Consider the following 72089-nt stretch of genomic DNA (forward strand, 5'->3'; position numbering starts at 1 on the left):
CAATTTTCCTCTCCGTTGAGGCCAAAATTCTTGTTGGTCTACCTGACCGTGGTTTGGTTTTAACAGAGCCCCTGATTTTCCATTTGTTAATCACAGTTGGAACGCTGCTGACTGACATTATCAATTGCTTGGATATTTTTTTGTATCCCTTTCCTGTGTTATACAGTTCTACTACCTTTTCCCGTAGATCCGCTGACAATTCTTTTGCTTTCCCCATGACTCACAATCCAGAAACGTCAGTGCCTGGATGAAAGATGCAAGAGTCTGTCTAGATCCCAGAAACTCACTCAGCTTTTATGCACACACACTGATTACAAGCAAACAAGTCACAGGTGAGGATGTTACCTTTAGTAGCCATTCAAACCCATTTGTGTCAAATTCTGTGCATGTTATCAAAATCACCAGGGTATGTGAACTTTTGAGCAAGGTCATTTGGATGTTTTTGGCTGTCATTAAGATTTAAAAAGAGAAAACACAGTAGTTTGACAATAAATGGCTTGTTTCCTATGAACTATATAAGCATATATGTGAATACCATTTCAAGTAACATTATCTGTATCTTCTCGGTATCAGTATACATGACGTCATCTGCCCCTCTAATCTCTCCATATACAGTTGAGGCCAAAAGTTTTGAGACTGACACAAATTTTGTTTTTCATAAATTTTGCTGCTTCCGTATTTTTACAACTTTTAGTCAAATGTTTCTATAATTACTGAAGTACACTTATTAGCATTCCATAATTTATAAACTTTTACTGATAAATACATTAAGTTTACGCAAAATATCAATATCTGCAGTTTTGAACCTTATTTTTCAAGACTTCGGAAATTCGACCTGATCACTGTTTGGAGTTGTTCACAATTTTTGTTTTTATTTGCCCACCCAGTTTTTGAGGATTGACAACAGGTGATCAATGAGATTGAGAACAGGAGAGTTTCCCAGCCATGGACCCAATATTTAAAAACTTTGTTCAAGCCACAGTTTTCACTTTTGCCTTGTGACATGGTGTTCCATCATGCTCAAAAAAGCATTGTTAATCACAAAATTGCTCCAGGATCATTGAGAGAAGTTGGTCTTGGAGGATGTTTAGATATCATTCTTTATTCATGGCAGTGTAATTAGGCTAATTTGTGAGTGACAAGCAACCCTACATATGAATTGTCTCAAGCTACTTTTCTGTTGAGGTGACACAGGACGCATGGTAGTGCTAACCTGTTCTTTTCTGGACAATCGTTTTTTCAGATGTCCCAGTATGAAGGGGCGTTTCATCGGAAAAACACATTTACCCCAGTCCTCTGCAGTGCAATCCTTATAGAATGTCAGTTTTTCCTTTTTTGGGGGGAGAAAAGTGGCATGTTTGCTGCCCTTGTGTACACCACGCCAACCTGCAAAATCCTTCACCTCAGTGTGCGCAGTTGCTTTGATATCTGCCTGCTGCCATTCGTGAGCAAACTGTGCACGGCTGCTGAACCAATCCCATTGGTAAATCTACTTTTTGAGATGGGCCCTTGCACTTGATGGACTTTCTTGGGTGCCATGAAGCCTTCTCACAGGATTTTAACCTCTCCCTTGGAAAAATCTTGGTGATCCAATAATTGGTTGATTTAGGGACAATCTTACAAGCAGCAATGCTCTAGCTTGTAAAGCACTTTTGATGGAAAATATAGTCACAGAAGACAACAGTGATTTCAAGAACCAGCCCAGTCTGCTTACAATTCAATCAGCATGACATCAGCAGCCTTAACACTTTCTTTCAGATAACAAGATTACTGAAATTATCTAAGCTTGTCACTTTGCAGCATGGCTGAAATTCAGTGGAAGAAGGGTTTGCCCTGAATGTATATTTAATTTAGCGAGAATCTATTAAGTGTGGAGCAGGCTCAGCTCCTGAGCCCATTTGATACATTAAACCCACTCCATGAGGGATATATTGTCTTTGGGTGTTAAGGGGTTAAACCAGTTGTTTGGCTAAGTAAAACTTTCAGCACACAAACAGCAAGCTGTGATCTCACCTTTCCACGGTGCCAGAACACCAAGTTAAAAAAAAAAAATAAATAAAAATGTCTCCAAAGGCAGATACCTTAAAAGGCCTCATTAATTCATTTTTCAGAAACTTCTGTTTTTGTTTTTACAAAGAACTCATACCCACTATAATCGATCATGCTTATGTCTGTGTCCGCAAAATAATCACAGACATAACCTTTTTTGATCTGTGAACTAAAATCACCCATACAAGACAATGGGCCATTAATATCTTAATAGGTAGAAGATTTGCAATAAATAATTTATATATAGAAAATGAGACACACACGTGTGCATTAGATTTTTAGGTGTACGCTATGTGACCATAAGTATGGAGTTTGTATTTTTGGAGAGTAATAAATAACTGTAGGAGTTTTAAACAGCTAGTCAATAGAGATGTCCATCAGCAAAGACTTGCATTGAGCTTGTCATTTGATACAGCTCGTTCTCAATATGCTTTGCCAACAACTTACAGGCTAATATCACTATGATAATAGTAATCTGGCAAGAAATTGGATTCATTTATGACTAATTTAATGTGTTCATTCCTTGCACTGCACAGGTGCTTACTGATTTATCTCCATAGCCTAGAGATCCTTATTGTACAACCCCTGTTACAGAGAGGTATTGCTACAAGATGCTTGCATAGTGCATCTGTAGTTTAGGGTGATCTGCTTTTCAATACAGCACAGCAACTGACCTCTAGTTTGTTGCACATTGTGCATAATGTACTATTTATATTTAATGGTCATTATGATGGAATAATTATCTGCACCTGACTGACCCCAAAACACACAGTGTCCTACATTACCACACAACCTCAGTCAACTTACTCATTTTACTGTTGCAGTAAGCTTACCTTTTTATAAAGCACAGAACTCCACCACAGAAAAATATATAGTGAGTAGCTGGTGATCAGTTATAGCGAGGAGTGGGGTTTCCATATCTTATTAAAATGAGAGCGATATCCATCTTTAAATCAGATATATGGTGCTAAATCTGGTGTAGTGTTGAGACCGTGCTGCTGTTTTCATAAAGTATTTTTTTTCCCCTCTTTATGAAGGGTGTGCTGTCAGTTCCCCAATATTTCTAATCTACAGATCCCCTTTAATAGATTGCAGAGCTGCATAAATCTAGTGTCAGGTACCCTTTAAGAACCAGGTAACCTCATTCTTCAGACTTGTGGATATTTTATGGTATGGTCTGACTAATTTTGTTTCTCACAATTTATTAAAAAAAAAAAAACAAACACAACCAAAACATTTCACACAAACTGCCTACAGTCATTAACACATATCCAATCGGTTTGACTAGTCCTGCAACTTTTGTACCAAATAATGAGTCAGACTTTGAGAAAATATATTTATTTTTTTTTTCCGCTCCACAACCCCTTAAGGGTTAATAACACTGCACATTATTTTCCCCACATAAAAATAAAAGGATTGTTTGGAAAATTAAAAAAAAAAAACCCTCAGCTTTCTGAACACAAAACTGGAAACTCCAATTTGTTAATCACACCTCTCACGCCTGACTTTTGGATTGAAAAATTGGTGGTAGTAGTGAAATAAAAAGAAAAGGCACATTTTAAAACTAAAATAAAATACATAATCCCATAGCACCTGCTCAAAATCTGTGTTTACCAGTTCCTAAATTTGTGATATTGGTCAGCTTTGTAATGAAAGTGTTAACCATGTGCTCAGATCCCAGGAATGAGCTGAGCCTGCAGCTCCGGAATGAAGTCACCAATTGTCAGCCCCAGCCCTGGAAAGAGCTGCCTAAACTTGGTCAGAGGAGCGTAGCGCTCTAATATTGCTCAGAAGGCAGGATTCCTACATCCACAGTAGAGCTGATGTATTTCATATTCTTCTATTGTTTGTATTAAAGGGATTGCAATCCAGTTTAGGAAGCAAAAATAGTTGCCTTTGGCACACAGCTACACCCCTACAAAAGGGAATAATATTTGTACAAATTGCCTCATGATTTTTGGGACCCGTACATTATTCATCATGGAGGCTAGACTCACGTACACATCATTGTTGTGAGCACACTTACGTGGCCACTTGAGTTACGTTGTCTTTGTTTTATGCTTCAGTTAGATTGCCATTAAAGAATCTGCCCATATGAATCAGCAGTTATTATATTTACCCTCCACCTCAAATTCTAGACTGTAATTAGATGGGCCTTTCATTAAAGCAGGTGGAGCAAGGATGGCCAGTCACTTTACAAGCGGGTTAGTGGAGGTGCTGACAGCAAGTGTCTAATGCAAAAATGGCACCCAGAACTGCATAATAATGAAAGATGAGATATCACATGGCTCAGCACAATACTATTAATGCAGAGTGTAATAATTAGGAGTGCGGCACTTCAGCAGTGTTCTGACAGACTTACAGCATGACATTGAGAAAGTGGGAGAGATTAACTCCAGACAACACTGGGAATTGAGAGGCATGATGAAACATTTTGGCACAAATTGAGAAAACAAAAAACACCAAAGGAATGCAAAACCATAATCACAAGGAATCATAGGTGTGAAGTATGGAAAAGGTGCATTCAGCTTCACTGTCCAGCCAAGGGTTGTGTGGACCTGCACATCCACTTAAGGTTCTGATCCACAGAGGAAATTGAAGCAGACCAAATATAAGAATTTACACCAGTTGGCAGAAGCAAATTACTTGCATGGTATTTAATATTGGGTAAACATATGGCAGACTTCATGTAATATCCTAGGTCGGGTCAATGAAGTTATCCACTACTTGACAACCCTTTATAAATGGTCCCAAAATGCTGCAAAAATAAAATACAGATCTATACATTGCTCCTCTGCTATCATAACTCCTCCATGCACAACACACTGGCCCATGCCAATATCCTGACAGACAGTATCACATGCAGATAGAAAGCATGACTATGGAGGCTACAAACCATCAGCCAGCTGTGACATGTCTGGCAGGGGACTGGTGGAAGGCAGCAATAAGTAGAGCCACTCATACTACTACAAACCTTTTTTAAAATAAAAAAAAAATAGAAGTGGACAACCCCACAATGGCACTTTCTAAATATCTTTACAAAATTGCTCAAAAGGCCGAACGTTAAGATGTTTGGATTATCGGTACAGTCATTAAAGCATGCAGCAGTGCTAGGGTTCGTGGAGAAGGCAATATCGTGCCATTTCACCAAGGGGCAAATGGAGGGCAGTTAGGACCCCACTTACTAGCAACATTAAAGGGGGTTTTCCCACGAACAAAAGTTCATTATAATAATTGGCTGGGTCTGACTGTACGGATCATACATTTCCTGGGCAGGGGAGGACACAAGAGTATACAGACATTACAGCAGGGGATTGCAGAGGATTCATATTGTGAGGTAAAATAATGTTTTAAAACAAGCAGTGAGATGACTTACCTCACAAAATGAATCCTCTGCTGTAATGTCTGTATTGTCTTTTGCTTCCTCCCCCACCCAGGAGCTGTGGTATGATCCATACACAGACAGACCATTTTAAAAATGAACTTTTGTTCGTGGGAAACCCCTTTAAGGATCCTTCTGTGCAGTGGTGTTAAAATATGTCATTTAGAGATAGCCTCAGATTGGTGATTGTCTTATTTTATACATTCAATAAAAGGGCAGCCACAGATTGGTGGTAGGTACGTTTAAAGTGTGAATAAGTTCTATATATCCAGCACTTTGAGGTTATTACAACTGATGGTAAATTAGAGGATATTACTTTTAAAAAGGGAGTTTGTCAGCTCAAGGCTTAGTGCAGAAATACAAGCATCTAAAATGAAGGGGCATCATTAAAAATAATCACCAAGTCCTCTTATCTACATATTTCAATGTGAATAAATAAAATAAGCCATTCTACGCGTTTTGTGGACTTTGTTGGAAGATACATGTGTATCTTCCAACAAACCATTAATCTCTCAAACTGAACATTAAAAACATTCTTAAAGAGGTGGAGCTGATGTATAATTGTGTACTGATCATATTTTACTACCCTTTGCATTAAAAGCAGCATCTCTGAAGCACAAGCTGTGATCAAGTGTTATCAACTAGTATGCATTTGCTAAACGGTTTCATAAGGGGCTTGAAAGGCCATGTGCACATAGGATATTTCTTTTTTTACATACATTGTACTTGACTGTGGCATTGATTCTGCAACAAACATCCACCACATGTGCAGATGAGCCCAAGCAGTAAACCAAGTCTGGCCTAAGGGTTAGAGAACTGCTGTATACTGGCATAAATCAAGCCCATGAATATACCCTTAAAAAGGAAGTCTGTCAGAAGGCTTTAAACCCCCACCCCACTAACCCACCCAAATGATTTATATGACCAAGTAGCCTTTTCAATGAAGTACAGAAATACCTTTACATGGCTAGTCCTTTCCTCTGTTCTCTTAGAAGTCAGTTTAATTGATATGCAAATTAAGTTGCATATCTGAAGCTCTGACACTCCAGCTCTATGTCCCACCTCCTACTTAACACAACCTCTATGCAGTTACTTCATGCAAAGGAGCCATCAGTCAAACAGGGGGGGGGGGGGGGAGCAGCACTGGGGAGAATAGAGCTGGAGTGACAGATTTCAGATCCAGCACAGCTCTTCAGGCTCATTTGCATATCAACTCAAGTGCAGATTTTTCTGTAATGGTGGAACAGACTTCCCTGGTAAAAGGGATAATTGTACTTTTGAGAAAGTTAGATGTGCATATAAATAGTGGGGTATAAAATCATACTGACAGATTCTCTGAGTACAAATGCCGTGGGCTCAGTGGAGCCAATTGGCCATTACGATAGCAAAGATATATAGCATTCTAATTCACCTCACACTGTAAAACTTGTGCAATTTCCTTTAAATGAATACAAGTAAAATTTAATCAAGGCTCGGGCTAAGATTTGTTACACATTTAGCACATGGATCTCCTGCTGTATTACACAAGTTAATAGGCGCATGAGCAAGATCCAGTTAACTAGCAGTGTGACCATCTCCTAATACAGGAGGCTTCACAACAGTAATTCGATAAAGCTTCCCATGTACTGATCTTTTACAGTAATTAGTAATAAATTCTATCATAGTTTTGTGGTCATCCTGCTTTGAACATCTAGCGTGATGCTTTATAAAACTAAACTAACATTTTGGCTGGTGAGTAGATTACATTTGTTCTTTAGTTACCTAGACTGTTAGGCTGTGTGCCCACGATGCGTTTTTAATGCGTTTTTTGCAGCTGCAGAAACACATTAAAAACACATGGTAGAAGGTCTGCCATGTCCCCCAATGATAATCCGCATGTGCTGTGCACATGCTGCGGAAATTTCCCGCTGCGGATCATTGCGGAAAAAAACGCAGCACTACCAATTATTTTGCGGAAGTGCTGCGTTTTCGCCGCCATTGACTTGCATTAGAATGTGCCAATTCTGCAAGACTGCATCTGTACTTGCGTAATTGGCGCGTTCTAATGCGCGGATGGTACCCGGGTGTAGAGGAGAGTCTCATCCACACCCAGGTACCATTAAAAAAAGCTGTAAGTAAAAAAATAAATGTATATTTACCTTCTGGCGGCCCACGCTGCGCTTCTCCTCGCTTCCCGGCACTTTGCAGTGGATTGATGGACCTGCGCTGACGTCAGAGTCATGTGACGGGTCACGCGACGCTGACGTCGGCAGATCATTCAATCCACCGCTGCCGGCACCGAGCGAAGTGGGCCATCAGAGGGTAAGTATATATTTATTTTTTTATTTTTAACCACTTTCTCAGGTCACACTATATAAATCCATGCAGTTTGCATGGATTTATATAGTGTGACCTAGTTGTCACAAGCACTTTCCAAGTGATGCTAATCGCTTGGAAAGCGCTAGTCAATCTGCATGCAGAAATGTCAGTGAAGACCGCTTCATTTCCGCATGTCCCTGGCAGGAAAACACATGTACAATCCGCATGCGTTTTTTCTGCCAGGGAGATGCAGAAACGCTCAGGAAAAAATCCTGAGCATTTCTGCATCATGGGCACATAGCCTTAATGTTCCAAAACAACTGCAAGTTCTCCAGAACAGTAAAACCAAATAAGCCTTTAGTGGTTGTCCACTTCAAAAAAAATAAATAAAAATTGGTCTGCAACCACTCACTTACACATCAGAAGACATGCTGACGACACCACACACACACACAGTGTACTACACCGTTAATTTCCAAAAGGAGGCAGCACATTTATGGGACCCGATAATCAGCATTAGGTCTTAAACAGGCAAAAAAAAAAAAAAAAAAAGCTAAAACCACTTCATATCCCCTTTCAAAAAGCCATTGGAAGAGGTTAGGGATTCTCCAGGTGAAAGAATATCTTTAAGTATTAAGCTGTATGGAATTTCTATGGTGGTTTTATTTTTTCCATTGTGGTTTTGATATAAAGTTCAATTTGATAAGCAAATTTATATTACCTTTCAGGACCTAAGGACTCCCACTCATTCTAGACATGCTTGTACACAATTCACATCCAACACCCTGGCTCACCCATTAACTATTGGGGCATTTTTCACCATTTACAGACTTTGGCAAATGCAGATTATAAGCCCTCAGCAAAATGTTCTGCAAGATTTTAAAATGCCATTCAACCATCTTGACTTGATATACAAGTGCAAAAAAGTTATTGTAAAAGCTTGTTTACATAGCCTTATGTGTACTCATTTTAACTGCCAAAAATCAAAATTAGGCCTCAGAACAGTGCCAATGCCTTCCGATATTTGTTGTTTTTTAGGAGGAGGGAGACCAAAACTATGGCAGTGTAAAGAAGCCAATTAGCTTGGAGGTATATTTAATAGCACCGAACTATGCAAATCTAGCAAGTCTGATATGGGTGTAGAAATCAAATCAGGGTGTTTTTTTTTTTTTTGCAAAAGGAAATAAAAAAGGCACATTATAGTAAAAGGAGATCGAAATATGTGTGCTGAGTGATCTACAGTAAAATGGTTATGCAATACTGATAGCAAGAAGAATAAGAAATGGTTTCTATAGTCTAGGAGTTGACCCAATTAAGCTTTAGAGGCACTTAAAGAGTTTAACTCTTACTTTGGTCCAAGTATGCAGTATTCACACTGGTTCCAAAGCTTGCATCAGTGTGAAGTTAAAGGAAAGTTGGCAACCCTTCAATACTAATGGTACTCTATAGAAAAGTATTGTTTGAAAAGATGGGGAATGGCTCACATAGCTAACCCTTTCAATATCACAAGGGGAGATCAAAGACAACCAGTCACTTCTTGCTCAGTTTAGAAGACTGATGACAGAAGTTGGTCAGTGACCTAGGTAAAAGTCAGTTGCAGCAGGGAAGCCAAGTCTGATAGGAATGGCTGCAAGACACCATAGGCTGGACAGGAGTAAGGTAGTAACTTTTGTAGTTTCCATCACTCATGAAGGTGGCTGGCTGGTAGTAGCAGGTAAAGTTTGGCATGGCAGGAACAAGATTCTGTTCAGATAAAACCTGAATAGCCAAAGAAGCAATGAGTGTGAGAGTCTGCCGACGTTCGTGTCCCATTAAGCACACAGTACTTTCATTTACTACATTGTGAAGGGTCATTAGGTATTCATAACGTTTATCTTCCATTCCAACAAAATGGTCCTGCAGATAGCATTTAAGTTTCCTCAACTGCTCACGAATATCTGGAAAGTCTATGAAATAACGTGAACACATGTACCGCTGCATAGTTTTCATATCAACTTCTGACTTTGGTCTAAAGCCACGAACAAGCAGGTTGCAGTATTTGAGAAGACCACCACCTCGGATTTCTTCTGGGCTTCGAGTGGCAATTACCCGATTTCGCAAGTGGTCCATTGCTTCATTAAAGTCTCCAAACATGCTCTCTCCAGTCACAGCTGGATGAAAACTTTGACACATTGGAGTCTCTAAACTCTGACTTCGTATGAGTATTGGATCCAACAGGATTTGGAAGGAGTCGACACTGAACTCAAACTGTCTTCTTAGAGTGTCAACAAATTTCAGCTCTATGTTCTTTCCATTATTGTTTGATAGGGAGATTAGACTCCACCTGTCACTTTCAGTACAAACCTTAACCAGTTTTTGAACATAGGCTTCTCTCAGGGTCATTGATGTAATCTTCTCTTTATTGACCCCTACAGGCAAAAAGTCCAGGAGACAATCCAATACAGCATTCTTTACCACCTGAAACGCATCAGGACCTTTCAAATTCACCAGAAATATGAGGTCCAAGTCTTTATAACCCAAGCCACTATCTTCATGCAGCACATGACTTGCAGCAGAACCATTCAGTTTCACCTTGTGAACCGGGATACCAGTCTGCTCTAGACGATTTCGGACTACCTGCAAAAGATAAATAAATAGTTTACCATCTTTAAATTATAACTCACAAACTAGCACAAATCTAGATTTAAACATGAATACCGAGACTGTAAATTGTTCCAGACTAAACATGTCTAATGATCTGCATGCTCAGCAGATCTCCATGCTGTGGCATGTTTAAGGACTCAACTCTTGCTGGCGTCTGTCAGACTTCCAAAGTTTGATCAAGCAGGTGGTTCTCTAGTAATCCATCATCTGCAATACACTCCCATATTTTAGATTATGCAACTCTCCACTACTTTAGCCAGGCATAATAAGCATCGCTCATATTCAAGTTATTATCAGGAAGTTCTACTTAAGGGGCTTAAACAGTTCCTTTACTATTGGCAAAAAAAAAAAAAAAAAAAAAAAAAAAAAAGAGCCATTGTTGTACAAGTCCTAGCCCAATAATAAAAAAGGGATACTAGTTTTGTAGTACTCATGTGCCAGCATGGAAAAAAAAAAAACAGTTTTGGAACCACATCCAAATTTACTTTGAAGTGGATTGAGGGAGTTTATATATCGACACTCCTAGAACTAGAACACACACAATCTCATTTAAAGATTTTTCTGTATTTTCATGACTATGAAAATTGTACATTCACACTGAAGGCATCAAAACTATGAATTAATGTGAAATTATATACTTAACAAAAAAGTGTGAAACTGAAAATATGTCTTATATTCTAGGTTCTTCAAAGTAGCCACCTTTTGCTTTGATGACTGCTTTGCACTCTCTTGGCATTCTCTTGATGAGCTTCAAGAGGTAGTCACCGGAAATGGTTTTCACTTCACAGGTGTGCCCTGTCAGGTTTAATAAGTGGGATTTCTTGCCTTATAAATGGGGTTGGGACCATCAGTTGTGTTGTGCAGAAGTCTGGTGGATACACAGCTGATAGTCCTACTGAATAGACTGTTAGCTGACTTTGGCATGACGCCACTGCCATATGCTGCGCATCACAGGCAAGCTGATGTCAGCTTTCAGCCTCCGATTGCCTGGTCATGTGTATTGTAGCGCAGGGACCCAGTGGGTCTCTGCGCCACAATACATTTTAATAGGTGAAATTGATGTCAGCAGGTCCCCTTCCCACATGGACCTGGATGCACCCTCTGAGACCATGATAGACCCCTGCTGATTTTTAGTACTGGGACCTATACAACCTCACCACTAGTTTCAGTAGTAAAGTTCTCACGAATGGTTCCCTTTAAATATGGAGGCCTATGTGATTAATCAGATATATTGAAACCTTTTACTTTTGCCCACTACTCATTTACAAATGTGGATGCACAAAAATGCTCTGCCTGGTGACAATAGCTAGTCAAAGGTCTTGGAGATTGAGAGCTGGTGAACAATTCAGTACCTTAGTAGGTTTACTTTAACACTTTAATAATCTAATCTGTTATTTTAATGAAAAGCAACCTTGGTATAGCAACAGATTCAGCTACATTTACAAACCAATTTTACATATCAAGTTTATAGTTTGGCATTTATGGCACCACCACTTATGGTGTTATCCAGGGCTTGCCATTTTTTGCTCTGGTGCCAAGAACTTAATGTCAGGTAGTTGGCATCTAACTGCCTGTTCAGCACAGATAGTTACAATAAGGGAAGATCAAATGTTTTGTTTTTTTTGTAAAACTATTAAAAGTTACCTTTTATTGTACTTTAGTTAAAATCCCTTCCCATGTGTGCAGAATATATACAAACAAATATGATATAAAACTACTTTTTGTGGTAGTTGATAGTTATCTAGTCCATCAATGTTGAACGTAAAGTGCTTTCCATATCCTTGGGTAAATCCCTGCCTTGCCATGGAGGTTGGCACCCTGGGGATAAGGCAATTGGAACTCCCGCTCACCGAGGACTATCCCTCTATGTTTCAGATTGGGAGGGGGGTTCCAATACCCAAAATGAAATTGTTAACTATTTAAAATAACTAGTAAAATATTTAAACCAGGGCTGTTTGATTTTTAGGAGCCAAAAAAAAAAAAAAAAAAAAAAAAAAACACCCCAATTAGGACAAGTTCTTTCAATAGAAATTAATGACAGTGCATGCTAAATACTTACACCCATAATCTGAAGAACAGCACAACCAGGAGGAGCCTGTTTGTATGGGGAGCTCACGAAAGATTAATGAAGATTACACATTCCATCCAGGCTACAAAGCATGGTCACTAAATGAGTACATCTGTATCAAGTCATACATTTACCTGAGAGACCGGTTTCCATCAGGAGTGTTTATTAGCTACAGTAACCAGCAGTAAACACCTAGTCCTAACATCCTTGGAATGACCTGGTATTATTCTTAAATAATTGAGATATGAACTTTAATATCAGTTTATACATCCACCTATAATCAATTCATACAAGACTGGAAAAGTATCTAGCCTCATCTTGCCAGACAGCTGAAACAGCAAAATGCCAGCTAGGGTGGTTCATACCACACCCTATGCTCAGTAGTTTTCAACACAACATGCTACAATTCTAGCTGTTTAAGAGCTTCAGGGACTGGACGGCACATTTATGCCCTTATTAGCGAGCCACAAGTAAAAAACATTTGATTGCAAAAGCCATAGGCTCAGTGCTGAGAAAATTACTTGTTGCAGTCTACAGGTTTAACATTGCAGACATTTTAGCTAGTCATTACATAAACCTTTCAGCCCCAATAGACTTGTCCTATTACTATAGGACGAGTCAGAATAAGTCACTGATGAGGGGGGGGGGGGGGGTGGAAGGGGTTATGAATGTTTTCCACAGGCATGGCCTAGTCTTTAATATGATGCTTTTTTGTCCCATCCATGACTATATTTTTTTAAAGGTGTTTGATTTTTTTTTTGGAATCTGAAGTTTCATTCTACAGTTCTGTGAATACACCACATATCAGGATTGTAGACATGCATCACTTAAATTATTGATTCTATTACAGTCTTACACTGTTCATAAAAATAGCATCTTTTGATAAGCTGTGCAGAAAAAAAAAAAAAAAAAAATAGAAAAAAAAAAAAGTCAATGTCACAGGGATACCACGACAGAGGGGCCAGAAGATCGCAGAGTCTGGACACATGAAATCCTGCACCGATTAGAACTGCTTCACCATCCATTTCCCTTGCTCTGCTATTGCAAGGGTTAATCAATGCTGTTGATCTCCTGGAGCTTGCCATCCTGAATTGCCTTAGCTGTTCTGTGTTAGCCACTCCCTACTGGTATATATGCCACCACTGACACTAGGGAATTGCCAGAGAGTTCTACTTCCTGGTTTGGTGCTGGAGATGAAATTCAGTGTTTGGAGAGTTATTCAGGAGATTTCTGCTTGGAATTTGTTTGCATGCTTATACTCATCCTCTCCCATTTAGTTTCTCCTACCTATCCTTCCTGTGTTCCACTCTGTTTTGTGAGTATACTTGTATACCTATAGTATTTGTTCATCCCCATCTGTCTACCCTTGTCTGTTTGGTTAATGTAATCTTATACACTTCAGCCTCACACCTTGCTGGGTGGGGGAGGGAACAGATAAGGTTTAAGATGGGAGCAGGGCAGGGTACATGACCCCAGCGTCTCCATCTTCCAGGGTAATGTGGGGGGACAGGGATAGACTAGGGAGCCCCTAGTTTGAGGGATCAGATGGGCACCCACTGTTCCTAGTCACTGCGCAGATGACAAATTTCTCAGTGCAAGCATAGGATTTCACCCAGCTATTTGGATGACGCAGGAGGACAGAGGGATGGAGAAGCCCAAAGAATAACCCATAGGACCGAGAAGGTTAGCATACAGCGCAGGAGACATTAAAAAAGGTTTTTCAGGAATATACAGGGGAAGTTAGGTGGGTTATATGAGGATTTAGGGAATGCAGCACAGATGCTGAAAGGTGATATTTTTTAGCTATGTCAAAACTAGTGACAGGTTACCTTTAAATCATTACCTAAAGATATTCTGAGATTCATTTTAACTAGATATAGATCATAGGCATTGACTTGCAAACATTCCCCTGTACAATTTTTTTCTTAATATACACTCTTCATTAATATGAAGTGGGGAGGGTGGTTGGTTAAAGGACCCCTTGTTGGGTCAGCAAGTATCCTTCAGGCGTCTGCAGCGCTGGTCAGAAATTGAAGACCATTAAAGGTTTGGATTTCCAAATACACACCCCATCGCCTCCACTCATGAATAATGCAAAGTCAGTGTTTTTTTTTAATTCAAGTAAAGAATCAAACCTGCTAATGCAGGTGGCCAGAAGTACTCACTTGCAGAGCTGGCCATCTTCTGAGAGTGGCTGCCGCTCAGTACGCCATCCACCTACTATTGCTTTGAATAGGAGGTGGATGTGCAGTACCCCAACTTGGCTACCATCAGAAGATGGAGCAGCTCAGCAAGTGAGTATTTCTGGCTGGCAGCTGCTGACAATGACAGCTGATCAGTGGGGTGCTGGACCTTGGCCGATCAGACATGGATGACCCATCCCTGGGATAAGTCATCATTGTGAAAGTAGTGGACAACCTTTAAGCCCGGGCCTAAATGGCAAGCTTGCCTACGACACCTTTTCTGTCGTCAGAGTTCACCATGTCACTACTACACTGCAGTGCAATACAAATGAAAAGGGTCACGTTGTGCCCAAGAGGCTACTGCAACAAGCAAATTGCAAAAAAGTCCATCCACTTCAGATTATGTTGGCATGAAGGCCTAACCCTTGTAGAGAGGGTTGTGTCTTATAGATTACAAATGCCCAAAAACTGACAACTTTGTGCTCTCCCTTAATCTAATATAAAAAGGAATTTTAAATTTTATTTGTGACCTTATAAATCCTGACCTATAGAGATTCCTCCTTAATAACTTGCATGTACACCAAATATACTTCCCATGACAAACAGGACCTAGCTGCAGTTTAACAGATAGCTAAAATCTCATATGCTTGAGTTCACCTATACAGATCATAGCCCTAGATGAATAGTTGGACAGTCATAACATCCTTTGAGTGGCAGAAGACAAGTTTGTCTCATTTGCAGGCAGCTCACAGGGTGTGGAAGAAAACACTGTACAGTATGAAGTGGTGAGTAACCAGCTAGAGATCACTTCTTTCTAGTAAATACAATTCATTTCACACCCAGAAGAGCTGTAGTCTAGCAAGCTGTTACAGATATATTTACACTGGGGCTTTCTCTCCAATGCCTTTTCTCCTGCATTAAAAATGCAGGGGTTGACAAGAAAAACTGTACGTTACATACCATTTTAGGCAGTCATTTAAATGCGTGAAAAAAAAAAAAATGCTTCAAAACTACTTAGCACTTGAAACACTACATTTTGGCAAAAATGCAGTAAACTATTAAAAAAAAAAAAAGAAACCAGATTACCAGTAAATCTAATTCTAATAACCCACCATGACAGCACACAGGAGGATGTAACCTAACCCTAATAGGGACAGGAAATACGAAGAGGTTTAAATAGCCCCTCCTACATTCTCCCTCCAGTGCTATTACTAAGGACCACAAGAGTATAGATGCTTCAAATCAATTTTATTTCTACTGATCAAGCTGTCGTAGAAACAATAAGCGAGGGGGAGGGAATTATCCGTGCTGTTGTGGTGGGTTATTAGAATTAGACTTACTGGTAATTCGGTTTCTATTTTCTTCAATAACCCCCCCACAACAGCACATAGGGGGTATACCAAAGATATACTAGGGACGGACAATAGCCTGAAGGACCTTCCTTCCAAAGGCTAAATCTCCAACAGACCTTAGGTCTAGTCTGTAGTGTTTGGAGAAAGTATTGAGGACCATGTGGCAACTCTGCAAATCAGTTTGATGGATGCACAGACTTTCAGCCCAGGAGACAAATATCGCCCTTGTAGAATGGGCCTTGAGCTTTGCTGGAGGTAGATCCTGGATCTGGTAAGCCTCTAATCGCCCTCTTAATCCAGTTGGCTATTGTGGATTATGCCGCTTTCTTTCTTCTGTTTGGACCTTGTGTATGGACAAAGGTTCTTGTCTTTCCTTCCTTCTGTTTCCTGAAGATAGTTTAGTACTATTCTCCGAATGTCCAGAGTGTGGAATTCCATCTCTTGTCTTTTGGGTTGTCACAAAAAGATGGAAGGATTATTTCCTGAGATCTGTGGAAATTTGAGACCACCTTAGGTAGAAATGAAGGGTCAAGTTGGAAAATTAGACGATCTTCCAGGATTCTCAGGTAGGTTTCGTTGACTGAAAGGGCCTGTAGTTCACACTCTTCTGGCTGTAGTTATTGCCAGCAGGAATGCCGTTTCCAGATCAGCCTGTCCAGTCTTATGGTTGATAAGGGCTCAAAGGGTGGAAGGCTTAACCCTTTCAGAACAATGTTAAGGTCCCAGGGGGAGCCAGGTTTGTTACTCTAGGGTGGATGCTGTCAAATCTTCTCACCCACTGATGTCCCTCTAGTCTTTGATCGAAGTATGAACTTAATGCTGCTACCTGGACCTTAAGAGTACTAGGTCTGAGACCTTCTTGTAAAAAGTCTAGAGTCTGAACCACATCAGCCCTATGAGGGTCTGGGCGAGTGGGTGCACACCACCTTAAGAAGGTTTTCCAGATCTTATGGCAAATTGTATTAGTTACAGGTTTCCTGCTCTTCTGGAACGTTTTGATGACTTTCTCTGAGAAGCCTCTTGTTTTTAATATCAGGAATTCAAAAGCCAGGCGTAGGTATAGTCTCTCGGGATCCGGGTGGTGAATCGGTCCCTGGAGAAGGAGATCCTTGATGGGAGAAAATGATTAGAGGGCTCGCCACACTTGACTGGTTAACGTTCCAAACCAACTTTTTTGGCCAGCGAGGGGCCACTAGGATTTCTCTGGTCCCTTCGGTCCATATCTTCTGTAAGGTTTTTGAAAGGATAGGTAGTGGGGGAAAGGCATACACTAGTTTGAACTCCCATTTGTAAGAGAATGCGTCCAGGCGTCTTTTGCATTCGGGTGTCTGGCGAAGAGATCTACCTCTGGATAGCCCCATCTCTCGACTAACATCTGGAAGATGTCTGGGTTTAGGATCCACTCTCCTGGATGAATCTTTGTTTTGCTTAAGAAGTCGGCCTGGATATTGACTGAGCCTTTGATATGAAGAGCTGACAAGGATAGAAGATGTTCTTCGGCCCAGGAGAATATTCTTGCCGAGATTGCTTTTAAGCCTTCTTATCTTGTGCCCCCCTTGATGACATTGTCTGAAAATATCTGAATGTGAGATTTCTGGACCAGAGGCTCTGCTGCTCTGAGGACTTACTCTACGGCCTTTAGTTCTCTGAAATTTGATGTGTTGGCTCACCTCTTTGGTCCATAAACCCTGGAATAGCTCTAGGGAGACCATGGCTTCCCATCCCTTTTTGCTGGCATCCACCTTTATGGTTACCAGCAGATTCTGGATCCATGGTACTCCTCTGTTCAGTTTTTTTCTGTTCGGCAATCAGAATAGAGAAGTCCTTACTCGTGGTGGTATAGGGATTCTCCAGTTCAGAGATCGTGGGGATCCATCCCATTTCGGAAGGATGTGGGTCTGTAATGTTCAGGTATGCGCTTGAGCCCAGGCCACCATCTGAATACAGGATGTCATAGACCTGAGGACCGACATGGCATGTCTTAATGATACTGATCTTCTGCTGCTTGGGACATTGATTTTTGCTTTCATCATGACCTGTTTTTGTTTGGGCAGGAATGACATCTGGCTGTGGGAATCCACTAGTACTCCTAGAAATGTTTGTCATGGAGGGAACCATCTGATTTTTTTCTGGTTCACTAAGCAGCCCAGAGATGATAGGATCTGAGTGGTCAACTGCAGATGTTCTCAGAGTACTGGTATTGAAGGCCTGATTAAAGCAGGTCGTTGAGTTATGGTACTGTTGAAGTGTTTTGACCCCTGATATAAGCCATGACTTTTGTAAGTATTCAAGGGGCTGATGAAATTCCAAATGGGAGAACATTGAATTGATCGTGGACTATTTGATCCCCCTGAGCCACTGTGAATCTTAGGAACCTCCTGTGAAGTGGATGTATGGGGATGTGGTAATACGCATCCTGGAGGTCGATTGTGGCCATGACATGGTCCTGTCCTATCAGGGGGACCGTCGACCTGATGGATTCCATCTTGAATCATTGGTAATGGATATACTGATTCCGTGGCCTTAAATTGATTATAACTCTGAGCCATATGTTTTTTTTTTTTTTTATTAGGAAGAGTCTGGAATAATGTCCTGTGCCTCTCTTGTAGGAACCAGGGATATCACCCCTGAGGACAATGGGTCTGTAAGACCAGATATCAGGGTGGTCTGACGACTGAGAAGAGAGCGGTGTTCTCCTATCCTCCAGAGGATAAGGTTAAATTTATTTTTACTCTGAACTTGACAACCCTCAGGACCCATGGGTCTGAGCAGATTTCTTTCCACTGAGGGAGAACATTCACGATGCAGCCCCCGACTGGACCGACGTCATGGTCTGTTCTGACGTTGGTTTTGGGAGAGGAAGATTTTTGCCTCCTCTACATTTACCCCTATATTGAGGGGTCTGCTCTTGGGAGGGATGAAAAGGCCTCTTCCTCACATTCCTAGGTTCCAGGAGGGCCTTCTTGTCTGAGGCCTTCTCTAGAAGATCTAGGCTGGCTCGAACATGTATTTCCCCTTAAGGGGATGGAGCACAACTTCATTTTTGATGCCACATAGCCGTTCCAGGATTTCAACCATTGGGCCCTTCTTAGAGTTTGATAGCCCAGATGCTCTTGCCGCCACTCTCAGATTCTGCAGAGGCATCTACTAAAAACCCCATAGCCTTCTGTAGAAGCAGTAGGGATGCCAAGATGTCTTCTCTGGGGGTGGCTGAAACTAAGTCTTCTTCCAGTTGATCTAGCCAAAGAGCCATTGATCGAGCTACGCCCATAGAGACTGTTGGTGCTTAGTGTTGCTGAGGTCTCCCAGGATTTTCTTAGTAGTCCCTCCATTTTGCATTCCAAGGGGTCTTTTAATTGAGAGGAATCTTCAAAGGGCAGTGTGGTTTTCTTTGCTACTCGTGCAATTTGGATATCCACTCTTGGGACTTCAGACCATTCTGCAGTCTCATTGTCTACAGGAAATCTATCCCTTAACTCTGTAGGGGTATTTTATCTCTTTTCAGGAGATTCCCACTCCTCGAAGACCAAGTCCCTAATACTCTGGTGTATAGGGAACACCAATTTTTTCCTGGAACGTAGCCCACCCCCCCAAACATCTGATCCTGCACTGTTTGGGTCACTTTTTCTTCCTCAACCTCCATAGTTCTCCTTACTGCCATGAGGAGTTCCTCCAAACTATCTGATGGAAAATAACTCCCAACGAGAGATTATCAGGGGTTGGACTTCATTCACTTTCCTTGGGAAGATCTTCCGAGATATACATCTCCTCTTGAGAGTCTTCCACCCCTTCCTCTGGCGGGCTAATCTTCCTCTTTTTGGCTGCTGAGGGAGTAGATGTAGAACCCTGACTAGGTGAGGGTGTAGAGAGAGTGACTGAGGCTAAGGAGGATTTGATCTCCTGATGTACAATCCCCTTTATCTCCTCCATTAAGGAAGGTTGTTCCTGCCTGATAATCTCCGTACAGTCCTTGCATAGGGGCTTTCTATGGGAGGACGATAGTCTTTTTGTACAGATGGGACATCTGCGTGACAGTTTAACTTTTTCTCCAGATGCAGGTTCCTTGTCCCCCTACAAGAGAGGGGAGAAGGGGAGGGGAGCTATAATCACCATTTCCTGCATCTGGGATATGGACTACCAGTGCCATACTTACTGGGACTGGACTGGCACTGGGCTCTACAGATGCAGAGAGAAGCTTCAGACATGGTTTTAGAATCATAGAATGGTAGAGTTGGAAGGGACCTCCTGGGTCATCTGGTCCAACCCCCTGCTCAAAGCAGGATTCACTAAATCATCTCAGACAGATGTCTGTCCAGCCTCTGTTTGAAGACGACCATTGAAGGGGAACTCACCACCTCTCGTGGCAGCCTGTTCCACTCATTAATCACCCTGTCAAAAAGTTTTTTCTAATATCTAATCTTATCTAATAATTTTGTCCTACCTCTAGATGTCTTCATGTCCAGGGCTCCTTTTATGGGTGACTGGACCAGCGCCTCCCTCTGTTTAGAGGACTCCTCCCCTGGTGTCCAGGTGAAGATTTCTGATCACCGGCGGCATTCCGCTCTTCTTCCCCCATAGCTTGTTGATGTGGTTCACAGTGGAATGCAAACTGCTGGAAGTGACGTCATCCACGGCCCCGCATCACTTCAGGCACTGCAGCGTGCGCTCCACATCCAGAAGCCGGCATCACCCGCGCATCCAGAGGGGGAGATGGACCGGAGAGCTCAGAGAGGCCTCCGGTCAGAAGATCCTGCAGTCCTCGCACGAGAGCGCAGACTGCAGGAGGGGGTCTGAATCCAGAGGAGATGGGAGCAGTGCCCCCCCCCCCAGGAGGAGGAGGAGAGGTAAAGACCGCTCGATCCTCCGCTGCCCAGCTAGTAGCTTTCCTTCAGTGCCTGTCATCAGCCCAGCACACCAGGGATGACCTCTTCATCCCTGATAGGGACAGGAAATAACACTGGATGGAGAATGTGGGAGGGGCTATTTAAACCTCTTCATATTTCCTGTCCCTATTAGGGTGGGGTTACATCCTCCTGTGTGCTGTCGTGGGGGGTTATTAGAGAAAAAAAATTATTTAGTGTATGTTCACAATGGGCTTATTACCCAGGTAGGTTTGGGGCAAATCCAAAAAAGTGCTAAACGCACAATCAAAAGAATGAGCATTCATTTCAAACTAAAAACAAGCTGTTCATATGCTCAGTCTTTTCAGCACCATTTAACGACTTCAGGTTTCCAAAGATACCAAGCAGTCAAATTACTAACACTGAGGTTTATAAACTTCCAAAAGAGATGAGATTTCTGTACATCTTCCTCTTGAAAGATGCTGTGTGAACATTCCCTTAGTGGTTTTTAAAGACTGCAGTGCTCATAAAGGAAGAATATAAAATAAATGTGACTAAAGATAACAGTCAAGTGACTTCAGAAAATTCAACAAACAAGAACATCTGAAGAGAAGAAAACATGAGGTGGCTATACAAGTGTCCTAGAAGCTATACGATGGAACACAGCAGTAAAGGTCACTGAGCCTTTAGGGTCCGGAGGGGGATGATCTTTAAAGCATACATGTCAAACTCTGGCCTGTGGGCCAAACCTGGCAGCAGGGTGGTTTTATTTGGCTCGTGACAACAGAACCACCACCCCTATGTGGGGCCCCATTATTCTGTATGGAAAACCATATGCCCCTCCTCCCCCATTATTCTGTATACTGGTTGGCCTGTGACTTCGTCCAAGTTTTTAATTTTGGCCCTCGGTTTGACACCCCTGATCTAAAAGCAGTCACACAATGGTACCTGGCAGGTAGGGGCACTTATTTACTTTCAGTATGAAAGAACCTGCTAATTTGTCACAAGTGTGCCTGAATATGTTACTGGAGCTCTGGTACTGCAGCACAAGAGCATTTATGGACCATCCTCTAGCTGGTCTCGAATGCCATCTACACGCAAACTACTTGGGGTGCATTTACACTGGCCCATTGTAAACCATTCCAAGGATTACACAAGCTGATTAATAGGAAAGGAGTTAACAGGCTGCCAACCATCTGAAATAATAATTTTATTTATTTATTTTTTTAAGAAGTTTGCTTACCCCAATAACCAAACAGGTCTGATTTACATAAATAAAATATCGACAAGCTATACAGGTAGAGCTTACCTGTGTATAATTAACGCATGGCTACACAACATAGAAGATTACTAGTCACTACTGCAGTCAGTGCCCCACAGCCCTAATGTTCCTTAGTCACTGGCTACTGGGATTCCTATTCCCAGCTCAATGCCAGTCTCACAGGAATCCAATGAGCCAGCATTCTTAACTCCTTTCTGACATGGGGTGTATTAGTACATAGCTGTGCCCTGGGCCAGATATGCAATATGCCCTGGCGATTGCGCCCGCACACAAGCTGTGCATGCACGATCGCCGCTGGGTGTCTGCTGTGACAATGTCCCAGGAGAGGTGCCGCACCGCTCAGAGCACATTAACCCCCAAAATGCTGCGATCAAAGTCAATCGCAGCATTTGCAGTGCAAGCAGCAGTGAGCGTCCCCTCTTACCTCTATCCGGCATCCCACAGTGTATGCCGGGTCCGGATAGTCACCAGCAAGATAGGTAGCTTGTTCTTAGTGCCCAGTCTACCTAGCTTGTGTGTGCATGGGCTGACAGCCTGCACAGCATAGGGGATGATACCCGATATGAATCTGGTATCGCTGTAATTGCACCGACCCAAAGAATAAAGTAGTCTTAATCACTTATACCGCACGAGAAAAGGCATAAAAAATAAATGCTAGGTTTAGGGTTGGGATTTTTTCAGAATTAAGGAAAAAAAAAAAAAGACGATATGGCGACTAGTGTTGAGCACAAGTGCTCGCTAGTTGAGTTTGCATCGGGTGCTCGGGAATGCACAGTATTGCGGGTGCTCGAGTCTCTGCCCCATATGTTTCACGGATGCTATACAGCCAAAAAAACCTTGCAGGGATTGACAGTCATGCACGAGCGATCCCCATGGGGTTTTTTGGGTGTCTAATAACCGTGAAACATGTGGGGCAGGGACTCAAGCACCCATGATACTTAGTGCATGATGCAAACTCAAGTAGCGAGCACTTGCGCTCAAGACTAACATTAGGTCATCATATTGTGTAGTACCTCTGGGTTCAAAATGTTCACTATACCCCTTGATAAAATCCCTGAGGTGTGTAGTTTCCAAAATGAGGTCACTTGTGGGGGAGCTCCACTGTTAAGGCACATCAGGGGCTCTCCAAACATGGCGTCCGCTAATTATCCAAGCAAATTTTACATTCAAAATGTCAAATGGCGCTCCTTGCCTTCCGAGGCCCAAACAGTGGTTTTCCCCCACATGTTGGGTATCTGGGTGCTTAGGAGGCATTGCACAAGCAATTTTTTGGGTCCTTTTTTTACCCTATACCCTTGCGGGAAAAAAAAAAAAAAAAAAAATCTAACTTCAAATGTGATGTGGTCCCAAAAAATTATATATATTATATATATTATATATATATATATATATATATATATATATATATATATATATATATATATATATATATATATATATATATATATATATATATATATATATATATATATATATATATATATATATATATATATATATATATATATATATTTTTAAATTGTTGGAAAAATTAGAAATCGCTGGTCAACTTTTAACCCTTATAACTTCCTAACAAAAAATTTTTGGTTCCAAAATTGTGCTGATGTAAAGTAGACATGTGGGAAATGTTATTTTTTATTAATTCAAATTTGGAAATTTTCACCAAATTTCTGATTTTTTTCACAAATAAATGCAAGTGATATCGAAGAAATTTTACCACTATCATGAAGTACAATGTGTCACGAAAAAACAATCTCAGAATCAGGGGGATCCGTTGAAACGTTCCTGAGTAATTACCTCATAAAGTGACAGTGGTCAGAATTGTAAAAATTGGCCTGGTCATTAACATGCAAACCACACTCGGGGGTAAAGGGGTTAAGGGGAATCTGTCATGTCACCAAACAATTAGGCTGCAGATATAGGGTTAGTCTGCAGGTTCGCAGCATTACAACACTACCGGCCATCTTACTAAAAGTGCAGTTACAGGGGAAAAGTGAGCTTCATTTCTCCTGGGAGTCGCAGCGACAAGTGAGTCATGCCTGCAGCAGCTGCAGTTACTAGGCAAGTGTGCGGACTAGGGATAAACCAATACTAAAAATCCAGCTCAGACTCTGGCAGGCAGCCAGGAACATCTCAGCACAAATCCTCCGACTATGACCTAGAGACAGCCATGTGGCTACAGGGTGACATTGACAGCACTGCACTTAGTGTGTCAGCTGTAAAGTCAACCAAACCCAGTGGAAAGAGGGCCTCTCAGTAAGGGCACCCGGGGCCAGGGCCCCTCACTATTCCCACCATACAGTTCAGAGTTCAGGCCTTTCATTTATTGCTGATCTTTATAGTCCTTACCAAGGGGCTCACAGTGTAGTTATGCAGGGCAGCCTAAAGACAGCCCCAGAGGATCGTATGAGCCTCCACACCCTTGGAGAAGGCCAGAAAAAAAAAGTGGATAAGGGGCTAGAGCGGGAGAACAATTAGAAAAGTTAACCAGTTGTGACCCGATGCCGGGTCCGCTATAATGGAGCGATTTGTGGAAGGGCAGGACAGAGGCAGCCATAAAGGAAGCACCCCATCGTGCTGGAAGGATCCCCCTGCTCTGGGTGATAACAGAAGACAATAGCCCGCATTCAGCAGTACAGACCATGGAGCTGCCCCACACCCCGGCTTCCAGGAATCTCAGCCTCGCCTGCCCTCTGCTCCCCAGCACGGTTATGTAACTGCTCCTGAGCCAGCACATTCATTCCTGCAGAGCACCCGACCTGGCGCCCGGCCAGCAGCCTCCAGCGCGGGGTCCAGCAGTGCGCAGCGGAGGGGGCGACCTCCACACCACGTGTGTGACAGGAAGCCGGCCCCAGCACGCTCCTGCACTGACTCAGCGGCGGGCCGGGCTGTCACTGACAGGCAGCATGCCTTACCTGCACCAGGTGCCGCGGCTGGCAGGACAGCGTCGGGAAGTTCCCTCGGCCGTGGATGGGCACACTCTCCTTCAGGATGGCTTCCAGGCGGCGCACCTGCTGCCACGAGAGGACGCTGAAACGCTGGGAGTCGGCCGCTGCTTGGGAGGACATGGCTGTTGCTCTCCGGGAGTCGTACGCTGAGAGGCTGCAACAGGTCCTAGTGGAGAAGGCGGGGTGTGGAGACGGAGAGCCGCGCAATTAAAAAAGCCTCTAAAAGCCGTGACAGAACATTAAAATTAGGCCAGGCCGGTCCAGAGAGGTTGTCAGCGTGCGGGGCGGGTCACGGAGCAGGCCGCACAGCAGAACCAGTGACACTGACAGCCAGAAACCCACTGAGCTACACCCCGGCCGCCGGCTCTTATATACGCATCACAACTGCCCGCTGATTGGACGAGAAGCACGTCTGTCATCTGCGTCTCTCTAATGGTAGATTACGATTGGAGGAGAGAAATAGCTTAGCTCCGTGGCTACCCGGCCCACCCCACGGCTGACGCTCACTATAGCTGGACAGCTGCCAGACACAGTTTGTTCCTATTGGCTGACGAATAAGCGCCCACCCTTAGGAAGGAATCCCAGTTTTGATTGGTTAGAAAAAAATGCATGTTCTTTTAAAGGGACAATGGTTTGACAGTTCATCCGGCGTGCTGGTGAGTGAGTGCCGTAAATGGCGAGCGAAAGTGAGAAGCTGATGCAAAATGAGATGCATCCGGCCCAGCAGCACGGCGGATCCTCAGCAGGGCCTGGTGAGGGCGTTGTGGCATGGGGATGATGGAAATACGCCAGCTTCTATGGATGCCCAGAGCATGCCACTTTAACCCCTTAACGACAAGGCCTGTTTGAATTAACGTCAATATATTTTTTTAAATGTTCATCTTCGCAGCTAAAGAGCCAGAATTTTTGATGTTTCAGGTGCAACAGCTGTATTATATTAGGCAGTCTTATTACCCCCATACAAACTTTTTAAAAAACATTTGGAGGGAGGTGGAATGTGTGTTTGTTTGTCCCAATAGGCCACTGGAAGCAATGACTGATCACTTCTCTAATGACCTGGAACATGCAGTAAAGCATAGCCGCTCAGTGTTCCATAACCCAGATCTCACACTTTGCACTGACGAGGGGCAGTACCTTACATTACATGAGCGATATCTATTGTAAATTCCACAATAGCTCAGAAATCGGCGAATCGCTCCACACAGTATACTGGGCCCCATATAATGCTCCATACAGGATACTGGCCCCCATATAATTCTCCATGCAGAATACTGGCCCCCATATAATGTTCCATACAGGATACTGGCCCCCATATAATGCTCCATACAGATTACTGGCCCCCATATAATGCTCCATACAGGATACTGGCCCCCATATAATGCTCCATACAGGATACTGGCCCCCATATAATGTTCCATACAGGATACTGGCCCCCATATAATGCTCCATACAGAATACTGGCCCCCATATAATGCTCCATACAGAATACTGGCCCCCATAAAATGCTCCATACGGAATACTGGCCCCCATATTACTCTCCATACGGAATACTGGCCCCCATGAAATGCTCCGTACGGAATACTGGTCCCCATATAACTCTCCGTACGGAATACTGGCCCCCATAAAATACTCCATACGGAATACTGGTCCCCATATAACGCTCCATACGGAATACTTGCCCCCATAAAACGCTCCATACGGAATACTGGCCCCCATTTAATGCTCCATACAGAATACTGGCCCCCATAAAATGGTCCATACGGAATACTGGCCCCCATATAACTCTCCATACGGAATACTGGCCCCCATATAATGCTCCATATGGAATACTGGCCCCCATATAACTCTCCATACGGAATACTGGCCCCCATATAATGCTCCATACGGAATGCTGGCCCCCATAAAATGCTTCATACGGAATACTGGCCCCTATATAACGCTCCATACAGAATACTGGCCCCTATATAACGCTCCATACAGAATACTGGCCCCCATATAATGCTCCATACAGAATAATGGCCCCCATATAATGCTCCATACAGAATACTGGTCCCCATATAATGCTCCATACAAAATACTTGCCCCCATAAAATGCTCCATATGGAATACTGGCCCCCATATAACGCTCCATACGGAATACTGGCCCCCATATAACGCTCCATACGGAGTACTGACCCCCATATAATGCTCCATACAGAATACTGGCCCCCATAAAATGCTCCATACGGAATACTGGTCCCCATATAACTCTCCATACGGAATACTGGCCCTCATAAAATGCTCCATACAGAATACTGGCCCCCATAAAATGCTCCATACAGAATACTGGCCCCCATATAACTCTCCATACGGAATACTGGCCCCCATAAAATGCTCCGTACGGAATACTGGTCCCCATATAACTCTCCGTACGGAATACTGGTCCCCATATAACTCTCCATACGGAATACTGGCCCCCATAAAATGCTCCATACGGAATACTGGTCCCCATATAACGCTCCATACGGAATACTGGCCCCCATAAAACGCTCCATACGGAATACTGGCCCCCATAAAACGCTCCATATGGAATACTGGCCCCCATAAAACGCTCCATACAGAATACTGGCCCCCATATAACGCTCCATATGGAATACTGACCCCCATATAATGCTCCATACAGAATACTGGCCCCCATAAAATGCTCCATACGGAATACTGGCCCCCATATAACTCTCCATACGGAATACTGGCCCCCATATAATGCTCCATACGGAATACTGGCCCCCATATAATGCTCCATACGGAATACTGGCCCCCATATAACTCTCCATACGGAATACTGGCCCCCATATAATGCTCCATACTTAATACTGGCCCCCATAAAATGCACCATACGGAATACTGGCCCCTATATAACGCTCCATACAGAATACTGGCCCCGATATAATGCTCCATACAAAATACTTGCCCCCATAAAATGCTCCATATGGAATACTGGCCCCATATAACGCTCCATACGGAATACTGGCCCCCATATAACGCTCCATACAGAATACTGACCCCCATATAATGCTCCATACAGAATACTGGCCCCCATAAAATGCTCCATACGGAATACTGGTCCCCATATAACTCCGTACGGAATACTGGTCCCCATATAACTCTCCATACGGAATACTGGCCCCCATAAAATGCTCCATACGGAATACTGGTCCCCATATAACGCTCCATACGGAATACTGGCCCCATAAAACACTCCATACGGAATACTGGCCCCCATAAAACGCTCCATACGGAATACTGGCCCCCATATAACTCTCCATACGGAATACTGGCCCCCATATAATGCTCCATACGGAATGCTGGCCCCCATAAAATGCTCCCTACGGAATACTGGTCCCCATATAACTCTCCGTACGGAATACTGGTCCCCATATAATGCTCCATACGGAATACTGGCCCCCATATAATGCTCCATATGGAATACTGGCCCCCATATAACTCTCCATACGGAATACTGGCCCCCATATAATGCTCCATACAGAATACTGGCCCCCATATAATGCTCCATACAAAATACTTGCCCCCATAAAATGCTCCATATGGAATACTGGCCCCATATAACGCTCCATACGGAATACTGGCCCCCATATAACGCTCCATACAGAATACTGACCCCCATATAATGCTCCATACAGAATACTGGCCCCCATAAAATGCTCCATACGGAATACTGGTCCCCATATAACTCCGTACGGAATACTGGTCCCCATATAACTCTCCATGTGGAATACTGGCCCCCATAAAATGCTCCATACGGAATACTGGTCCCCATATAACGCTCCATACGGAATACTGGCCCCCATAAAACACTCCATACGGAATACTGGCCCCCATAAAACGCTCCATACGGAATACTGGCCCCCATATAACTCTCCATACGGAATACTAGCCCCCATATAATGCTCCATATGGAATGCTGGCCCCCATAAAATGCTCCGTACGGAATACTGGTCCCCATATAACTCTCCGTACGGAATACTGGTCCCCATATAATGCTCCATACGGAATACTGGCCCCCATATAATGCTCCATATGGAATACTGGCCCCCATATAACTCTCCATACGGAATACTGGCCCCCATATAATGCTCCATACAAAATACTTGCCCCCATAAAATGCTCCATACGGAATACTGGTCCCCATATAACGCTCCATACGGAATACTGGCCCCCATAAAACACTCCATACGGAATACTGGCCCCCATAAAACGCTCCATACGGAATACTGGCCCCCATATAACTCTCCATACGGAATACTAGCCCCCATATAATGCTCCATATGGAATGCTGGCCCCCATAAAATGCTCCGTACGGAATACTGGTCCCCATATAACTCTCCGTACGGAATACTGGTCCCCATATAATGCTCCATACGGAATACTGGCCCCCATATAATGCTCCATATGGAATACTGGCCCCCATATAACTCTCCATACGGAATACTGGCCCCCATATAATGCTCCATACAAAATACTTGCCCCCATAAAATGCTCCATAGAGAATACTGGCCCCCATAAAATGCTCCATATGGAATACTGGCCCCCATATAGCGCTCCATAAGGAATACTGGCCCCCATATAACGCTCCATACAGAATATTGGCCCCCATAAAACGCTCCGTACAGGATACTGGTCCCCTTATAATGCTCCGCGCATAGCCCGGCGGGGTGCCCGACCGCGAGTGGGCCCCCCGCCTGCTCAGGGCCCCGGCACTTGCCCGGGTGCGCCAGGTGCTGATGCCGGTGCTGGGCAGTACCCCGAAACACAGTGTCCGCAAATTCAGATTTTGGTTTTGCCTATTATGCTAAGTCATGTGATAAGGCTCGTTAAAGGGTCGATATTGACTTTTAGGATTGCTGTGTCCCATAGGTGGCACTAGAGTTCTGGTCCTCTTCCTCTCCAAAGAGACAATTTGCATACTTCCCAGAGGAGCATTGTGGCTTAAGTCTCCTCACCTTGACATGCTTAACATGTCAATCTCTGCAAGGAGAAACATTACCCCTTGGATGCATAACCCATTAGGCACCGCCACTGTACTCACATGGCAGGAGACCTCATGGGCTGACCCGGGGAGTCTTCTACCTCTGTCAAACACATTAAATTTTCTCTATTGTTGAATTGTTTTTTTTTAAAGTTTTAATATATATTTTTTTTTAATAGTATAAAATGTGAAAAATAAATTAAATTTTTAAACACTAGGGGAGCGGCTTCTGAGATTTGTCATGTAAACCTAGTGTACTGCAAACTCACATTACGACTGCAGTAAATGTGGGCAGGATCTGCTCACGTGTGTGACAGCGCTCCTCTCCCCTCCTCCTCTTCTGGGAGTTTGCAATAGGATAAGGGAGGATGAAGTTCAGGATCACAGTGTGGAGCCATTTTGTTGGTGACTGCAAAGTGATACTGAGATGTGGACATTGTCACCAATGACGGCTGGCAGCACCGATTCTGTTGGTGCAGCACTGCTCACTGTGTCACACATGATAGAATTAGATGCCCTGACTGCATCATACCCAGGGCTCTATTTGGCATTCATGCTGTCCTAGGCACTTTAAGTGGTCATGCCCCCTACTGATAAGTGAAACTATAAGTATGTGCACACGACATCTATTAAAGGCAGATTTGCTATGTAACCCGCCTGGAAAAGCGCTAATTAAACGATAAAAAAAATGAACATCTGCACTTGTTACACATATGTTCAGGCTTTTGAACTTCTTTTAACAGCTTTAGGATTTTAAAGATAGAGGTTAAAATAGGTAACCTAACTATTTTTCACGCTAGCACTAGGAAGCCACTCACTATTGCTTTAATACAATTTGAGTTATATAAAAAAAAATAAAAAAAAAATGGCCAAAAGATGTTGGAAAAGAAACAAAAAACAGCCGATTTAAGACAAAAAAGGAAGTCAGTGTGTCCTAATGTGAGGAACAATCAGAGAAAAGGTATAATAGAAACAAGTCACCAATTCTGCATTTATCACCCACTCCTGATTTTTGCTCCCACTCCTGAGAAAAAATACTGACCAAATACTGATAGTGGGACCGTGGCCTTAGATAGCAGTTAGATAGATAGAGATAGACAGATTCCGCTGACAGTCTAATGATTGTCAGCGAGATAAGGATCCAGAATGTCCGAATTCCGACTGCAGATCCTTTTGTTCTCTAAAAGATAAGCACACCGCCAGAGATGTATAGTGACAGATCTCTTATCGAGAACACAAAGTGAGCGCCCCTGTGTATGAGAGAGTCGGGTGAGATAGCTGCCAGCTGAATGATGGGACAGCTGTCTATGGTGTATGGGGGTTTCAAATACTTGTTCAGCTGACATATATGGCCTTATTCAGACGACTTTATTTGTATACTGGCACACTGACCCAATAATGATCTACTATCAAGCCTAATAAATAGTGTTGAGCGAGTATGTTCTGTTCCGAGTATGCTCGGGCCGAGCTCCGAGTAGTTACAGCTGTTTGGTGATATGGTTGAATCGCTCCCGTGTGCATGATTTGCGACTGTTTGACAGCTTTATTACATGTGAGGAATGTGTAAGAAATAGACATTCCTCACATGTAATAAAGCTGTCAAACAGTTGCAAGTCATGCACACAGGAGCGATTCAACCATATCACCGTGCAGCTGTAAATACTCGGAGCTCGGCCCGAGCATACTTGGCGAAAGGGTTAATAGAACATTCTCGCTCAACACTACTAATAAATGAAATATTGCCACATCTAGATGACTACGTCACTAGTACCACCGCTGGCACATGACTACATCACCAGTGCCATTGCTGATGTATGACTACATTACCACTACTACCACCGGTGCACGACTACACTACATCACCAGTACCACCGGTGCACGACTACACTACGTCACCAGTACCACCGCCAGCACATGACTACATCACCAGTACCACCGCCGGCGCATGACTACATCACCAGTGCCACTGCCGATGTTTGACTACATTACCACTACCACCACCGGTGCACGACTACACTACATCACCAGTACCACCGCCAGCGCATGACTACATCACCAGTACCACCACCGGTACATCACTAAATTTGATACAGAGAACAATTGCAATGTCAGTTCAGCCCAACATACAATTGTATAGCATGACATTTCAGCTCCCAGTATGTCTTTACAATGGTAAGGAGATACTTGGAGTTGTTGTTACCAGCCATCATCAGAGTGCAGACCATGCAGGAACCACAGTACTGATGAGGTGCAGGCAGTAGCACTGTTAAACAAAGGGAATCTGTCACCCCTTGGGAGATATCAGACCTCTACTATGGGCATACAGGTTATAGAAAAGTAAATCTATACATACCTGTATGGCCCATAGCAGAGGTCTGATTGCAGAGAAATGTGTTTTTATAAAATCGGTTTTTACATGCTTGGCGCCCATGTGCACATGCGGATGTTATGCTGTTCAATGCGCGGATGGTACCCAGGTCTGGAGAAGAGGAGACTCTCCTCCAACCTGGGTACCATGGTACCTGTAGTTAAAAAAGAATTCTAAAGTAAAAAATAAAAGAAAGTATTCATAGTTACCTCTCCGGCGGTCCCGGTCTGCTCCCGGCAGCGTCTTCTCTCCTCGGCAGCCTGCGGTGTTCTGCCAGGACCTGTGGTGACGTAATTTAGTCAGTTGATGGTCACGCATCTCCCTGGGAGAAAAAACGCATGTAAAATCTGCGTGCGTTTTTTCTGCCAGGGAGAGGAAAAAACGCTCAGGAAATTTCTGCTTAAAATCTGCATCGTGAGCACATACCCTAAGATTAACAAGCAAATTGCTTCAGCAAGGAGGAGATGGCCTTGTGATGTGCGCATGCTGTCTGCTCATTGAACACCTCTCCTCTTTACTGAAGCTGTTCAAAGGGCAGCCAAAGAGACTAGAGCCAGGTGTCAGAACAAGCCTGCAGCCACATTGTGTGCATCCACACTGACACTTGGAGCATGCTGCTGCGCTCATCCAGTGTCAGTGTGCAAGCACAGACTTGCATGCTGATTTTAGACAGTACTCACTTTTACAGAGCACTATCAGTATAGACAAAAGACTGGCTTTAATATACAAACGTAACGGTGCACCGAAGCGCCCTCATTTGCATAATAAATAAAAGTATTATTATTATTATTATTATTAATAATGTATATAGCGCCATTGATTCCATGGCGCTGTACATAAGAAGGGGTTACATACCAAATACAGATATCACTTACAGTAAACAAACTAACAATGATAGAACGGTACGGAGGGAAGAGGACCCTGCCCTTGCAGGCTTACATTCTACAGGAAAGGGGCGGAGACAGTAGGTTGACGGGTTGTAGTAGTTCCGGTGTTGTTGGTTGAGGTGGCAGCAAGTAAGGTCATGGCAGGCTGTAAGCTTGTTTGAAGAGATGGGTTTTCACGTTCCGTCTGAAGGATCCAGCTGTGGTGGATAATCGGACGTGTTGAGGCACAGAATTCCATAGCACTGGGGATATTCGGGAGGAATCTTGGAGGCGATTGCGTGAGGAACAAGTAAGTGTGGAGAAGAGAAGGAGGTCTTGAGAGGAACGGAGGTTACGTGAAGGAATATATCGGGAGATTAGTTCAGAGATGTAAGGAGGAGAGAGGTTGTGGATGGCTTTGTAGATCAGTGTTAGTAGTTTGAACTGGATACGCTGGGGGAATGGGAGCCAATGAAGGGATTTGCAAGGGGGGTAGCAGAGGCGAGAGATGAACGAGTCGTGCAGCAGAGTTGAGGATGGACTGGAGGGGTGCGAGAGTGTTAGCAGGTAGGCCACAGAGGAGAATGTTGCAATAGTCGAGGCGGGAGATGATGAGGGCATGCACAAGCAGTTTAGTAGATTGAGGGTTGAGGAAAGGACGAATTCTGGAAATATTTTTGAGCTGGAGGCGACAGGAGGTGGCGAGAGCTTGGATGTGGGGTTTGAAGGACAGGGCAGAGTCAAGGGTTACTCCGAGGCAGCGGATTGTCGGTACAGGGGAAAGAGTAATGTCATTTATTGTGATAGAAAGATCAGGTGGGAAAGATATGCGAGATGGGGGAAAGATAATGAGTTCAGTTTTGTCCACATTGAGCTTGAGGTAACGGGAGGAGAAGAAGGAGGATATGACTGCTAGACATGCTGGGATTCTGGACAGCAGAGAGGTGACATCTGGGACAGAGAGGTAGATCTGGGTGTCATCAGCATACAGATGGTACTGGAAGGCATGGGATCTAAGGAGCTGTCCCAGGCCAAGGGTATAGATTGAGAAGAGTAGAGGTCCTAGGACAGAGCCTTGAGGGACTCCAACAGAGAGGGGGCGGGGTGAGGAGGTAGTGTGGGAGTGGGAGACGCTAAATGTGTGGTTAGAAAGGTATGAGGAGATCGAGGATAGGGCAAGGTCTTTGACGCCAAAGGAAGAGAGGATCTGTAATAGATGGCAATGGTCAACTGTATCGAAAGCAGAGGACAGGTCAAGAAGAACGAGTACAGAGAATTGTCTGTTAGCTTTGGCTGTAAGTAAGTCATTGGTGATTTTGGTAAGGGCAGTTTCGGTGGAATGGTGGGGGTGGAAGCCGGATTGTCGGTTGTTGAAGAGAGAGTTAGATGAAAAGTGGGAGGAAAGTTCAGCGTGAACGTGTTGCTCAAGGAGTTTGGAGGCAAATGGGAGCAGCGATATGGGGCGGTAGCTGGACAAGGCGGTTGGGTCGAGGGATGGCTTTTTGAGGATGGGCGTGATTGTGGCATGTTTGAAGGCAGCGGGGAAAGTACCAGAAGATAGTGATAGGTTGAAAAGATGGGTTAGGGATGGGATGAGTGTGGGGGTGAGGTTGGGGAGGAGGTGGGATGGGATGGGGTCGAGTGCACATGTGATGAGGTGTGATTTGGAGAGGAGACGAGTAAGGTCTCTTTCCGTGATGTTGGGAAGGGAGGTTATGGGGATAGGGAAATGGTGTGGAAAACAAAGGGGTTGTGGTGGTCGGACAGTAAAGACTTGCCGTGTTTGGTCAATCTTGTTTTTGAAGTGTGTGGCAAACTCCTCAGCAGAGATGACAGAGGTCGGAGGGGGCAGTGGAGGGCGGAGAAGAGAGTTAAAAGTGTTGAATAGCTGTTTGGGGTTGTAGGATAGGGAGGATATGAGGGTTGTGAAGTAGGCCTGTTTAGCAGAGGTGAGTGCTGATTTGAATGCAAATGTTGCTTGTTTGAATGCAGTGAAGTCATCTTGAGTATGTGTTTTCTTCCAACGCCGCTCCGCAACCCTGGACGCTTGTCGAAGCTGTTTAGTGAGGTTGTTGTGCCAGGGTTGCCTGTTGACTCGTCGCGCTCTGCCATGCACAAGAAGGGCGACCGAGTCAATAGCTAATGCGAGAGTGGCATTGTAGAAAGCGGTGGCGCTGTCTGTGTCATGGAGTGAGGATATGGATGTCAGTGGTAGAACAGAGTCAGAGAGTGTGTGAGTGTCTAGATGTGCAAGGTTTCTAAACGTAGATTTTTCTGCAAATATTAAAGAAGCTTTCTGTAATTTTTTCCCCCTAAACCTGTGTAATTGTTAGTGTAGTGTATTGTCTGTGTGATAATATACTCACCAATCGCTATCTTCTCATGTACCTGGCTCCATAATGACTTCACATCCACAGCTCATCTCTGCAGACTTCCATTTTCTCTGGTCTTTTGCAGCACATCCCGACATGGTGCCCTTAAAATAACAGTATCATTACAATGTTCCTGTATAAAAATAACCACCTATGCTGTGCCTTAAATAAGCCCTATGCTGTGGTCCTGAAAAAAATAATTGCTCCTCACTGTTCTCCCTGCAAAAAAATATTACCCCCCACTGTCCCTCTTATATAACATGGCTTCCATGCTATCCTCTCCTATAAAATATTCCCACCACACCATCCCTCCTTATATACTATGACCACCACACTGTCCGTCCTTGTGTACTATGACCGTCACACTGTCCCCTTATAAAGTAAAACGCCACACTCTCCACCCTTATAAATGATACCCACGCACCACACCTTCCTCAATTATGAACCATGTTCTCCATACTGTCCCCACATCATGCTGCCCCCCTCTTCACAATGTCTCACTCATGCTGTCCCACTCCATACTGAGGCATTCAAGCTGTCCCTCTCCATACTGTGCCCTCACACTGCCCCTCTTCATACTGCCCCCCTTATGCTGCCTTTTCTCCATACTGATCTACCCATGCTGCCCCTTCTCCATAATGAGACTTTTCACGCTACCAACTCTCCACAATGAGACCCCCACACTGCCTTCTCTCCAAAGTGCCCCACTTTTCATACTGAGTATCCTGCATTGCCCCTCTCCATACTGGGCCCCCATGCTGCCCTCTCTCCATACTGACCAACCCACAGTGTCCCCCCACCATACTGAGTCCTTACACTTTTCCCCATCCATTTTGTCTCTTGCACTATCCCCTCACTCTGTATGCCACCCTAACCTAAAGTCTATAATAAAAGCCCCCCAAACCCCAGCATACAGAGACAGCCTCCCCAAACCCCAGCCTACAAAGACAGCCTCCCCCAAACCCCAGCCTACAGACACAGCCCACACCCCAGCCTACAGAGACAGCCGCCCCACACCCCAGCCTACAAAGACAGCCTCCCCCAAACCCCAGCCTACAGACACAGCCCACACCCCAGCCTACAGAGACAGCCCGCCCCACACCCCCCCTACAGAGACAGCCCCCACAAACCCCAGCCTACAGAGACAACCCCCCAAACAGCCTACAGAAACAGCCCCTTCAAACCCTTGCATACAGAGATAGCCCCCCAAATCCCAGCATACATATATAGCCTCCACAAAGCCCAGCATAGGGATCAGAGCTGTGGAGTCGATAAGTCAAACCTCTGACTCCGACTCCTCAATTTCCATGACACCGACTCCACCACTCCAACTCCCTCATACATGGCTCATGTTTAAGTGATAAATTTACTGTAGCACAGATTCATCTCTGCTAAAAGTCTAGACCCTTAGATCAGGAATACGACAGACATTTATAGGACATTTCATAACTTTTCCAAATTCTTATGAAAAAATATTCCCCACAAACTGCATTGAACTACTGTACCCAATTTATTATATATTTTAGAAGTTGGAGTCGGTCCATTTTATACTGACTCCGATTCCGACTCCACCAAAATAGACACCGACTCCATGACTCCGACTCCACAGCCCTGAATAGTCCCCCTAAACCCCAGCATACAGTGATAGCCCCCCCCTAAACCCCAGCATACAGTGATAGCCCCCCTATAGAACCCATCCCTCAGGTAATAGTAATAGCTAGTGTTGAGCGAACATGCTCGACACTGCTCGGTACTCGCCCGAGCATCACGCTACTCGGGATGTTCGGCGAGCACCGAGCATTTCTGGGTTACTCGGGCGGGAGCTCGGGTCTCCGCCCTGAATGTTTGGCGCTCTTTACAGAGCCAATGAACATGCAGGGATTGCCAGCCAGTCACTGTAATGCTGCAGCCATGTTGGTTGTGGGCATTACAGTGATTGGCTGGCCGCATAGCGTCACCTCGAGTATTTAAAACCGGGCGCTGCCATCTTGGACACAGTCGCTCCGGATTAGACAGTGTAGGGACAGCGCTGCTGATTTAGGGAGAGATATAAACTGCGAAATAGTTAGTGTAGGGTCTGTAAAGGCTGCCAGAACAAACAAACAGTCCTTTTCAGGACTAATATCCATCCCAGATACCAGGCAGGCAGGCTGTATAGGAGACACAGTGGTTATACCAGCAAACGCTGCATTACAGTCTGTAGCGTCGGCGTCCCTGCCTCCTGCTAGGCAGGGACGCTGTTCCCCTCACCTCTCCGCTCCGTGCCCGGCGTCCTCCTCCCGCTCTGCTGGCAGCGCGCGCTGCTTCCCGGCCACTGTGCTTAGGGCACGCGCGCTCCTCCTCTCTTAATGGGGCCGCGCGCGCCGTCCTAAGGAGTCCCCGGCCAATGGCCGGAGGACCTCACCATATATAAGGCACCTCCTCCAAAATGGAGGTGCCCGAGCAATGTTGTAGCATAGTTCATCACTCTGCTTCAGCCCTCAGGTCCCGTCTCCAGTTACCTGCCAGTTTCCTGTCTGATACCTGCCTGACTCGTGTCTATCTGCTCTTATTCCTGCGGTCCGACAGTCTGCCTACCAGCCCTGCCAGTCTGTCTATGGATCCGGCTGCCCGCTCACCTGCTACCTGCCTGCTAGCCTACCTGGAGGCTCTGCCGTCACGTGCTGTGACCACCTGCCTGTACAGAGAATCTTACCTGCTCACCTGGGAGCGCTCACCTGCTACCTGCCTGCTAGCCTACCTGGAGGCTCTGCCGTCACGTGCTGTGACCACCTGCCTGTCCAGAGAATCTTACCCGCTCACCTGGGAGCGCTCACCTGCTACCTGCCCGCTAGCCTACCTGGAGGCTCTGCCGTCACTTGCTGTGACCACCCGCTTGTCCAGAGACTCTCGCCCGCTCACCTGGGAGCATCCACCCGCTACCTGCCTGCTTGCCTACCTGGAGGCTCAGCCGTCACTTGCTGTGACCACCCGCTTGTCCAGAGACTCTCGCCCGCTCACCTGGGAGCGTCCACCCGCTACCTGCCTGCTAGCCTACCTGGAGGCTTAGGCATCACTTGCCGTGACCACCCGCCTGTCAAGAGACTGCCCCCGTCACTTGCCGTGACCTCCTGCCCTCTTACCCAGAGACTGTCCCCGTCACTTGCCGTGATCTCCTGCCCTCTTACCCAGAGACTGTCCCCGTCACTAGCCGTGACTGCCTGCCCGCCTTCCCTGGGTGTCACCCGCTTCCTTACAAGGACTGCCCCTTTGTATAGTTGCTCTGTGGTTCCACCTCCCAGACCCGTTACAGTTTGCTCGGGCCATGGAACCCGGTGGCACCCAAGCTCCCTCGCTCTCGGACCTATGTCATGAACTGTCCCGTCAGAGGTCCCAACAGGAGTCCATCCTGAGTCATCTGCGGAATGTCAACTCTCGCCTGGACACTCTGACTGCTCCACTAGCAACCACCGCTAGTGTCATGACTCGCAGCCCGGCAGCGCCGCTGCCCACCAATACCATGGCATCCTGCCCCGGACCCCGGCTTTCTGCACCTCCTCGCTTCGGAGGCGACGCCGCTCAAGCTCGGGGCTTCATAAACCAGTGCACCCTGCACTTTGAACTCCTGTCCCACCAGTTTATCTCCGACCGGGCCAAAGTAGCCTTCATCATGTCCCATCTCACGGGGGAGGCACTGGCTTGGCTAAATCCTCTATGGGAGAGAGGAGACCCCCTGGTGTCCAACCTGCCAGCCTTTCTCACGGCTTTCCGGGAAGTCTTCGACGAACCCGGACGGAAGACCTCATCCGCATCATCTCTGCTACGCCTCCATCAAGGAAATCTCACCATGGTCCAATATGCCATACGGTTCCGTACCCTTGCTTCGGAGCTGGCCTGGGATAACGACGCCCTGGTGTCTGTCTTTTGGGAGGGTCTGTCCGGCCGTATTAAAGATGAACTCGCCGGTCGGGACATACCTACCACTCTCGACGACTTAATAACTCTTGCCACCCGGATTGACATCCGGTTCCAGGAACGCGCCAAAGAGGTCACCCATGAGAGGAGGTTTCCACGTCTAGTCCCTTCCTTTCACAAACCTGTCACCTCTCCCACTACTCCCCAGGCGCACTCACCCGAGCCTATGCAGGTCGACCAGACCAAGATGGTCAAGACCCGTCAAGAGTTACGCCGAGCCGAGGGGAGCTGCTTCTACTGTGGCAGTAAGGAGCACCGGATCCGTTCCTGCCCGGAGAGGTCGGGAAATGCCTGTGTTTAGGATCGCTCAGAGAGGTCGTCCTAGACAAGAGTAAACCCTCTCCATCTCTGTTGCTGTCGGTCTCTATCATCTGCGGGGAGAACCGTTATTTTGAACTAGCCCAACTTGACTCTGGAGCTGCCGGAAATCTCATTTCTCAGTCCCTGGTAGAGAAATACCGCATTCCCACCAAACCTCTAGCTGTACCCTTGTCTGTCGCTGCCGTAGATGGGGGCCTCTTACCACATCCCATCCAACTCATCACCGAATCCATAACCCTGCAGGTGGGAATGCTACACTCAGCATCTTCTTTCATGTTCTGCCTGGACTCTCTCACGCCCTCTTGCTAGGCCTACCTTGGCTTCAGAAACATGCACCCGTGCTTGATTGGCAGACCGGAGAAGTCCTTCGCTGGGGGCAGGACTGCCATAAGACTTGTTTAGTTCCCGTCCATCCTGTCCGTCCTTCTCCTACCCCAGCCAATCTACCTGGTCTTCCGGTTCCCTATTGATCTTATGCGGACATCTTTAATAAAAAGGAGGCAGAGACATTACCCCCTCATAGACCATACGACTGCCCAATCGACCTGATGCCCGGCGCTACTCCTCCCCGTGGGCGTATTTACCCTTTGTCCGCTGCTGAGACCCAGTCCATGTCTGAATATATTGAGGAGAATCTGGCCCGGGGATTTATCCGGAAATCGACCTCCCCGGCGGGAGCAGGCTTCTTCTTTGTAACATACCTGGCGGCGTCCTTGCATAGTGGTCCATCTCCCACTGTGCAAGAGCGCGCACTTGATCTCCTGTCCAGAATGTCTCTCTGGCTTCCCTCCATGCTGTCTGTTTGTGTCTGTTTCTGCTGCTTAAGGGCGGCACCCGATCACTTCCTGCTTTTTGTACCTGCTGTGGGTCACACCCTTTGTGCGTCCTCAGCCTATTGCTGTCTGTCACCTGGTATATAGCTCAGCTGCTCCAATCATTCCCTGCCTGAGCAAAGTGTTTCATTCAGTGTGTGCTTGCACTCTGAAGGTGCCAGGTCCCGTTCTGTGTTCTCTTGTCTGCCTATCCTGGAGGCTGTATTTCCAGGCCTGTCTGAACACGCTCCTAGCCTGTTCCTCCTGCCTTCTAGGGGCCGATTACCTAGACCCGCTCCTGTATCTTATCTGTCCTGTCTGAACACGCTCCTAGCCTGTTCCTCCCGCCTTCTAGGGGCCGATTACCTAGACCCGCTCCTGTATCTTGTCTGTCCTGTCTGAACACGCTCCTAGCCTGTTCCTCCCGCCTTCTAGGGGCCGATTACCTAGACCCGCTCCTGTATCTTGTCTGTCCTGTCTGAACACGCTCCTTGCCTGTTCGTCCTGCCTCTCTGGGGGCCGTATTCCCAGACCCGCTCCTGTATTCCGCTGCAGTGTCGGTCTCCTCCGTACACTCAGTTCCAGTCTGAACTCTCTCCTATCCTTTACCTGTTTTGCCTCTATGTCCGTTCCCTTCCTTTTTCTGCTGAGTCTGAACTCGTACCTAACTTCTGCTTGTTGTCTCTGTACTCCCGTTTGTGAGTTTGTGGTCCACTCGCTACTTCACTGCAAGTACCCTGTGGGTATCTGGCTCTGCCTTTCCCTTCCTGTCTGTTCCGTGTGAACAGAGCCCTGTCCCCCCTGCTCAGCCTTGCCTGCTCTGACTCCTTTGCTCACTGCTCCGGCGGTTCTAGCCTGCTCTGACTCCTTTGCTCACCGCTCCGGCGGTTCTAGCCTGCTCTGACTCCTTTGCTCACCGCTCCGGCGGTTCTAGCCTGCTCTGACTCCTTTGCTCACCGCTCCGGCGGTTCTAGCCTCCTCTGACTCCTTTGCTTACCGCTCCGGCGGTTCTAGCCTGCTCTGACTCCTTTGCTCGCTTCTCCGGCAGTCTTGCTCCACTCTTGCTCACCGCTCCAGGCGGTCTCGTCCTGCTTTACTCTTGCTCACTGCTCCGGCAGTCTCGCTCAGCTCTGACCCTTTGCTCACGGCTCCTGGCGGCCTTGTCCTGCTTTACTCTTGCTCACCGCTCCAGGCGGCCTTGTCCTGCCCTGTCCTCGCTCACCTCTCTGGGCGGCCTCACTCTGCTGTGTTTGTCCGCCACATCTGTGGTTCTGTTCCTGAGTCCCAGTGTGTACTGGGTCCTATCCCGCCAGTGTCCCTACCTGCTAGTGCCTCCCTGTCTGCACTCTAGCTGTGCTTGCCTGTACCCCTCTGCCTGTATTGTTCCTGAGTCCCAGTGTGTACTGGGTCCTATCCCGCCTGTGTTCCTTCCTGCTAGTGCCTCCCTGTCTGCACTCTAGCTGTGCTTGCCTGTACCCCCCGACCTGCATACCCGCCTGCCTGCATACCAGTCGTGCCTGCCTATACCCACCAGTCTGTGCGCCAGCCTAACCAGCCTGTTCCTGTATTCCCCTGTGTGGGTCAACAGCCGTGTCCGGGGTCTGTCCTGGAGTAGCACCTGGTCCCTCTGCTCGGTTCCTCCTTGGTGCACTGGCGTCGTATGCCGTCGTGCGACCCTGGTCGGATCGGGTGAATACCTAGTTACGCCCCTCCAGGCATTCACTCTCCGGCACGGTACAGTGGAATCACACGCACACGCCGCTCAGCCCGGGCGTGTGCATTACAGCATGCTCAGGCCATGGTTCCCGTTGAGCCCCACGGCCTTCGCTTTCTGAGAAGTTTTCCAGCGAATACATGCATTAAAATAAATAAATAATTTTTTTTTTCCCTTTAGCTGAGTTCCAGGCGAATTACGCACCCGTCCAGATGGATCTATCTGCTCTCGTTCCTGCGGATCCGCTACGTTATTATGGGGATCCAAGACAAAGTCGTGCATTTGTGGAGCAATGCATGCTACACTTCAAGTTCTACCCTCTATGTTTTCCCACCGATCGGGTTAAGGTGGCATTCATTATGTCTTACCTGGCGGGTGATGCCTTGGAATGGATCAACCCCCTATATGAAACACAGGATCTGATCCTCCTGGACCTAATGGCCTTCCTGGTGGCCTTTCTAATGGTCTTCGATGATCCTAACCCGGAGGTTCCTGCTGAAGCTTCACTTCCCAATATCCCGGAGCAGCCCCAATGGGTAATGTGTGTGGGTAGCGCAATAGTCCTCCAGCCCAATGAGACTACTGCCCACCCAGAATCCTCACAGGGTGACTACGCTTTCCGGAATACTTCTCCCAACCTCAAGAGGCAGTCCAGACGTGCTAGACGTAGAGGCAAGCCGTCACGCCAGGGTCTGTCCTCCCTGAGACCTCCTGACCCCAACCTTGAAGTCCCTACTGAAGCTTCATCTCCCTGTATCCCGGAGAAGCCCCAACGGGTAATGTGCGTGGGTAGTGCACCAGTTCTCCTGCCCGAAGAGACTTCTGCCCATCCAGACTCCACACAGGAGAATTTCCTGCACCCGGCATCAGATGCTTCACCCACTTTAACCGGTGTGCATGTCCAAGGATGCTCCAAAGCTGCCAAAGCTGTGGTTACCTCAGAGTCTGTGCACCTCTACTACCTGGCGGAGGACCCCCTGTTGCCTCCTGAATCCTCCGGGATACCACTCGATGACAAATGGAGAGAGACTTCTCTACACCCGGTACTCGATACTTTGTCCGCTTCGTCCTGTGAGCCTGACAATGGGTACCCCCGAGTCTCTACACCCCTCCGACCAGGCGGAGGACCTCCAGTTGTCTCCTGAACCCTTCGGGGTGCTACCTGGTAGCGAAAGGACAGAGACTCTCCTATACTCTGTACCTGATACCTCGCTCGCTTCGTCCAGTGAGTCCAACCTAGTGTACTCCGAAGCAGAGGTTACTCCCGAGTCTCTACACCCCTCCGACCAGGCGGAGGACCTCCAGTTGTCTCCAGAACCCTTCGGGGTGCCACCTGGTAGCGAAAGGACAGAGACTCTCCTATACTCTGTACCTGATACCTCGCTCGCTTTGTCCACTGAGTCCAACCTAGTGTACTCCGAAGCAGTGGTTACTCCCGAGTCTCTACACCCCTCTGACCAGGCGGAGGACCTCCAGTTGTCTCCAGAACCCTTCGGGGTGCCACCTGGTGGTGAATAGACAGAGACTTTCCTATATCCTGGATCTGATACCTCGCTTGCTTCGTCCAGTGAGTCCGACCTAGTGTACTCTGAAGCAGAGGTTACCCGAGAGTCTCTACACCCCTCTGACCAGGCGGAGGACCGCCAGTTGTCTCCAGAACCCTTCGGGGTGCCACCTGGTGGTGAATGGACAGAGACTTTCCTATACTCGGTACCCGATACCTCGCCTGCTTCGTCCAGTGAGTCCGACCTAGTGTACTCTGAAGCAGATGGTTTCTCTGAGCCTCTGCACTCTTCTGACCCGGCGGAGGACCTCCAGTTGTTTCCTGAATCCTCCGGGGTACCACAAGATAACAAAGAGACAGTGACTTTTCCTCATTATGTACCTGATAACCCGTCTATTTCTTCCTGTGAGCTTGACAAGATGTACCTCGAAGCAGAGATTACCCCCAAGTCTCTGTCCCCCTCCAACCCGGTGGAGGACTTCCAGTTGTCTCCTGTACCCTCTGGGGTGCCACCTGAAAATATGTGGAGAGAGACTTCCTTGTGTGCTGTTCCTGGTACTCCACCCGTTTCGTCTGTTGCTAAGGGTGGCTGGATGGGAGGTAGCATCCTAGCTACCCAGAGGAGACCAGTTTTTCCGGTGGACAGTGGAAGTGATCTCTTCGAAGTGAAGAATTGGCCCTCGAATTCCCTGCGGAAGATTCTGGCAGGCCTGAAGAAGAGGGGGCGTAAGGGGGGGGGTACTGTAACATACCTGGCGGCGTCCTTGCATAGTGGTCCATCTCCCACTGTGCAAGAGCGCGCACTTGATCTCCTGTCCAGAATGTCTCTCTGGCTTCCCTCCATGCTGTCTGTTTGTGTCTGTTTCTGCTGCTTAAGGGCGGCGCCCGATCACTTCCTGCTTTTTGTACCTGCTGTGGGTCACACCCCTTGTGCGTCCTCAGCCTATTGCTGTCTGTCACCTGGTATATAGCTCAGCTGCTCCAATCATTCCCTGCCTGAGCATAGTGTTTCTGACGCGCCCCCTGGGACATATTCCTTTTTGAGGGGAATACCCGGCACCGGATCAGATGGGGGGTTGTAGTCTCCGAGCGGCTGAGACCCGGTCCCGTGCCCAGGGCGTCAAGCTATGTGTTATGTGGCAGTCCTTACTGATGTTATAAGAGTTCTTTTGTGTCGACTACGCCACCCGTTGTAATGCGGTCACTGTGGCCGCCGCTGCAGCAGGGTCCGCTGAGGCTGATGGTGGATGTGCAGCTTGGTGGGATAACCCCCAACGGGAGGGGTATAGCCTCAGAGGGGACAGGCGCAGAGGATGGGGGTTGTGGTGGTGCGGTGCAGCCGGCAATCAAGACAGACTCGGGTTGTGCAGTTAAGGGAGTTTACTTACTGCTGATGTTTCGGTCACTCCAGCTGTTAGTGACCACCCGAGCCGTGCTGCGTCCACCAGGTCCTGGATCCGGCCAACCCCCAAACAAGTCCGGAGCGTGGCCCTGAGCTCTCCCTCTGTCCTTTCTTCAGCCGTCCCCACCAGTGATCCACCTAGGTCCAGCTCCCTCGGGCCTTCTGTTGGGCAACCCTTGGCCTTAGGTTCCCTGACCCTCCATGTGGTATGCCTTCAGGGTGGATGTAGTGGGTGGCCGTGGCAGATGCTGCCCACAGCCTCCGGTCTCTGGCTAGGGATGTTTTTTTGCCCCCACCAGCTTGGGTTCCGGTACCCTTGTGCTGACTCCTCACCCGGTGCTCTAATTTGGGTTCTTGGGTCCCTTCAGTCTTCCCCCTCTGGGTCTTTCTCTTTCTTTCTCCTCTCTCTCTCTCCAGGGCTGCTGTTTCCTTCTCTCTCCTCTCCAACTGACTTGTTCTCAGCGTCTGACCCTGATCTAAGTTGGTGCCCTCCTTATATATCCCTCTATGTGTGAGCTCAGGTGACCAGCACCCAATGAGCTCCTATCACTACCCAGACTGCTCCCCCTATCTGCCCCTACACTACATGGGATGTACCACCCCCCTCCCACTCCAGCCAGGAACAGGCTCGGTTGTACCTGCACATTTCTAAGTGGGAGTACCGTCGGCCTGCTCCTCTGGAATGGGATGTATGTAGTGCATGCAGTCTATCTGAGCTCAGTTCCACACTCCTTCCTTACCCGGGAGTGGAATATCACACCTCTGGGTTGAGGTGCAATACCCCTGTAGCAGCCGAATCCTCAGGGTGCTACATTCCCCCCTGGTAAATCACAGCACGTCCTCGGGCTGTAAGACAAAACACCAAAACATACAAAATTTTTATATGAACATATAAAACATATAAAACATTATATATATATAAAACTTTTTCATATAAACATTCTCGTAGACTTCTCTGGTCTCTGGTTCCTCCTCCGGACACTGTGCAACGTGTGTCCGGGAAAAGTGCGACAGTCTTTCTAGAAAAATGGTTTCTCCTATAAAACCGGTAGGGGGCGCTTTAGAAAGCGCAACTATGTACAGGGAAATTTGGCCGTTCTCAGTCCCCGGCCAAGTAAAGGGAAAGGGATGGCTGCTCACAGTCCTCAGCCTGGTTTGGGTAGGGGACACACGGGTTGAACTGTTCACTGGTCCCAACGGGGACTAAACTTTAAAGCAGCCACGGTTACTTGGGTACCCCGACAGGTAACTATATACAGTCCTTTGTACTATCTCAGTCATAGTACCTTCTAGCCTTGAACCCGTTTGGGTCTTCTGGCTCCTCCTCCCTACACCGCAACTCCTCCTCTGTCAGGCGATGCACGTGGAGGGCGTAAGGTCCCTTGGCACACTTGTGCCGGGTGAACGTTACCTCGTCACCGACGTAGAGGTCACGGCCTTTGTGACCCTCTGGCAGGTGGGACTCGACGTCCCGTCGGGTAACGAAGACGTCACCCATGGTGTTCCGGTCCTTTATGAAGCCCCACCCATGCTGCGCATTAAACTTTATTACCGTCCCGATGGTACGGGGACGATTTGCTGCACAGGGGTCCCTTCTGGTCCGACTCTTTTGCTCCGCGCTGCGGGTCTGGGCCCATTGCTCTCTGACCCGCCTCTCCTCCCGTTCTCTCTTAAACTCTGCCAGCTGTTGACGGCAACACTCTGTGCGTTCAGCTGCAGCTGCCCGAGTCTCTCCGGTGAACCCCATCAAATCTTCTCCCGTGGGGTCCCACACGAATTGGGCTTCTTCTAGTGGAGGCGAGACCCGAGTCACGGGCTTTGGAGCCGGAATCAGGGGCTCACACAGGGGACCTAACTTCTTTTGTCGCTCCAGTTCCAAGAATTCTTCGGGCCAGATGAAAGGCCGCCCGTCCGGCCACGCTAGCTGGCTGAAGGGGTCCTCTCCCAGATATGGCACCCTTGGTGTTTCGGGTGCGGGCGCGATGGTGGGGGCGCCCAGGTTACCCAGGCCTTGCGGCCAGGCCGGGGGCATCTGGAAGGTAAATGGAACTGTTAACACGGCGGCGCCCTGGGCTACCTGGCCTTGCGACCAGGCCGGAGGCTCCGCGGAGGTAGATGGCTCTGCTGGGGATGCGGCGCCCGGAAACGCTAGGCCCTGCGACCAGGCCGGAGGCTCCTCTTCCTTCGCCACGCTCCGGGTCACGACGCGTGACGTCACCGGGGTCGCGACGGCGGCTTCCGGTCGGGGCCTAGTCGGTGGCGGTGTCATGGCGGTCTCGGGTACGGCCGGGGGACCTTCGGGCTCTGCGACGGGGAGCTGGGGCAGATAAGCGGTCTTCCGGTATGGGGTATAGGCGTCCCCCTTACCTGCTGCCATGCGTCTCGCTCCCTCTTCTGCGCCGTCTCCGGCCTTGGGTCCTCCCGCGTCATCCGCAGAGGCAGTCGGTGTCTTCTTCCAAGGGAGCGGGTTCCGTGGACGGGTTCCAGCTTGCTGGGCCATCTCCCGGCCCCACTCCGCCAGGATCTCCCTCTGCACTCGGGCCATCCTTCCCGCGAGGCCCTCCAGGGCACTCCGCGCGCACTCCCGATCTCGGGGAAGCTGCGCCAGGATCTCCGCTAAGCCTAGCGGGTTTGTTGACTCCAGCAGGCTCCTGACCATCGGGTCGGTGCTGCTCTGCTCTCCTCTTTCTTCCTTTTGCAGGCTCCTGGCCAGCGGGCCGGTGCTGCGCTGCTGCCGCTCCATTCCCGGGTCTATTCTTCCTCTCCTCGACTCCGGGTGCTCTCGCTCTGGACACCTTGCCTCCGGGTGCGCTCGTTCTAGACTGCTCCAAGCGACACCCATCTTTTCTCTTCCCTTTCGTCTCCTCCCACTTCGAGGGCGGTCCCGGGGCAACTCGGTGACTGTCAGCTCCAGGGGGAGTTCTTTCACGCTGACAGACACCTCCAGCATCACAGTCTCCGTTGGTGGGGGCGGTTTCCACTTTTGGCGCCATTTTCTGTCCCGGCCCACGATGGGATGTGGCCTCTTGCCCTCCTTTGGCACGCCCATAATGGCGTCCGCTGCTCTTCCAAGGCGGGAAATCTGCGGCCTTGGCGGGAAGCGTCGCCCAGCGGCGGGAAACTCTGCAGATGGCGGGAACAAGCCGGAAATGGCGGACAATCGGCGGGAAACGACCGGCGATGGAGTCCGACGGCGTGGACCCTCCGGAACCGGCGGGAGACCTCCCTCCGAGGTAAACTTGCACTTTTCTTCAGGCACGCAGTACCCGGGTGTTGCGGGCACGTAATCCTGCCGACTACGCCAAAGTAGACGCGCCCCCTGGGACATATTCCTTTTTGAGGGGAATACCCGGCACCGGATCAGATGGGGGGTTGTAGTCTCCGAGCGGCTGAGGCCCGGTCCCGTGCCCAGGGCGTCAAGCTATGTGTTATGTGGCAGTCCTTACTGATGTTATAAGAGTTCTTTTGTGTCGACTACGCCACCCGTTGTAATGCGGTCACTGTGGCCGCCGCTGCAGCAGGGTCCGCTGAGGCTGATGGTGGATGTGCAGCTTGGTGGGATAACCCCCAACGGGAGGGGTATAGCCTCAGAGGGGACAGGCGCAGAGGATGGGGGTTGTGGTGGTGCGGTGCAGCCGGCAATCAAGACAGACTCGGGTTGTGCAGTTAAGGGAGTTTACTTACTGCTGATGTTTCGGTCACTCCAGCTGTTAGTGACCACCCGAGCCGTGCTGCGTCCACCAGGTCCTGGATCCGGCCAACCCCCAAACAAGTCCGGAGCGTGGCCCTGAGCTCTCCCTCTGTCCTTTCTTCAGCCGTCCCCACCAGTGATCCACCTAGGTCCAGCTCCCTCGGGCCTTCTGTTGGGCAACCCTTGGCCTTAGGTTCCCTGACCCTCCATGTGGTATGCCTTCAGGGTGGATGTAGTGGGTGGCCGTGGCAGATGCTGCCCACAGCCTCCGGTCTCTGGCTAGGGATGTTTTTTTGCCCCCACCAGCTTGGGTTCCGGTACCCTTGTGCTGACTCCTCACCCGGTGCTCTAATTTGGGTTCTTGGGTCCCTTCAGTCTTCCCCCTCTGGGTCTTTCTCTTTCTTTCTCCTCTCTCTCTCTCCAGGGCTGCTGTTTCCTTCTCTCTCCTCTCCAACTGACTTGTTCTCAGCGTCTGACCCTGATCTAAGTTGGTGCCCTCCTTATATATCCCTCTATGTGTGAGCTCAGGTGACCAGCACCCAATGAGCTCCTATCACTACCCAGACTGCTCCCCCTATCTGCCCCTACACTACATGGGATGTACCACCCCCCTCCCACTCCAGCCAGGAACAGGCTCGGTTGTACCTGCACATTTCTAAGTGGGAGTACCGTCGGCCTGCTCCTCTGGAATGGGATGTATGTAGTGCATGCAGTCTATCTGAGCTCAGTTCCACACTCCTTCCTTACCCGGGAGTGGAATATCACACCTCTGGGTTGAGGTGCAATACCCCTGTAGCAGCCGAATCCTCAGGGTGCTACATTTCATTCAGTGTGTGCTTGCACTCTGAAGGTGCCAGGTCCCGTTCTGTGTTCTCTTGTCTGCCTATCCTGGAGGCTGTATTTCCAGGCCTGTCTGAACACGCTCCTAGCCTGTTCCTCCTGCCTTCTAGGGGCCGATTACCTAGACCCGCTCCTGTATCTTGTCTGTCCTGTCTGAACACGCTCCTAGCCTGTTCCTCCCGCCTTCTAGGGGCCGATTACCTAGACCCGCTCCTGTATCTTGTCTGTCCTGTCTGAACACGCTCCTAGCCTGTTCCTCCCGCCTTCTAGGGGCCGATTACCTAGACCCGCTCCTGTATCTTGTCTGTCCTGTCTGAACACGCTCCTTGCCTGTTCGTCCTGCCTCTCTGGGGGCCGTATTCCCAGACCCGCTCCTGTATTCCGCTGCAGTGTCGGTCTCCTCCGTACACTCAGTGCCAGTCTGAACTCTCTCCTATCCTTTACCTGTTTTGCCTCTATGTCCGTTCCCTTCCTTTTTCTGCTGAGTCTGAACTCGTACCTAACTCCTGCTTGTTGTCTCTGTACTCCCGTTTGTGAGTTTGTGGTCCACTCGCTACTTCACTGCAAGTACCCTGTGGGTATCTGGCTCTGCCTTTCCCTTCCTGTCTGTTCCGTGTGAACAGAGCCCTGTCCCCCCTGCTCAGCCTTGCCTGCTCTGACTCCTTTGCTCACCGCTCCGGCAGTTCTAGCCTGCTCTGACTCCTTTCCTCACCGCTCCAGCGGTTCTAGCCTGCTCTGACTCCTTTGCTCACCGCTCCGGCGGTTCTAGCCTGCTCTGACTCCTTTGCTCACCGCTCCGGCGGTTCTAGCCTGCTCTGACTCCTTTGCTCACCGCTCCGGCGGTTCTAGCCTGCTCTGACTCTTTTGCTTACCGCTCCGGCGGTTCTAGCCTGCTCTGACTCCTTTGCTCGCTTCTCCGGCAGTCTTGCTCCACTCTTGCTCACCGCTCCAGGCGGTCTCGTCCTGCTTTACTCTTGCTCACTGCTCCGGCAGTCTCGCTCAGCTCTGACCCTTTGCTCACCGCTCCTGGCGGCCTTGTCCTGCTCTACTCTTGCTCACCGCTCCAGGCGGCCTTGTCCTGCCCTGTTCTCGCTCACCTCTCTGGGCGGCCTCACTCTGCTGTGTTTGACCGCCACATCTGTGGTTCTGTTCCTGAGTCCCAGTGTGTACTGGGTCCTATCCCGCCAGTGTCCCTACCTGCTAGTGCCTCCCTGTCTGCACTCTAGCTGTGCTTGCCTGTACCCCTCTGCCTGTATTGTTCCTGAGTCCCAGTGTGTACTGGGTCCTATCCCGCCTGTGTTCCTACCTGCTAGTGCCTCCCTGTCTGCACTCTAGCTGTGCTTGCCTGTACCCCCCGGCCTGCATACCCGCCTGCCTGCATACCAGTCGTGCCTGCCTATACCCACCAGTCTGTGCGCCAGCCTAACCAGCCTGTTCCTGTATTCCCCTGTGTGGGTCAACAGCCGTGTCTGGGGTCTGTCCTGGAGTAGCACCTGGTCCCTCTGCTCGGTTCCTCCTTGGTGCACTGGCGTCGTATGCCGTCTTGCGACCCTGGTCGGATCGGGTGAATACCTAGTTACGCCCCTCCAGGCATTCACTCTCCGGCACGGTCCAGTGGAATCACACGCACACGCCGCTCAGCCCGGGCGTGTGCATTACATTCTTCTTCAAAAAGAAGGACGGCTCACTCCGTCCCTGTATAGACTATAGAGGCCTTAACCAGATCATGGTGAAGAATAAATACCCCCTTCCGCTCATTCCGGAATTATTTGACCGTCTGAGGGGGGCTAGAATCTTCACCAAGCTGGACCTCCGTGAGGCGTATAACCTGGTCCGTATCCGTCAGGGGGATGAATGGAAGACGGCATTCAACACCCGGGACGGCCACTATGAATATCTGGTAATGCCCTTTGGTCTCTGTAACGCTCCCGCCGTCTTTCAAGAGTTGGTCAATGACATCTTCCGGGATCTTCTCTACTCCTGCGTAGTGGTGTACCTGGACGACATCTTGGTCTTCTCTCCGGATCTTCTCACTCACCGGAGGGATGTTCGTCAGGTCCTGCTCAGGCTCAGGAAGAACCACCTCTACGCTAAATATGAGAAGTGCCTCTTTGAGCAGACCCCGCTTCCGTTCTTGGGCTACATAATCTCTCAGACCGGCCTACGAATGGATCCTGAGAAACTGTCTGCCATCCAGAAGTGGCCCCGACCAGAGGGGTTGAAGGCTATTCAGCGGTTCCTGGGCTTCGCCAACTACTACCGCCTCTTCATACCACACTTCTCTTCCCGGACTGCCCCAATCTCTGCGCTCACCCATAAGGGCACTAATCCCAGAGAATGGCCGCCCGAAGCAGAGGAAGCCTTTCTTTCCTTAAAACAGGCTTTCTCTTCCGCCCCGGTGCTGCATCGCCTGGACGGCAACAAACAATTCTTCCTGGAAGTGGACGCCTCCTCCTCTGGAGCCGGAGCGGTACTTACCCAAAAGTCGTCTTCCGGAAGAATGGTAACTTGCGGCTTCTTCTCCAAACTCTTCTCCCCTTCTGAGCGCAATTATTCTATAGGAGACCGAGAGTTATTGGCCATTAAGCTGGCACTGGAGGAGTGGCGTTACCTGCTCGAGGGGGCTCTTCACCCGGTAATTATTTACATGGACCACAAGAACTTGGCTTACCTCCAGAGCACCCAGAGACTTAACCCGCGCCAAGCCCGGTGGTCCTTGTTTTTTGCCCGCTTTGATTTCGTTCTTCATTTTCGCCCGGCAGACAAAAACATCAAAGCTGACGCCTTGTCCCGATCCTTCCTGGTGTCTGATCTAGAGGAGGAGCCTAAGCACATCATTGATCCCGCCAGAGTAATGCAGGTGGCCCCCGTGAATCTAAATCGTCTCCCTCCCGGTAAGACGTTCGTAACAGTACCTGATCGGAAGAAGATCCTACACTGGGGTCACTCGTCTAAGCTAGCTGGCCACGCCGGTCAGAAAAAGGCCCTCCAGCTTATTACCCGGCATTACTGGTGGCCTACCCTGCACAAGGACGTAATAGACTTTGTTTCAGCCTGTGTGTCCTGCGCCCGCAACAAGGTTCCGAGACATCTGCCAGCCGGTCGCCTCCTTCCTCTTCCAGTACCTGCTGCCCCGTGGCAGCATATAGCTATGTAGTTTATAACGGATCTCCCTGTCTCAGCCGGTTGTACGGTCATTTGGGTGGTCGCTGACCGCTTTTCCAAGATGGCTCACTTCATTCCCCTGCCGGGCCTCCCGTCTGCACCCGAGCTGGCTAAAGACTTTATCCGCCACATCTTCCGTCTCCATGGCCTGCCCCTCCACATCGTGTCGGATCGTGGGGTTCAGTTCACCTCACGCTTCTGGAGAGCCACATGTAAACTGCTGGACGTCACCCTGGACTTCTCCTCCGCTTACCACCCACAGTCCAATGGTCAAGTGGAGCGGATCAATCAGATCCTGACCAGTTACCTCCGGCACTTCGTTAATGCCCACCATTCGGACTGGGTAGATCTCCTACCATGGGCCGAGTTCTCTTACAATAATCACGAGAGCGAATCTTCCTCCAAATCCCCGTTTTTTGTAGTCTTCGGTCAGCATCCTCGGATCCCATTTCCCGTCTCCACCTCGGTGGACAATCCGGCTGTGGAATCTCTCGTTAGCGAATTCTCCTCCATTTGGGAGAGTACCCGATCCGCACTCCTTCAGTCGTCCGAGCGGATGAAAAAACACGCTGACAAAAAAACGCCTGGATCCTCCACAATTCCGTCCTGGAGATAAAGTCTGGCTCTCGTCCAAGTATGTCCGGCTCAAGATTCCTTCCTACAAGTTAGGGCCTCGGTTCATCGGCCCACTGGAAGTTATCAAACAAATCAACCCAGTGGCCTATAAATTGAAACTCCCGGCCAACTTGCGGATCCCTAACTCCTTCCATGTATCTCTCCTCAAACCCGTGGTACTTAACTCTTTTTCCAAGTCTACAGGTACGCCTCCTGCTCCAGTTTCCGCTGAAAACGAGTTTGAGGTAGAGAACATTCTGGCCACCAAAAGGGTAAGAGGAAAGACCTTTTTTCTAGTGGATTGGAAGGGGTTTGGTCCTGAGGAGAGAACTTGGGAGCCCTGGGAGAACATCCATGCCCCTCTCATCCTTGATAAATTTCTGTCTAGCCTAAAAAGGGGGGGCCTAAAGGGGGGGTACTGTAGCGTCGGCGTCCCTGCCTCCTGCTAGGCAGGGACGCTGTTCCCCTCACCTCTCCGCTCCGTGCCCGGCGTCCTCCTCCCGCTCTGCTGGCCGTCCTAAGGAATCCCCGGCCAATGGCCGGAGGACCTCACCATATATAAGGCACCTCCTCCAAAATGGAGGTGCCCGAGCAATGTTGTATGGATCCGGCTGCCCGCTCACCTGGGAGCGCTCACCTGCTACCTGCCTGCTTGCCTACCTGGAGGCTCTGCCGTCACGTGCTGTGACCACCTGCCTGTCCAGAGAATCTTACCCGCTCACCTGGGAGCGCTCACCTGCTACCTGCCCGCTAGCCTACCTGGAGGCTCTACCGTCACTTGCTGTGACCACCTGCTTGTCCAGAGACTCTCGCCCGCTCACCTGGGAGCGTCCACCCGCTACCTGCCTGCTTGCCTACCTGGAGGCTCAGCCGTCACTTGCTGTGACCACCCGCTTGTCCAGAGACTCTCGCCCGCTCACCTGGGAGCATCCACCCTCTACCTGCCTGCTTGCCTACCTGGAGGCTCAGCCGTCACTTGCTGTGACCACCCGCTTGTCCAGAGACTCTCGCCCGCTCACCTGGGAGCGTCCACCCGCTACCTGCCTGCTAGCCTACCTGGAGGCTTAGCCATCACTTGCCGTGACCACCCGCCTGTCAAGAGGCTGCCCCCGTCACTTGCCGTGACCTCCTGCCCTCTTACCCAGAGACTGTCCCCGTCACTTGCCGTGATCTCCTGCCCTCTTACCCAGAGACTGTCCCCGTCACTAGCCGTGACTGCCTGCCCGCCTTCCCTGGGCGTCACCCGCTTCCTTACAAGGACTGCCCCTTTGTATAGTTGCTCTGTGGTTCCACCTCCCAGACCCGTTACACAGTCCTGTGTGCTCCTGTTGCTGAAATTGCTGGACTTAGCACCAGGTGTCGGGGGCCAGGAAAAATCCTTTTTTATTCATCTAAATCTTCCTTTTTTTTCCTCCTTCACACTGTACAAATACCCGTCTTATTAACCTTTTGGTGTGTCCCCCCTCCCCCCCCCCCAAAAAAAGCGTGTCTCTGATTTTTCTGACACAAATATAACTGTTGAAAATAGTCTGGTGTAGGCTAGAGAAACAGAAGTGTTGTTTTGCACTTCCACGGTTCAAACCTATGTATTATCCATTTTGGGCCATTTGTATCTAAAAAAAAAACAGTTTGAGTGTGTCGCTCACTGTTCATCCGCAAATATCTCTATTTAAAAAAGTGTGGTATACCCCAGTAAACAATAACTGTGGTTTTGCCATCCCACGGTAAAAAATCTCTATTATTCAGCTTTTGGTAGTTTTTTCCGTAAAGAAAAACAGTAGTGTCTCCTGACTGTTGGAACACAAAAATATATCTGTTGAAAATAGTCTTGTGTAGGCCCGACATCCCAGTGTGGTTTCGCAGTTCCGCGGGTCAAATCGCTGTACTATCCAGTTTTGGGCCTTTGGTATCTAAAAAAAAAAGCAGTTTGAGTGTGTCGCTCACTGTTCAGCCGCAGATATCTCTATTTAAAAAAGTGTGGTATACCCCAGTAAACAATAACTGTGGTTTTGCCATCCCACGGTAAAAAATCTCTATTATTCAGCTTTTGGTAGTTTTTTCCGTAAAGAAAAACAGTAGTGTCTCCTGACTGTTGTGACACAAAAATATATCTGTTGAAAATAGTCTTGTGTAGGCCCGACATCCCAGTGTGGTTTCGCAGTTCCACGGGTCAAATCGCTGTACTATCCAGTTTTGGGCCTTTGGTATCTAAAAAAAAAGCAGTTTGAATGTGTCGCTCACTGTTCAGCCGCAAATATCTCTATTTAAAAAAGTGTGGTATACCCCAGTAAACAATAACTGTGGTTTTGTCATCCCACGGTAAAAAATCTCTATTATTCAGCTTTTGGTAGTTTTTTCCGTAAAGAAAAACAGTAGTGTCTCCTGACTGTTGTGACACAAAAATATTTCTGTTGAAAATAGTCTTGTGTAGGCCCGACATCCCAGTGTGGTTTCGCAGTTCCACGGGTCAAATCGCTGTACTATCCAGTTTTGGGCCTTTGGTATCTAACAAAAAAGCAGTTTGAGTGTGTCGCTCACTGTTCAGCTGCAAATATCTCTATTTAAAAAAGTGTGGTATACCCCAGTAAACAATAACTGTGGTTTTGCCATCCCACGGTAAAAAATCTCTATTATTCAGCTTTTGGTAGTTTTTTCCGTAAAGAAAAACAGTAGTGTCTCCTGACTGTTGTGACACAAAAATATTTCTGTTGAAAATAGTCTTGTGTAGGCCCGACATCCCAGTGTGGTTTCGCAGTTCCACGGGTCAAATCGCTGTACTATCCAGTTTTGGGCCTTTGGTATCTAACAAAAAAGCAGTTTGAGTGTGTCGCTCACTGTTCAGCTGCAAATATCTCTATTTAAAAAAGTGTGGTATACCCCAGTAAACAATAACTGTGGTTTTGCCATCCCACGGTAAAAAATCTCTATTATTCAGCTTTTGGTAGTTTTTTCCGTAAAGAAAAACAGTAGTGTCTCCTGACTGTTGTGACACAAAAATATATCTGATGAAAATAGTCTTGTGTAGGCCCGACATCCCAGTGTGGTTTCGCAGTTCCGCGGGTCAAATCGCTGTACTATCCAGTTTTGGGCCTTTGGTATCTAAAAAAAAAGCAGTTTGAGTGTGTCGCTCACTGTTCAGCCACAGATATCTCTATTTAAAAAAGTGTAGTATACCCCAGTAAACAATAACTGTGGTTTTGCCATCCCACGGTAAAAAATCTCTATTATTCAGCTTTTGGTAGTTTTTTCCGTAAAGAAAAACAGTAGTGTCTCCTGACTGTTGTGACACAAAAATATATCTGTTGAAAATAGTCTTGTGTAGGCCCGACATCCCAGTGTGGTTTCGCAGTTCCACGGGTCAAATCGCTGTACTATCCAGTTTTGGGCCTTTGGTATCTAAAAAAAAAGCAGTTTCAGTGTGTCGCTCACTGTTCAGCCGCAGATATCTCTATTTTAAAAAGTGTGGTATACCCCAGTAAACAATAACTGTGGTTTTGCCATCCCACGGTAAAAAATCTCTATTATTCAGCTTTTGGTAGTTTTTTCCGTAAAGAAAAACAGTAGTGTCTCCTGACTGTTGTGACACAAAAATATATCTGTTGAAAATAGTCTTGTGTAGGCCCGACATCCCAGTGTGGTTTCGCAGTTCCACGGGTCAAATCGCTGTACTATCCAGTTTTGGGCCTTTGGTATCTAAAAAAAAAGCAGTTTGAATGTGTCGCTCACTGTTCAGCTGCAAATATCTCTATTTAAAAAAGTGTGGTATACCCCAGTAAACAATAACTGTGGTTTTGTCATCCCACGGTAAAAAATCTCTATTATTCAGCTTTTGGTAGTTTTTTCCGTAAAGAAAAACAGTAGTGTTTCCTGACTGTTGTGACACAAAAATATATCTGTTGAAAATAGTCTTGTGTAGGCCCGACATCCCAGTGTGGTTTCACAGTTCCACGGGTCAAATCGCTGTACTATCCAGTTTTGGGCCTTTGGTGTCTAAAAAAAAAGCAGTTTGAGTGTGTCGCTCACTGTTCAGCCGCAAATATCTCTATTTAAAAAAGTGTGGTATACCCCAGTAAACAATAACTGTGGTTTTGCCATCCCACGGTAAAAAATCTCTATTATTCAGCTTTTGGTAGTTTTTTTCCGTAAAGAAAAACAGTAGTGTCTCCTGACTGTTGTGACACAAAAATATATCTGTTGAAAATAGTCTTGTGTAGGCCCGACATCCCAGTGTGGTTTCGCAGTTCCACGGGTCAAATCGCTGTACTATCCAGTTTTGGGCCTTTGGTATCTACAAAAAAAGAAGTTTGAGTGTGTCGCTCACTGTTTAGCCGCAAATATCTCTATTTAAAAAAGTGTGGTATACCCCAGTAAACAATAACTGTGGTTTTGTCATCCCACGGTAAAAAATCTCTATTATTCAGCTTTTGGTAGTTTTTTCCGTAAAGAAAAACAGTAGTGTCTCCTGACTGTTGTGACACAAAAATATATCTGTTGAAAATAGTCTTGTGTAGGCCCGACATCCCAGTGTGGTTTCGCAGTTCCACGGGTCAAATCGCTGTACTATCCAGTTTTGGGCCTTTGGTGTCTAAAAAAAAAGCAGTTTGAGTGTGTCGCTCACTGTTCAGCCGCAAATATCTCTATTTAAAAAAGTGTGGTATACCCCAGTAAACAATAACTGTGGTTTTGCCATCCCACGGTAAAAAATCTCTATTATTCAGCTTTTGGTAGTTTTTTCCGTAAAGAAAAACAGTAGTGTCTCCTGACTGTTGTGACACAAAAATATATCTGTTGAAAATAGTCTTGTGTAGGCCCGACATCCCAGTGTGGTTTCGCAGTTCCACGGGTCAAATCGCTGTACTATCCAGTTTTGGGCCTTTGGTGTCTAAAAAAAAAGCAGTTTGAGTGTGTCGCTCACTGTTCAGCCGCAAATATCTCTATTTAAAAAAGTGTGGTATACCCCAGTAAACAATAACTGTGGTTTTGCCATCCCACGGTAAAAAAATCTCTATTATTCAGCTTTTGGTAGTTTTTTCCGTAAAGAAAAACAGTAGTGTCTCCTGACTGTTGTGACACAAAAATATATCTGTTGAAAATAGTCTTGTGTAGGCCCGACATCCCAGTGTGGTTTCGCAGTTCCACGGGTCAAATCGCTGTACTATCCAGTTTTGGGCCTTTGGTATCTAAAAAAAAAGCAGTTTCAGTGTGTCGCTCACTGTTCAGCCGCAGATATCTCTATTTTAAAAAGTGTGGTATACCCCAGTAAACAATAACTGTGGTTTTGCCATCCCACGGTAAAAAATCTCTATTATTCAGCTTTTGGTAGTTTTTTCCGTAAAGAAAAACAGTAGTGTCTCCTGACTGTTGTGACACAAAAATATATCTGTTGAAAATAGTCTTGTGTAGGCCCGACATCCCAGTGTGGTTTCGCAGTTCCACGGGTCAAATCGCTGTACTATCCAGTTTTGGGCCTTTGGTGTCTAAAAAAAAAGCAGTTTGAGTGTGTCGCTCACTGTTCAGCCGCAAATATCTCTATTTAAAAAAGTGTGGTATACCCCAGTAAACAATAACTGTGGTTTTGCCATCCCACGGTAAAAAATCTCTATTATTCAGCTTTTGGTAGTTTTTTCCGTAAAGAAAAACAGTAGTGTCTCCTGACTGTTGTGACACAAAAATATATCTGTTGAAAATAGTCTTGTGTAGGCCCGACATCCCAGTGTGGTTTCGCAGTTCCACGGGTCAAATCGCTGTACTATCCAGTTTTGGGCCTTTGGTATCTACAAAAAAAGAAGTTTGAGTGTGTCGCTCACTGTTCAGCCGCAAATATCTCTATTTAAAAAAGTGTGGTATACCCCAGTAAACAATAACTGTGGTTTTGTCATCCCACGGTAAAAAATCTCTATTATTCAGCTTTTGGTAGTTTTTTCCGTAAAGAAAAACAGTAGTGTCTCCTGACTGTTGTGACACAAAAATATATCTGTTGAAAATAGTCTTGTGTAGGCCCGACATCCCAGTGTGGTTTCGCAGTTCCACGGGTCAAATCGCTGTACTATCCAGTTTTGGGCCTTTGGTATCTAAAAAAAAAGCAGTTTGAGTGTGTCGCTCACTGTTCAGCTGCAAATATCTCTATTTAAAAAAGTGTGGTATACCCCAGTAAACAATAACTGTGGTTTTCCTCTTCCACAGTTCTAATCTACTCTCTATTACCCTTTTTCCATTGATAGTGCAAGTGTAAGCTATTTTACTTCATTTACAATGGGCAAGGCGCGTGGCAAGGGACGTGGAAGTGGACGTTCTGGTGATGGTTCGTGCAGAGGACGGGGCTGTGGCCAAGGTGAAAATGTGCCACAACCAACAGCCACATCTTCTCGCTCCCACTTCTTGACCGAATTACTAGGGAAGCACAGAACAACACCAGTATTGAGAACTGATCAGTGTGAACAGGTTATTAATTGGATAGCAGATAATACTTCCAGTTACCTGGGCACCACCACCTCCGGTCTGTCTTCCACACGGTCAACTCTTAGTAGCCGTGAGTCTCGACCGCATACTCCTCCTCACCCTGATGCTCCTTCCTCCCACCATGCCGAGTGTCGTCAGACAGCAAGTGATCCCACACTTGGACACTCTGAAGAGCTGTTCACTGGTCCATTTCCATATTTGGGCCCCTCGCCTGATACGCTTGAAGTGGTGGAAGAGGAGATCCCATGTTGCGATGCCCAAATATTTGAACAGCCACGGCCACAGGAAGTCGACTTTGGCAATCTGTCACAAGAGGTGGACGATGACGAGACACAATTGCCAGGAAGTGAGGAGGAGGATCGTGGTGCGCAAGTGGAAGAGGAGGAGGTGGTGGATGATCTACTAACTGACCCAACGTGGAAGGAGGACATGCAGAGTGAGGTCAGCCGCACACAGGGGGAGGGAGGCAGAGTACCCCAACAGGCAGGAAGAAGCAGTGTGGTGGCCGCAGACAGAAGGCAGGCAACCGTTCCCCGTAACACCACCACCACGAGGGACGTTGCCAGTACAAGCGGTAGGTCTTCCAGAGTCTGGAATTTTTTTAAAGACTCTGCTGATAACCCCAAAAAGGCCATATGTTCCACCTGCCATGCCAGCGTCAGCAGGGGTGACAAAACTACCAGCCTGACCACCACCAGCATGATCAGGCCCATGGCAGCAAAGCACCCGACTTTGTGGGGCGAAACCCAGGGTCCACGACCAGTGTCAGCGGGTGTCACCACTGCTTCTTCCACTGTTGTGCGTGCAATACAACCCCCTGTTGTGTGTGCAAGGCAATCCCCTGTCCATACTTCATGTAAAGATGCCCCCTCCTCTCAGTCTTCACTTGTTATGGCAGTTTCTCAAGAAACAGCATCAACGTCCACGTCCCACCGCAGCGTTCAATTGTCCATATCCCAGACCTTTGAACGAAAGCGGAAATTCGCAGCTAACGCCCCTCAGGCCACAGTCCTAAATTCGCACATTTCACTACTGCTTGCGTTGGAAATGCTGCCTTTTAGGCTGGTGGAGACGGAATCCTTCCGCAATCTTATGGCGGTGGCCGTCCCTCGGTACTCGGTCCCCAGCCGACACTATTTTGCCCGGTGTGCCATCCCCGCACTACACAAGCACGTGTCCCAAAGCATCTGCCGTGCCCTCAACAACGCAGTTACTGGGAGAGTCCACCTGACAACAGACACGTGGACAAGTGCTTGTAGCCAGGGACGGTACATCTCTCTGACGGCACACTGGGTAAACATAGTGGAAGCCGGGACCCAGTCGGACCTTGGGACGGAACACATCCTCCCCACACCGAAGATTGCGGGCCCTATGTCAGTCAGAGTTGTCCCCACAGTGTACAGCTCCTGCGCATCCTCCTCCTCCTCCTCCTCCTCCTCATGTTCAGCCTCCATCTCAGATATCACCACATCAGTTACAAGCTGGAAGCATTGCAGTACTGCCTCCGCCAAGCGGCAACAGGCTGTGCTGAAACTCATAAGCTTAGGTGATAAACCTCACACTGCTTGTGAGTTGTGAACAGCTGTGAAAGAGCAGGCAAATCTGTGGCTGAGACCGCTGAACCTACATCCCGGCATGGTCGTGTGTGACAATGGCCGTAACCTGGTGGCGGCTCTGAGGCGAGGTGAGATCACACACGTACCATGCCTGGCTCATGTGCTTAACCTTGTGGTTCAGCGGTTTCTTAAATCATACCCCGAGTTGCCAGATCTGCTCGTGAAAGTACGCCGCCTGTCAGCTCATTTTCGCAAGTCGGCTACAGCTTGCGCCGCCCTTGCTGTGTTGCAGCAGCGTTTGCAGCTTCCGGCACACCGACTGGTGTGTGATGTCCCCACACGTTGGAACTCTACCCTCCACATGTTGCAAAGGATTTGTGAGCGGAAGAGAGCAGTTGTGGAGTACCAGCTGCAACAAGGCCGTCGATATTCAGGTCAGACTCCACACATAAGACCTCAGGAGTGGACCTGGATGTCTGACATATGTACCATCCTGACAAACTTTGAGGAGGCCACCAAGATGGTGAGTGGCGATGACGCCATCATTAGTGTCAGCATCCCACTTGTCTGTCTTTTGCAACGCTCTCTGCAGAGAATTAAAGAGGAGGCATTGCAGCCAGAGTATGATGAGATGGATCAAGAAGCCGAAGCGGGCGATTACACACAGCCCAGCCTTATCTCATCCCAACGTGCATTGGGGGACAATGAGGGAGAGGAGGAGGAGGAAGAACAGGAGCTGCTATCATGCGTTGTAGACGGTAGTACCTGTACAAGTGACATACCGTCGGTTCAGTGTGGGTGGCCTGAGGACAGGGGGGAGGAGGAAGAGGAGGAGGAGAGCATGGTCAGTCGTCATCTTGGTGAGGACACGGAAATCTTGCCCGTTACCAGTCTGGCACGCATGGCTGACTTTATGCTACGCTGCCTTAACCGTGACCCTCGCGTTGTCAAAATGTTGGGTGACAGTCATTACTGGTTGGTGACACTTGTAGACCCCCGCTACAAGGAGAACTTTCACTCTCTTATTCCTGAGGTGGAGAGGTCTACAAAAATGGGGCAGTACCAGAAGGCCCTTGCTGCAGAACTCTTAAAAAAATTCCCATCTGAACACGCTAGCGGCAGAGGTCACAGTTCGTTGCCCAACCAAGGTGTACAGGCGAGAGAGATGCAACTCCAATCCAGCAGAGGCAGGGGAACACTGTCAACGTTCTGGGACAGTTTTCTGACACCCGCCCAGCTTACAGGCCCTGAGTCGCGGGGTACTCTCACAAGGAGTGGAAAGTTTCAAAAGATGGTGAGGCAGTACCTTGCCGACCGTACCAGCATCCTCCGTGATTCCTCTGTGCCTTTTAATTATTGGGTATCCAAGCTGGACACTTGGAATGAACTCGCTCTGTACACCTTAGAGGTCCTGGCCTGCTCTGCCGCTAGCGTGTTATCGGAGCGTGTTTTTAGTGCCGCTGGGGGAATTATAACTGATAAGCGCACTCGCCTGTCAACTGACAATGCTGACAAGCTGACCCTTATCAAAATGAACAAGGGCTGGATTGGGCCAGACTTCTCATCACCAAATGACAGCAGAGTAACATAAAGTCAAATCCAATGTGTTATTTCGGGAGGTGTATTCACATGCACCGCTTCACACCCACACATGGGTATACGCTTCCTCGTTTCGGCTGTTTTATCTTCTTCTCCTTATCCTCAGCCTCCACCACCACTATACCACCAGAGTGCCATCATTGCAAGTTCCTCCGTCCTTATTTTTGGCAGCTTTTGCTTGCAAGGAATAATACTATGGGACACCCACTCCCCAATAATGGGACTTATGTTTGTAATATGCTGTACTGCATGGCTCTTGTAAGGGGCATTGCAAGTTGCTCCGTCCTAATTTTTGGCAGCTTTTGCTTGCAAGGCATAAGCAAATAATATGGGAGACCCACTCCCCAATAATGGGACTTATGTTTGTAATATGCTGTACTGCATGGCTCTTGTAAGGGGCATTGCAAGTTGCTCCGTCCTAATTTTTGGTAGCTTTTGCTTGCAAGGCATAAGCAAATACTATGGGAGACCCACTCCCCAATAATGGGACTTATGTTTGTAATATGCTGTACTGCATGGCTCTTGTAAGGGGTATTGCAAGTTGCTCCGTCCTAATTTTTGGCAGCTTTTGCTTGGAAAGCATAAGCAAATACTATGGGAGACCCACTCCCCAATAATGGGACTTATGTTTGTAATACGCTGTACTGCATGGCTCTTGTAAGGGGCATTGCAAGTTGCTCCGTCCTAATTTTTGGCAGCTTTTGCTTGCAAGGCATAAGCAAATACTATGGGACACCCACTCCCCAATAATGGGACTTATGTTTGTAATATGCTGTACTGCATGGCTCTTGTAAGGGGCATTGCAAGTTGCTCCGTCCTAATTTTTGGCAGCTTTTGCTTACAAGGCATAAGCAAATACTATGGGAGACCCACTCCCCAATAATGGGACTTATGTTTGTAATATGCTGTACTGCATGTGACGCGCCCCCTGGGCCGTGTGTGCACGTGTGTGGGATACCCGGTGCCGGGTCTCTGGGGTCTGTAGTCTCCATGGCGGTGACCTGGTCCCGTGGCTCAGGCTGGTCAAACCAGTGGCAGTGTTTCTTAGGTTTTGAGGTTAATTGTCCGACTGCGCCACCCGTGGATTGCGGTCAGGGAGTACCACCGCTGCGAGGCAGACCGCTGAGGCTGGTGTTGTGTGCGCAGCAGAGAATGGGATAACTCCCCACGTGAGGAGTATAGCCTCAGGGCAGTGAGTGTGGATGATGGGGGTGATGGTGCACGAGCGCAGCAGGAACAACTCAGAGTCTTTGCAGTGCAGTTCAGGGTCTTTACTGATGATTATAAGGTAGACCCTCCCGGGATTACTGGCTAGCATAAGAGGCCTGGTCAGTCTGTGAGCAAGCAGGAGTTCCCCTGGCCAGGTGGAGTTGTAGACCTCCCCGTCTGTCTGCACTCTTCCTGGCTACCTTGCTGTAAGCAGGTAGAAGTAGCCCACGTCCCTGAGTGTACCGTGTAGTGCTCACCCGTATGGCTGGTGACTTGGGGCCTTCTGTTAGCCTCCGCTCCACGAGGGCGGTGCTGGTCCCTTGCTTGTGACTGAGCCTCCGGGCTTCTATGGCCAGAGGACCTGAAATCCCCTGCCGGCTGGTTTCTGCTGCTGGATATATAAGTCCTCACAGCCTCGGACTCCTGTGTCCGGTTCCTATTGTCTTCTGCCAGGGCGAGCTCTGCTCAGCTTCCAGCCCCTGGTCTTTAGCTCCTAGCTCCTACAGAGCTCCTTGCTGTTACTTTCCCTTGCTCTCACTCTGACTCTGACTGTTCTCTGTTCTCTGACTCACTCAACCCCGCCCCAGATCCAGTTTATAAGGGCAGAATTCTCCCCTCCCAGGACTGGGGCAGGAGGATGTTGCATGTTTAAGGGATCCTGACCAGGAAACCTCCCACTTGCTCTCCGACGTAATATCTCTATTTCTGTGGTGACCGGACCCCTGGGGTGCCACACATGGCTCTTGTAAGGGGCATTGCAGTTCCTAATAATTTTTGGAAAGCCTTCCATTCACTGCTTAGGCCAACAGTGCACAGGAGACCCAGTTGCTATAAATGGAAAAAAAGGTTTAGTTAACGCCCTCTGACCTCCATGTCATTTCCAAGGGGCATTGGAGTGCCTCGAAATTTTTGGTAGGCATTGCACTCACTGTATGCCCTATAACTGTGTAGCCGAACGGCTCCTTTTGTTACAGAGACATATCCTACAAGACATATCTGGTTGACTGGCCTGATATTGATGTGAATGGTCCCTGTTCCTCCTGCTCTTTCTCCTTTGCCACTACCCCATCCATCATTTATCACCTGAAGCTTTGTTTTATCGGGCAGTCATAGAACTTGGATAGTAGCAGGAAAACATCCAGCAATCCTCTGAGGAGGTAGGATATGCGCCAAAACGCTGACCACCTCAGGCCTAGCCGCTACTACATACATGCGCTTGCATTACAACAAAACAAAGCAGATGCTAACTTCTATCATCCTCATCATGCTCCTCACCTTGGCACTCTCAACTCCCCTGATGGAGAAGCCAGGGCCCACCGGAGGAGTCTGATAGTCCGGTGGGCTCGGCCAATGCTGCCCTAAAGCAGGCCAGGCTAAGAAAAGTGTGGGAAAGGTTACCGGGACAAATAGGGGTGGCTGGGGACCGAGTATGGACACCCGGCCACCCCCTGGAGGCTGGGGAGCAAGCGGGGACACTCGGCCACAAGGCGGCTGGGGACTGAGTATGGATATCAGGCCGCCGACACAGCCATGGCGTGGTGGCCAGATTCCGCCTCCACATGCCTAAAAGGCCCAATTTAAAGTGCAAGCAAGTAGTATGGTATTGCAGCCTGGGGGTGGGTGGGTGGCAGGCTGCATACTTGCGCTTGCATTGCAAGGAATGGGAGAGGTACAATTGAACACTGCCCTGGGACAAGGACTTGAATGGGGATAGTTGCAAGTCTGCAATGACAGGTGCAAGGTGGGAGGCATCTTCACATGTACCATGAACAGGGGTTTGGCATGCACACACTACAGCGGAATAGGCTCTCCTTCCCACTAAATGCACTGGGCAGGGCACAGGTAATATTTTGGTATACGTGCTTAATCTTATGTATAAGGCACACCAGGACAAATAGGGGCGGCTGGGGACTGAGTATGGATACCTCGCTGCCGAAGCAGCCATGAGGTAGTGGTCAGCTTCGGCCTCCTCCAAACTAAAAGGCCCCATTTCAAGTGCAAGCTAGCAGTATGGAATTGCAGTCTGGGGGTGGGTGGGTGGCAGGCTGCACACTTACACTTGCATTAAAAGAAAACATAGCAGATGCTAACTTCTGTCATCATCATCATGCTCCTCACCTTGGCACTCTCAACTCCACCGATGGAGAAGTCAGGGCCCACCGGAGGAGTCTGGTTCTCTGGTGGGCTCGTCCAATGCTGCCTAAAGCAGGCCGGGCTAAGAAAAGTGTGTGGGGGGATGTTCCAAGGAGAAATAGGGGCGGTTGGGGACCGTTTATGGACACCCGGCTGCCCCCAGGCGGCTGGGGACCGTGTGTAGACACCCGGCCGCGGGGCGGCTGGGGACCGAGTATGGACACCCGGCCGCCGGGCGGCTGGGGACTGAGTATGGATTCCAGGCCGCCAACACAGCCATTACGTGGTGGCCAGATTCCGCCTCCACATGCCTAAAAGGCCCAATTTCAAGTTCAAGCAAGCAAGCAGTATGGTATTGCAGCCTGGGGGTGGGTGGGTGGCAGGCTGCATACTTGCGCTTGTGTTGCAAGGAATGGGGGAGGTACAATTGAACACTGCCCTGGGACTACAACTTGCATGGGGATAGTTGCAAGTCTGCATCTTCTGATGCGGCAAGGATCACTTATGATGGGCACACTTTTAGACAGTGACCTGGGAGTCAGAGATGCTTCCAGGGGTCTTCCCCATGCTGTTCCCATGTCTTTTCATCACTTTATGCATGTGTCACACAGCACATGGCCAGATAAGGTTGTAAAATGTTAAAATGACATTTCCCGGTGAATGCATTTGTCATAGTTGAAAGCAATACAAAAGTGCAAAAACGCATAAAAAATGCTACTTGTGAACCGAAGGTGTGGAGGAGTATTTTTGTTTTTGGTGATTTATTTTAACTTATACACAAGTCTTTTCCCTGGAAAGGAACTTCCTTAACATATTTCACAGGAAAAAAGTTTCACTTTCGTTTTTGAACGTTTTATTGTGAGCCCGTAAAAGTGGCTTAATACCTCTGACCACGTTGTTGACAGCAGTGACCTGGGGGTCAGAAATGCTTCCTGGGGCGATCCCCATGCTGACCCCATGTCATTTGAGCACTGTCACTATCATTTTGGGCACTTGTTAGGCTTTTAAAAGACTGCCGGGGGTGCCACCGCAAAAATGCTCGAATCTCCCATAGACTAACATTGGGCTCGTTGCTCGGGTCGAGCACCCGAGTATCACGGCGAGCTCGGCCCGAGCTTCGAGCACCCGAGCATTTTAGTGCTCGCTCAACACTAGTAATAGCCCCTACTAAATCCCCGAATCTTCAGCTCTATGAGCGCTTACTTTCTCCTGTGTCTGTCCTCCCCCTGGCTCCGGTGGCTGTCTTTCTCCTGGCTCCTGTCCTCCTCTGGGCTCCGGTGTGTCCTCTGCGGTGCCCTGCTGTGACATCTGCAGCGTGGTGAGATGACTTCATCGCGCTGTAAGTATATCAGCAGGGTTTGGATCCCGCAGTAGCTCAGAGCAGGGAGCTGATTGGCACTTCTGACCCCCGGAAGTGCCGGTGCTAGCACTTCTGGGGTCAATCAGCTCCCTGTGTCTACGGTTTATTTGTATTTGCGTCTTAAAGATTGAAATACAAATGAACAAATGAGTTGCGCACCCCCCCCTCCTCTGAAAATACAGCGGATTTATCACTTTGTCTAACAGAGGAGGGGTAAATTTAAAAAAAATAACAATAATAAAAAAAAATGTCCCTAACTCTTTTTGTGCCGCCTATGCAACCCACCACCCTAAGCACCGGACCCCCAATGCCTAGTGGCAAATAGGGGCCTGATCATACCTGATGGAATTACATACTCAGTGAATTGTATCCCACATATTAAATATTAAATACACTGCTCAAAGGACTGTATCACACATGATAGGGATAGATGTCCTGCTCAGTGGACTGTATCACAAATTATAGGATTAGATACATGCAGGGTTGAACTCGCCCAGCAAGACCGGTGCATTTCCCAGTGGGCCCCGGGTCTTTGGCTTGCCTCCGAAGAGTACGTAGAGGGGGCCCGCTGGTATCAACTGAATGTGCGTCCGAGGACACACATTCAGTTGAAATGTATTGCCCCGCCACAGTAGTTAACGAGGCCCGGCAGCTGACTTGAGTGTTAGCCCGTTGCAGGCGGCGCAGGACAGTAACAACGTCAGCGTATGACGTCACTGTCATGCACCTCTTGCGACGGGCGTACTTGCGTCAGCTGCGGGCCTCTGCTAGGTCAGTGGCCATTTTACCAAGAGCTCGCCGGATCTGCAAGCAGAGGGCGGCTCGTGAGTGCAGGTAGGTAAGAGGAATCTTTTTTTTAACTGTGGATGCGGCATGATGCTGTGGCCAGACCAAGGGACATATAGGGGGCCAGCCAGGCCAATGAACATATGGAGGGCCAGTCAGGCCAAGGAACATAATGGGCTAGCCAGACCAAGGGACATAAGGGGGGTCCAACCAGGCCAAGGGGCATAAGGGGGGGGCAGCCAGGCCAAGGGACATAAGGTGGGGGGGCTGCCGGGACAAGGTTTATAATGGGAGAGCCAGCCAGGCCAAGGGACATAGGGGCCCAAGATGGGGCTCATTATTAAATAAAGGGGGGCCATAATGAGGGACTTAATTACTGTATGGGGGCCAGAATGAGGAACATACATTATTAGTTTATGGTGGCAAGTAGGGGACATAATTACTGTAGGGGGCAATTAGGGACATTATTACTGCTGTAATATAATTTACTTTTTAGGAGACTGTTTCCATTGGGGGGAACAAAAGGGAGGTCCTGTTACTGTGCAGGGTGGAATTATGTTCCTCTTTTTCTTTATCTGGCATTGTGTAGAAGTCGGGGAAAAAGTGGGGAATGTGCTCTAGAAGCGATCAGCTATTGATGACTGTGTGTTATTTTCTGCAGAGATGAGTCCCGGCAGAAAGAAGTGATAGCAGACCGCCAGATAAAGAAGAAAAGCGAAGATGAAGGACTTCACCTAGAGACATCACTGTTGAGTCACTTTATCACATGTACACACACACTTTGCACTATATACAGAGCTCCTGTGATAACTGTTGATCACTGCATTACCTGTACTCTATCTATAATATAACCGGAGATGCGTACCTCTGTCTGAAGCCTTTATAGACTGCGCATGCTTGACGCCCCAGATAGAAGAACGCATGGAGCCGTTACAGGTAAGAGGAGTGTATGGCGCCGGAGATCGTGGTATGCGTAGACACTGAACGCATACCGCGATCTCCGGCGCCTCTCTTCTCGTCGAAGATCGGGGCAGGAGTGAGGCGTTGGACACGGCGCATGCGCATTTGCAGTGGGTCTTCAGCAAAATGGCGCCGGACTGCGCAGTATGGGCATGTGCGTACTCCCCCGGCATCCGGCAGAACGGGACACAGTGCTGGATCACAGGGAAGAAAGGTGAGTATAAGTGTTTATTTTTTTGTGTGCAGCGTGATAGGGATGAGGGGCCACACATACCAGGATTGGGGGATGAGGGGGCCATACATACCAGGATTGTGGGTGACTGGTGCCATACATACCAGGATTGGGGAATGAGGTGCCCATGCATACCAGGATTGGGGGTGAGTGGTGCCATACATACCAGGATTGGGGGATGAGGGGCCCATGCATACCAAGATTGGGGGTGAGTGGTGCCATGCATACCAGGATTGAGAGGTGAGGGGTGCTATGCATACCAGCATTGGGGATGAGGGGTACCATACATACCAGGATTGTGGGGGTGAGGGGTGCCATGCATACCAGGATTGGGGGGTGAGGGGTGCCATGCATACCAGGATTGGGGGGTGAGGGGGTACCATGCATACCAGGATTGGGGGGTGAGAGAACCATGCATACCAGGATTGGGTGGTGAGGGGACCATGCATACCAGGATTGGGGGGTGAGGGGTGCCATACATTCCAGGATAGGGATGAGGGGGTACCATGCATACCAGAATTGGGGGGTGAGGGGACCATGCATATCAGGATAGGGATGAGGGGTACCATGCATACCAGGATTGGGGAGTCAGGGGACCATGCATACCAGGATGGGGGGTGAGGGGACCATGCATACCAGAATGAGGAATGGGGTGCTATGCATACCAGGATGAGGGATGGGGTGCCATGCATACCAGGATTGGGGGATAAGGAGTGCCATACATACCAGGATAGGGATGAGGGGGCTATACATACCCAGATTGGGGGTGAGGGATGCCATGCATACCAGGATTGGGGGGTGAGGGGACCATGCATACCAGGATTGGAAGGTGAGGGCTACTATGCATACCAGCATTGGGGATGAGGGGTACCATACATACCAGGATTGTGGGGTGAGGGGTGCCATGCATACCAGGATTGGGGGGTGAGGGGGTGCCATGCATGCCAGGATTGGGGGGTGAGGGAGTACCATGCATACCAGGAGTGGGGGATGAGGGAACCATGCATACCAGGATTGGGGGGTGAGGGGACCATGCATACCAGGATTGGGGGGTGAGGGGTGCCATACATACCAGGATAGGGATGAGGTGCCCATGCATACCAGGATTGGGGGTGAGTGGTGCCATACATACCAGGATTGGGGGATGAGGGGCCCATGCATACCAAGATTGGGGGTGAGGGGTGCCATGCATACCAGGATTGAGGAGTGAGGGGACCATGCATACCAGGATTGGGGGGTGAGGAATGAATACCAGAATGAGGAATGGGGTGCCATGCATACCAGGATGAGGGATGGGGTGCCATGCATACCAGGATTGGGGGATAAGGAGTGCCATACATACCAGGCTAAAGATGAGGGGGGCAAACATTCCAGGATTGGGGGTGAGGGGTGACATGCATACTATGATTGGGGGGTGAGGGGACCATGCATACCAGGATAGGGATGAGGGGGTACCATGCATTCCAGGAGTGGGGGGTGAAGGGACCATGCATGCCAGGATTGGGGGGTGAGGGTACCCTGCATACCAAGATTGGGGGTGAGGGGACCATACATACCAGGATTTGGGGGTGAGGGGACCATGCATACCAGGATTGGGGGGTGAGGGGTGCCATGCATACCAGGATTGGGGGGTGAGGTGTGCCATACATACCAAGCTAGGGATGAGGGGGTACCATGCATACCAGGATTGGGGAGTGAGGGGACCATGCATACCAGGATTGGAGGGTGAGGGTACCATGCATACCAGAATGAGGAATGGGGTGCCATGCATACCAGGATGAGGGTTATCACACATACCAGGACTGGGGGCTGAGGGGACCATGCATACCAGGATAGGGATGAGGGGGGGTGAGGGGACCATGCATACCAGAATTGGGGGGTGAGGGGACCATGCATTCCAGGATTGGGAAGTGAGGGGACCATGCATACCAGGATTGGGGAGTGAGGTGTGCCATGCATACCAGCATTGGGGATGAGGGGTTCCATGCATACCAGAATAGGAATGCGGGGAACCATGCATACCAGGATGAGGGATGGGGTGCCATGCATACCAGGATGAGAGGTACCATGCATACCAGGATAGGAATGTGGGGTACCAT

The 72089-nt window shown here is 48.2% G+C and overlaps 1 protein-coding gene across 1 annotated transcript; it reads right to left on the reverse strand.

Annotated features, from left to right (window-relative positions):
- Positions 1–3371: 3371 nt before the first annotated feature.
- On the reverse strand, positions 3372–25419 carry TENT5B (terminal nucleotidyltransferase 5B). The gene is made up of 2 exons (XM_073666177.1): positions 25014–25419; positions 3372–10345 (listed from the first exon to the last, which is right to left on the reverse strand). The coding sequence occupies exons 1-2, from the start codon at positions 25164–25166 to the stop codon at positions 9320–9322; spliced, it is 1179 nt and encodes a 392-aa protein (XP_073522278.1). The 5' UTR covers positions 25167–25419; the 3' UTR covers positions 3372–9319.
- Between the last annotated feature and the right edge of the window lie 46670 nt (positions 25420–72089).

This window comes from Phyllobates terribilis, unplaced genomic scaffold (genome assembly GCF_046119375.1).
Source record: "Phyllobates terribilis strain yellow unplaced genomic scaffold, ASM4611937v1 Scaffold_2__4_contigs__length_985480577, whole genome shotgun sequence".
Lineage (NCBI taxonomy): Eukaryota > Metazoa > Chordata > Amphibia > Anura > Dendrobatidae > Phyllobates > Phyllobates terribilis.

Excerpts from the sequence above, each read along its gene's own strand:
- TENT5B (XM_073666177.1), bottom strand. The coding sequence starts at position 25,166 with ATGTCCTCCCAAGCAGCGGCCGACTCCCAGCGTTTCAGCGTCCTCTCG. Across the intron at positions 10,346-25,013 it reads AGCCGCGGCACCTGGTGCAG|GTAGTCCGAAATCGTCTAGA; the intron begins GTAAGGCATGCT and ends TATCTTTTGCAG.